The 72,089-nt window shown below is 37.7% G+C and overlaps 3 protein-coding genes across 4 annotated transcripts; 1 reads left to right on the forward strand and 2 right to left on the reverse strand.

Moving 5' to 3' along the window:
• The first annotated feature begins 1,120 nt into the window (after positions 1-1,120).
• On the forward strand, positions 1,121-9,862 carry LOC104245844 (uncharacterized). 2 transcript variants are annotated; one of them, XM_070153076.1, is made up of 5 exons: positions 1,121-1,582; positions 5,330-5,460; positions 6,660-6,782; positions 7,447-7,574; positions 9,347-9,862. In XM_070153076.1, exons 1-5 carry the CDS (start codon positions 1,369-1,371, stop codon positions 9,657-9,659), a joined length of 909 nt encoding a protein of 302 aa, XP_070009177.1. In that variant the 5' UTR covers positions 1,121-1,368; the 3' UTR covers positions 9,660-9,862. The 2 variants fall into 2 exon arrangements, with proteins under 2 accessions (XP_070009177.1, XP_070009178.1); XM_070153077.1 differs by lacking the exon at positions 9,347-9,862 and adding an exon at positions 8,406-8,558 and having other exon boundaries at positions 1,181-1,582.
• A 34,602-nt stretch (positions 9,863-44,464) lies between these two features.
• LOC138875512 (uncharacterized) lies at positions 44,465-47,732 on the reverse strand. Its single transcript, XM_070154348.1, has 7 exons — positions 47,684-47,732; positions 47,424-47,533; positions 46,678-46,812; positions 45,966-46,325; positions 45,517-45,631; positions 45,150-45,244; positions 44,465-44,905 (listed from the first exon to the last, which is right to left on the reverse strand). Exons 1-7 carry the CDS (start codon positions 47,730-47,732, stop codon positions 44,465-44,467), a joined length of 1,305 nt encoding a protein of 434 aa, XP_070010449.1.
• Positions 47,733-48,715: 983 nt separating this feature from the next.
• LOC104245842 (protein CYCLOPS-like) lies at positions 48,716-54,918 on the reverse strand. Its single transcript, XM_009801538.2, has 11 exons — positions 54,339-54,918; positions 53,902-53,957; positions 53,393-53,530; positions 53,056-53,104; positions 52,930-52,982; positions 51,873-52,555; positions 51,648-51,691; positions 51,505-51,559; positions 50,377-50,425; positions 49,856-49,984; positions 48,716-49,110 (listed from the first exon to the last, which is right to left on the reverse strand). Exons 1-11 carry the CDS (start codon positions 54,528-54,530, stop codon positions 48,987-48,989), a joined length of 1,572 nt encoding a protein of 523 aa, XP_009799840.1. The 5' UTR covers positions 54,531-54,918; the 3' UTR covers positions 48,716-48,986.
• Between the last annotated feature and the right edge of the window lie 17,171 nt (positions 54,919-72,089).

Genomic DNA, 72,089 nt, shown 5'->3' on the forward strand with positions numbered 1-72,089 from the left:
GGCAAGGGACGGGGGGTGCTTCTCCTGGTGCTCAGGAACCGAGGGAGTTCGCTCTGGAGACGGCGTCCTTAATAAGAGATGAACACCTGGAGATGGCGGGGAGATACTGCGGGTGGAGCGAGGGGATAACACTGCAGGTGCTTTCCCTAGATGAGGGCATTGCGAACTCCACCCTTTCGCATTTGGCCCCCCTGATAGGGTCGTTCTTGATTTTTGTTTGAAGTATCGGGTTACCCTGGCACAGATTCATCTGTCGTTTTGGCGAACGACGTTGATGATGGGGTTCTTCGCGGAGAAGGCCAGGCTTGAATTCACGCTTGATCACCTTGTCAGGCTATATCGACCCTTTCATCGTCGAGACCTGCTAACTTTGAGATGTCGCTCGTTCACGCCCTTTGTTATTGATGACGAGGAAAGCGGGGATCGAGAGTTGGCCAGTTGGTTTATCTGGGTCCGAACGACTGACATTATCCCTGTGGAGTTTTTGCCATTTCCCGAAGGGTGGAATTATGCACGTGAGTGAGGCGTTTGGCACTTTTTCAGATTTCGCCTATAGCGAAAATCAGCTGAGTAATAATGTTGTCTCCCTTATTGCAGCGACTTCGTGGACGCCGGGCGAAGTCCATGATCTGCCCGGCTGGGTCCGCAAGCTGGTGACCCATTCGTCCTGTGACTTTGTATGTAGTAAATCTTAGATCGTCTGTGACACCGTGACACCAGTTCTAGGTGGTCAATGCTTAAACAATTGTATTAGTTACATGTTCAAATATTTTATTGCTTTTCTTCTGCTTATTTTAAATTTCCGCTGTCTACACGTTATAACATAAAAAGGGTAAAAAGGTTAATTGGCTTGCCTAGCTCACATTAGTAAGCACCATCACGACTCCCGAGGGTGAGAAATCCGAATCGTGACACTTATTTAAGACCATAAATTTCAAAAAATTTCATTTTTTCTTAAACTCCGTGCCTAGTCAAACAACTTCATATAAATTGGAAAGGAGTGAGTAAGTTTTATATTTTGACTGAATTTGTATGTAATTTATAAAACAGCTCTAGCTACTTTTTGAAAACTCAAAAACCTAGCGAAGGTGGGTAAATATGTCTCGACAAGAAAAAATCCAAAAAGTGAATTTTAGAGCCTCGCGTTGAAAATGTCCATGAGAGTCCGACAGCGCTGACTACTGAACCTGAAATGGCAGAAGTCTTGAAAAATATCTTCTTCCCAACACCATTTTCAACCTAAACCCAACACCTATTTAATATTCCGATCACCGGATGACATCTCCGGCTGCCGGAACCCTACTCAATTTCCCAATCTTCACAAAGTAATTCCCAAAACTGCCCTTCTGCGCAACTTTTCATTTTCCCATGGATTTGGCAGATAATCAGGAGGAGGTTGAAGAGAAGAGAAAGGAGGAGATTCGTGAGCCCACACGGTTTCGCAGATTATTGTGGATTCTTTTCTTTTTCTTTGCCTTCTTTTCACTCTCATTTTCGCTGCTTTATTTAGCTGTTTTTCTAGGGAACCTATCCATTTCCAGTCCAATTTCTCTTCCTTCTCAATGCAAGATTGTCTCCAGCAGTAAGTTGAATTACCTTTATTGCTGAATTTTGTTGGTATGTTTTTATTTTAGAGTGTTAATTCCTTTTTTCTTGCTGAATTTTGTTTGTGGGTTTTGCTTCTGGAGGCTTGTTGGTTCTAAGAAATTGTGGTTATCTGAAAAGAAAGTTAAAAGTTTTTAGCATCATAGGGATAAAAATATCCCTTTTGAGCTTGATTGGAGGGGTTGGGTTTTTGAGTATGTGTGCTTACTTACAAACTGTGGATCCCTGAAAGACTTAACAAATATTGGAGCTCAAATGGTTGAGTAGTCCTTGTTGCTGTGTTAGCTTCCTGTGGCTTGGATTTCCCCCTTTTTTTCCTTCTTTCCTGTGTGTGTGTGTGTGTGTGTGTGTGTATGTTTTACTGTTTTTGGTTGCTAAGAAACTTTTGTTGAGAAGATTGATGGAAATTTATAGAGATAGGAGAAAAGGTTTCTACATAATATTCATTGATGTTGAGAAAGCTTATCATTGAGTGTCACTTAGTGGGTGCTAGAGAAGAAGAAACAAATTTGTATCAAATGTAAAAATGCCATAAAGGATATGTAAAGGAGTAGTCATAAGTATAAGACCAGTGGAGGGAAATATAGAAGAATTTTTCATAACTATGGTTTATACCTAAATTTTTCCTTAAGCCTGTACTTGTTTATCTTAGTTATGGATGAGCTAATCAATAATTTACAAGATGGGTTCCATGGTGCATGATGGTTCTTGCAGATGATTTCGTCTTAATTGATGAAATTGGAAACATAATCAACTACAGCAACAACAACAACACCAACCCAGTATAATCCCACAAGAAACATAATCAACTAGAATCTCGAATTATAAAGAAGCATTTTTGAGAGCAAGGGTTGTAAGATAAGTAGAAGTAGTCCCATAAAGAATGAAATTAAATTGAGATAGATAAGATTGAAGTGGTTATATGCAGGCAATTCAGATATCTTGGTTCAATCTTTTAGGAGATTGACATGATAGATGGAGATGCAACACATAAATTTAAGTTATGATGGTCGAAATGGAGGATGTCACAAGAGTTCAATGCAATAAAAAGATACCTACAAAGTGAAAGGCTCCCTATAGAATGTTTTTGAGACTGCAAAGTTATATGGAAATGAATTTCAGGCCTTTAAGACCCAAAATATCCACAAGACTAGCATTGTGAAAGTATGGATATTAAGATGGCTGAATACAAGAATAAACAAGGTTAGAAATGACCATAGCAGATGGTACAAGTTGCACATACAAAGTATAGAATGAGATAAGGTCCCTGGCATAGTTTTTTCATGTCCTATGTAAATTTACTAATGCTTGGGCATACGTGCAACGCTATGAAGATTGAATGTGTTAAAAAATGGATGAGGTACATTGATATCCGAATGAAGGAAAATTGTTTCAAAATAGATACAATTTTTTGAAATTTATGTGGATTTAGCAATTAGCAGAGCACAATGAAAAAGGATCCATATAAATGACACTGACCGATTCAAGATTACACTGGTAAGGTTTTGCTGTTGTTGGTAGACGTTCATTAGGTTGATGTTTGCTAGTGTTTGCCATTTTTTTGTGTGTGTTTGGTTAGAAATGTATATAAGTGTAGGATATGTGAGATTCAAGAATCCATAGTTTTAAAGAACCCCTAGTTAGTCAGTCTAAAAGACGAATTATTGAGTATTCGAATGAATGGTGTCCAAATAGAATGGAATGGATATAGAGGACTCGAATAGCTGACCTTAACCTCTAATTGCCGCATACTTGTGTTGTTGTTTGATTGCTAGGAAATTGTGGGTATCCAAAAAACTTTGTCGAAATATGGTTTAAATACTCTTAAAGACAACGACAACTTGGAGAGAAAAGGAACCGATGAGTTCTTGAAGGAAAAGCAAGCACTACACTTAAGATAAGATCTGACAGCATATTTTTTTTTTTGGGTGTAAACTAGAATTTGTAAATGAAGAGGAGTCCTTATATTCTTATTTTTTTTGGATAAGTGAAGAGGAGTCCCTATTACAGTTCATAGAATTACTAGATAGATAGTTGGGGTTTCTCTGTTTTCTTTTTGGTTTCTTTTTGGGAAGTAATCTGGATGCACAATCTTTGTATGACGCTACGCTTCTATAATACAATTACCATTACAAAAAAGACAACAACAACTTTGGTGTAACATTACTAATACTTTGATTAATGTTTTCTTCGGGTCAACCTTGCTGTGGTTAGCATCATATGGCTCAAAATCTTTCCTGGAACCAAACAAGTCAAATTATTAACTTGAGTTCGTTTGTTCTTGATTTTGAGTAAAATTAGTTATTGGGAAATGCTAAAGGAAAATTGGAAGTTATACTAGTACCATTTACTTGTGAAAAGGAAAGGTAGTAGTACCATTCCTTATGTATTTTCTGATTAATGTCTTTTAGGCCAATTTAAGAGTAGCATATTCTTTCAAAGTGATGTGGTTGAGACTTTAGAGCAAAGTTTGTAGGAAAATTTATCCGGAGTCTTCTCTATCTTCGGCTGCTATGACAAGTTTCTGTCTCACATTGCTAGTAAAGTACATTGCTTTTTTCTTTTTCTTTTTCTTATGGGTTCTGAATATGTACAAAGTTCGATTTCATGTTTGTGTATTAATCATGGGTTCAAGAGGGAAAAGCTTTTAGATACAAGTTACTTCGAGTATCTTAATAGTTCAACAATTGGCTGACACTTAATGGTTGCACCGGTGATTTCTAGCCTTCTAACTGGTGGAGGTTATGGAATGCGTATGATGTGGTGTCATGAGACTGTGAAGTGGCTACCATGGTTTCTGTTGCATATGGCATTCGGGCTGTTTCTTCTCAGGGAAAGAACACGCACCATTTATTAAAACTATAAGAAAGTATGATACATGTCTTTATTGGTCATTAGCTTCAACTTTAGTTATAATGGAGGAGTTTTAAGTTTTGTGCACTGACGGTGTAAAAATCATTTGCAATCTTACAAGGTAATTACGTAAATCTCTATAATAAGCATTAATTAGTAGCCTGATAAAAGATGGTTAAAAAAAAACTTTACACTGTTTGTGCATATAACTTAAATCCATAAAAGAATTAAATGAAACCTGCTTCAAATATGATCATCTCATTATACAAGTTCCTTATAGAGGCTAGCACTTCTTGTGACACCTCTCTCTCCATATAGAATTAACATACAGATAAATAGTCTATACGAGTCCCATGGATTGCTAGCAATCCCATCCATGATCACCTCTAAGTAGGGATTATATCCCTTCTTATTTTTGACCAACATACCAAATGACCCCTATTGCATGTTGCAGCCGCAGCCTGGAAGCTTTTGCATAGGGTTTTCATGCCTCCTACTCTAACAATTTACTTAGACAAAACTAAAGGATTAATTTTCTCCGTTGATGCCTAATTTGATTAAAGCATGTTTAGCAGTAAATACACTAATGCATTCCTTTCTTGATGAAATACACAAATGCATTAATTTTTATACTTCTTGCAACTATTTCTGTAAAATTGCTACAACTTTGCTACAAGGAAGAATGACAAAATGCCATATCCTTGTTGGCCAGAGGACAGAAAGGTTTAAATCTCAGTTCTTTGTCATCAATCAAAAAAATCTCAGTTCCTTATTGGGTACTGATTAAGTGTCTTTCACCAAATTTTGATGTGATTCAGTTAATTCTCAGTTTAAGTTTCAATCGAAAGCAATTATTTTTTGTTCTTTGCAGGTGTGGATCTTAGGTCATCTAAAGTCTGTGAACTGGGTTTATTGAATTATAAAGCAAAGCATGTTCTTTACCCTTCTGAAAGAAAGAAGTTTCGATGTCGTTATGATTACTATTGGGCTTCTGTATTTAAGGTAACTACCACTATTTGTTGTTCCTTGAGATATTATTTTCCAGTTATAGTTCTTTTGGTGTACATGTTGATAAGTTCTTAGTATCTGATTATCCATTAATGTGGTTAAATTTCTTGAAATGGAACATTGTATACTTGTTGTATGAGTTGCATCTCCAGGATAAATTAGTAATAAAATTCTGCTTTGACAAAAAAAGAGAAGCTTCTTGTACGATTAACCTGATGTTATATATCTATTTCGTTTGGAAGGCAAACAATAAGTGGCTCTGTAACTTTTAGTTTTTAATAGAATTGGATTGTGTTTTTGTGTTACATGTAAGATTCTAATTTCACCCAATGTACCCCAACTTTCACTTTCTTTATGTAAGTGGTGATGTTATTAGATTTCTTGACAATTATAATTTTTTTCCTTTTTTTTGAAAAGAATTTTTCTTCCTTTTTCTGGATAAGTATTTATCCATTTCTTCTCTTCTCTGTGCACATTTTCTCTCTTTCATTGGCATTCCATTAGTCAGCAGGACTTGATGCATTTGAAGCTCAAATTACCTGACAAAAAAGAGTTGGAAACTTTTCAGCTCGGAGTTATCCATGAATCACTTGGTTCTGACCTTTGTATGGTTCCTTGCCATGAGATGAAGGCATTTGTTACAAAGCATTTCTAATTCATTCTTACATGTTAATTTTGGAGAATGAACCAAATATGGATTACTTGTCGAAGTTGCTGCATCTTGTTATTTATTTATTTCACTTTTGTGGACCATTTTTGTTTGTTCTAATTTTGGTATTCTTCTTCTTTTCTTGGGTGGGGCGGGGGGTGGGGAGGTGGGGTGGGGGTGGCAAGGAGCGATATATACTTCCCTAGATATTGACTGTTCAGAATTGCTTGCTTATGCATTTCTGAAGAACAAAATACATTTTTACATGTTTATCCTGGAGAATGACTCATACAACAACAGTAACAACTATGCCTTAGTCGCAAACAAGTTGGGTCGGCTATATGAATCCTCTCATGTTAATTTCATGTCAATGGAGAATGACTTATAAAAAAAAAGGTTTATACTGAACCGAATATGGATTACTTTTGAAAGTTGCTGCATCTTGTCATTTTTATTCACTTTTCTTGACTATTTTGTTTGTTTTAGTTTTGGGTTTCTTTGGTGTGTTTGCTCAATTGCTTGCTTATGCATTTCTGAATAACAGGTTGAATACATGGATCATTCAGGTCAAGCACGACTTGCATTAGCAGAGGCACCTAATGAGGCCCTTCCATCTGATTGCAGACCAAACTTCTCTGCTGCATGGTTGACAAAGGATAAATTTAAGGTAGATACTGGGCATAGATGCTCCCTATTTGAGTAAGAGAAACAAACTTCTTAACATTAAATTTATCCCACTTAATCGTGATAACTCTTTTCTTATGCCTTCTATTTACTCTGGGAATGGTCCTTACTCCTAAAATTGATGCATGATTCCTTTCTCTATTAAATTTATATCTGGGGTATTCCCTTCTACAAGTGTAGTTAACTCTGGCCAAATGATAACCTTAACTTGTTACCTTTTAAATGAATTAAGTGTTACATCCATGCATGCCCCCTATTTTCAGTTCTGAAGATAGAGCTGTCAAACAACTGGTTATATAATATGTAAAGCAATGAATTCTAAAATTAATAGGAACTACGAATTTTGAGCAGGGGTATATCTGAAAAGGAAAGCCATTAGTCAGCATGAACAATGTTTGTCTTTGTTTCGATTTATATGTTTGTGCCAATTACTACATCGAAGAGTTTCTACTCAATGATCTTAGATTGTTAGGAGGTTAAGTGTTCAGTTTGTTTATATATGCTTTCTTCTCACTGGGTAGATATCTGATGCATTATGTGAAGCATACAGTCCCAATTAATGATCATCAGAAGAGGAATCACTTTCCTCCCGTTCGTTTTCTTTCAAAATTTAGTATCTTCATGCTGTCATGCACTTCTTTTTTCAGGTAAACAAGACTTATGAGTGTTGGTATACATTGGGAATATCTAAAGTGCACATATATGAAGATGGCTTTTTTGATTGCCAAGCAAAAGATCCATCAACTATTGAGATGTTTATTCGCTATTTAATCTTGTGAGTATTATTACTTGAGCAAAATGTTGTTCTTGTTTTTCTTCTTTATTGTGTTCATGACGCGATTAAAATATTCACCCAAATGCTAATATAATCAAGTAATAGTTCTCAAAAATTCTGGAGTTTTGTCTGTTGCCTCCTGGATCTTCTTTCTTGATGTGGAATCTTCTTATTGTTATAATATTACTTGACATCGTTTGCTAATCTGTTTTTATGTTGTTCGCACCACCCATACTGCTCCTTTTGAGGATCAAAGCCTAATAATATCAAGCAAATTGGCTGAGTCTCTGATTTGCCCATCTTTCTAATGTAAATTGTGAGGTTTCCCACTTGTCTACTAATAAGTGGTAAATATAATGCATTTCCTGCTTCCCAGATATGATGTTATCTTCATAGTTGCTTTCTGTTTTTACTTATGCCGCATCGTTAGGTATTGGATACTGCCTCCTATTGCGCTCTAGTCTCTCTGGTCAGTAAAAGAAGTTTGGAAAATGTCGGCATGTGCCATTTCCTGAATCTTAGTCATGCTTCCTAACATTGTATACCTTCGTGTTTATTATACACAGGTCTTTTGGTATATATGACTGGATATGATAGGATTTCCATTGTTAATGCCATTCAACCTGTTCAATGTTTGTGTGTAATGTCTTCAAGATTTTTTTATAGGGTCGACTTATTGAACTATTTTCAATGCAAAAATTTGGAAAAAATTAGTTTCAATCATTGAATTTATCAAAGCGAAGTTATACGAACATTCATCAAATTTGCCTAATTTGAAATTATACTGTGGTAACAAGATAAAGAAAGGAACTGGAATATGAACTTTAACAGGGAAAAAAAGGAAAGGAAATGAGCAGAGGGACATGGAGAGATCTGGATTGTAGATCAATGGAAAGGGAAATGGTCAATGAACCGATTGAAACCATAAGTAGGTGGTGATCACGTGGTTTTGCAGCTCAATTGGAGGTGGAGAAAGGGAAGAAGATGAAATTGTAGTGCAACAAGAATGAAAAGGGAACAGTGGGATCACAGTGAGAAGGGCATCGGGTTTGTCTTACAAGAATGGACTTTGATCCGTCTACCAAACAGCCCTTTACGGAATCTCATCCATCATCAAGCACCTTGCTACTTCAATTCTGTTGCCTTATTATTTTTTGCACTGCTCTTTTATTATCCGTTGTTTCAGCTTTGAAACTCGGGGATAATGGGCCTGTCCTAACTTCTCTACTTAAATACTGAACTTGCTGCAATAGCTCGGTGTCGAACTCTCTGCATTTCCTGGATTAAATGGTTTCCTTGAACTCCTTTTTGAGAAAACTTACTTTAGTTTGGGATTCAGGCACGGAAGTGGTTTAGAGTTAACATTTTCTACACTGGTAATTTGAACTGAACATGAATAAGCTCAAAGTATGGAGTTAGCTTAGAAACAGTAACTCTGCATCTGACTTTACCTGAAACTGGAATTTGATATATTAGCTTAGAAATTGGTCTCTGTTAGCTTGCTAAAGCTAACTATGCATCTGATATTACTTTAAATTTGTCAGGAATGAAATGTTAGCTCATATATTCTAGCAGCCTGCCAAGAATAAGTACGATTCTTTGAGTCCTAGTTGTCAGTTTGCTATGAGTTACCATTTCCATGTTTCTTGCTTCACCCTATTTGTCAAAAATTAAGATCAAACAGCATGAAGGTCACACTCACTAGCATTAATAGTTTTGATTTTCTATTGCTAGCCTTATTCATTTGTCTTAATTGGATATTATTGTGGCAGGTTCATGAGGATATTAAAGTCTTGGTATGTTAGCGGGACTTCAGCCTGGCACTGGAGATGGGAAGCTGTAGCTGGAGTTATTGCTGGTTTCTGTACTTCCATGATATCAATAGTTTTTTTTGCACTCTTACAAAGGTTGATCTCTCGCATCTATCAACTTTCTGTGACAAGAATGCTTACTCTGTCTCTCAATAAAGTCCGGTTAAAGAGAGTTTGTTTCCTGCTAGCTTACGTGTCATTTACTAGTTGGTTGGCCATTCAATATTTCAGAAGGATCGGCCTCCCTGAAATTGCAGTTCACTATAGCATGTAGCACTCATTTTTGTAGTAGTGCAGGAGCAGGTCGATCGGCAGTTCAATTGGAAATGTAATATCCTTGTACCAGTAGACACAGTGTTCACATGGTGTTTCTATCATATTGTTGTATTGTAATTTCTTGTGTACAGAACAAACTGCAGGAATAAATACTTGTAAAAAGTTATCCCCGAGCAATATATTGTACACGCTTGAATGAAATCAATACTGTAGTTCTCAGGTGATCCTATTCATCTTTGCCATAAGAGATTTTGCTCTTCAGAACCGATAATACCTGAATCTGGTTGGTTACAGTGGGATCAGGTTAACTAGGAAGCTTGTAGATTAGCTACCACCTTGATGCCTTTTACTAGGAAGTATCGGCATATTTTTTTTTTTAATGACCGAAAAATCCATGCGGACCAATGAATGGTTCAGAACTTGGTCAAACACTAAGTTTTTGTTTGTGGCAGGATGACATGCGCCTTAACTCACACATCACGTGTTGGGCTCTTGCTACTAAATCAAAGCCCTGGAGCAGAAGTATCAGCACATTGTCAGTTGTGATACTTGTTAAAGTAATAGTTATGGGTGTACTGAATCGTCTTTTCTATGTTAGAGCTTTGCACCTTTTGCTTCACCAAGTTTATTGTCCCTTGAATTCTACAGGCCCCTAGATTTTCTTTGGCTTTTTATTGAATTAAATGCTCAAACAAGATAGAGCAGTAACTTTAATTCTGTTATTTAACTGATTGCACTGGCCATATTCTTGTTGCTATTTGATTTGTTCTTTCACTGTTTCTTATTGAAATTTTCACATCCTGTAGCAAAGGTTGATACCTTATTTATTTTAAATAAAAACTTTTTTAAAAAATTATATTCCATAGCTGCCTTTTGATTTTTATAGCCAAATATCTATTTATGTCACCTCCTACCCTTAAGCCATAAATATGCTTTGTATTATTTTTCTCTCTCATTCTTTCAGATTTTTCTCTCACAAAATTACCGTATTTGATGTAAAACTTCTCTCTACACGTTTTCTCTCTCCAATTTCTCACTCACATCGCCAATCTCGAATACAATACCAGAACCCACGATTCTAAACTTCCAATTTTTCTCACTCTCATCCCCTTTCTCTTTCCCTTTCTCAGAAACCACAATTCTGAACTTCTTCATCTGCATCGTCTCTCTCAATTTTCTATATTTTTTGCTCCAAATTGTTGTGGTAAGTATTTAAGTTGTAAAATTTTCGCTTTTACTTGTGTTTATTCTCTTTATCTTTTCTATTTTTTTTTTTATAAATAATAACCATTGTTATGCTTCCAACAGAAAACTTTAAAGTTCCTCTCCAATGGCGGATTCAACATCCCAGAAGAAGGTTACCAGAGGTATACCCACCAAAGCACTCAATTTCGATGGGCCCCTTTTTTCTTTGCAAATCTCTCAAGCGGAATTGAAATTTGCAGGTTCAGCAGCAAATATAGTTGCAGAGAGGAGAACTAAAATACGTAATGACACATCGACAGAAGTCCAAGTTGAGAAATCTTCGAAAGAATTAACAATTCCCAATACAGTAAAGAGAAGAAAATCTATGGATAATGCTTCCGGTGTTAAGGGAAAGGAGGTCGATGCAGGAAATAGCTCGGATACACAGGACGAAAAGGTAATTGTTGATGTATCTATATATATTTGAGTCCTCATACATTGAGTATTACCTTCTCTAAAGGGTTTCTCTTATTGTATTTTATTGTATTTATATGTGTGCAATAGTGGATACATTGCTTTCTCTCCTTTTATGTTGATATGGTATACATGTATGTTGATGTATTCATACGTATTCAAAAGTGCATTCACTGAATTTTACCTTTTTCAATGACTTTTGTATATTGCATGTAGATGTATTTATATGTATTCAAAAATACCTTAACTGATTTGTAATTATCCCACTGTCTTTTACATATTGTATTTAGATGTATTGAAAAGTTCATTCACTGATTTGTACTTATTACAGTGCCTTTTACATATTGTATTTAGATGTATTTTAATGTATTCAGAAGTTCATTCAAAACATGAATGAGTTTTGTATTACAAGAGTTTTATAATTTTTTTTTTGTAATTTTTGTTGTATGCAGGAAATAAAACTATTTGTGAAATACCACCTATTTTATCACTGCATATCAGTTCCTACACTAACAGGGACATAGTATCCGACCTCAAAGAAAAACTTACTCCAGAACAGTACAAATTTTTTGGTACTACTTATTTTGGAAATTTTCTTGATATGAAGCATTGTGAGGTCCAACATCAATTGTTCAGGTGCTTCATGGTTCTACAGTTGGAAGGATCTGATGATGATTCATTTTCAATATACGTAAATGGTACAACATTATCCTTTTTAATCAGGGAGTTTGTGCTTGTTGCTGGTCTCAATTGTGTTGGTAATCCTGAAGATTTTCAGTGTAACACAAAGGTGCCTAATAGGATTGTTGATACATACTTTGGCGGTGCAAAGAATGTCAAGAAGAAAAATTTGTTGAAATGCTTTGATGACAAGAATTGGGGTCATGACAACGATGGGGATGCCGTCATAATAGCCGTGTTGTATTTCATATACAGTTTCATATTTTCCACCGAGAAAAACACTTTTACCATCCCAAGAAAACATTTTGACTTGGTCGAGAGTGAGAGATATTTTGATTATCCATGGGGTAAGGATGCATTCCAAAACCTTGTTAGATCTATTAGCAAAAAGATGAATTCTCAAAAGAAGTACTATAGGATAGCGGGAATGCCTCTCGCTATGCAAGTATAGTTTTACGAGTGTTGTTCAAATGTTGATCCCAAAATTGCACGGCAAGTTGATAACCGGATACCCAGAATACTCAATTGGAAATTCACTGTCAACCAGCCAACTTATTCTTATTTGATGAACGACATGTTCAATGACCAAGAAAATATGGTAATTTACTATTTGTTAAGTGGCTGAACTTTTTTAAGCATATATTTCTGTTAGTGAAATCATTGTTGAAATTTTTATTAAAATATAGTTCAATGCATCATATATCAATGTCCCTATTTTAAAATTATGGCACATACTGTATGCTACATAATACAGTGTGTGAATTCAATATTAAATATAGTTGCATACAACATACAACTTATTTCTCTGTTTTATAATTTAATAGGAATACATAAGAATGCAAAAAACAGTTTATAGATATATATGTAATTGAATGAGCATAATTTTGTGATCATTCAGCAAAGGTTGTTTATTTTGGGGGTATTTCTATTTTCAGATTGTTTACAGTGACATTCAACTAAGCGATATAGAGCTTGCTATTATTCAGATTCCTCCAGAAGGCGTTGATGTAGTGAACAATCCTACTCATTCAAACAACAATGAAGATGATTCAGATGACTTTAGTCATACACCGCTTCTTCAGCCTAAGAAGAAACATGATGCAAGTGTTGGTCCATCTTCATCACCGCCTCACAAAAAGCGCAAATATCAGCTTATAGATCCCTCAACTGTAGAGAGTTCAATTCCACATGTGTTGGCAATACCTCAATCCAAGACTCCTCCTGTTGGCATAACTGAATCAAAGAAACTGAAATGCATGTTAAGAAGCCAGCAGAAGAGAAATCAGATGATTTGTCTTTTTTGAGGAAGGATCTAAATTCATTCAAAGATTATGTGAGTATTGGTAAAATATTTTCTACTTTACCATTTATATATTAACTTTCATATAGCTTTCTAACACTTCTCTAATTTTTTTGTGTATTGATTAGGTGATGGGCGAGTTCACTTCTCTACGAACATTGATTGATGAAAATTTCAAAAGCTTTCCGACCAGCTTAAAGCCAATTAGAATCCAAAAAGGGTATACCAGAGAAAGAAATATATCGGGAGACATGATGATGGTATTCAAATGTCATTTGATACCAACTTGCCAGATAATCCAAGTGCCAAACACAGAGTGATAGAGCTGTTGAGGAGAATTCAGAGGTAAACAATTTTTAATCTCTTTAGTATATGTTTATATAACTATATTCAGAATATATACTGCAATTTAGTTTTTACTATTATTCAGTTTAATCATATATACAAGAATATACATATTACAGAATACAAGTCTATACATGTTAATTTAGTTATACATATGTATTCAGGATTATCTAAATATAAATTTTAAAAAATATTTTATTATCCTTCAGTTTACTCATGAATACTGTAGCATACATATTACAGAATACAATTATATACCTATGCATTCAGTTTTACATATGTTTTTAGGATTTTCTAAATACATTTTCTATCACATCCTTCACTATTCTTTAATTGAAACATGTATGCATAAACATACATGGTTCATAATACACACATACATATGCATACATTAACAAAATACACTCCTGAAATAATCTGCAATATTAATATATTCTATTGGTTATATTATTAGGTCATGCAAAGGAAGATGAACATCGACATTCATTCCAATCAATACCCACATGCTATTTCAACCGGAGACACGTTAAATGCATCTACAGAGGTTAATCTTGTTTGTGGTGAAGTAATAATGGAGGGGAATACTACATTTGAGGTGATGTGTATCATACCACATACTTCTGACGAGGGTATATCCAGTGAAGTACATGTATCACAGTTTGAGTTGGCGAATGAGTTTCTTCCAAGTCAAATTCCAGAAACTAGAATTATGATACATCATGCACCAAAAACTGTTGATTCAACTCCATTACCCTCTCATAGGAATTGGCATCCAAGTCGATGGACCTTACGAGACAAACTTCGACTCCGCCGGTTAGTAAATTATTATACACAAAAAATATGTATTATAAAGTTATGATCTATTTCCCCATCACATACATAATTAATTGTCTCTATTAATGATTTTAATTAACTATAGGCACCTCGGTAAAGTTGACTCCCATATTTAACAAAAAAATACCCCTTTGAAGATGATGTAATATCGGGGCCACATCCTACACTAGTCATTCAGGAATACGAGAAATGGGTTCGTGATGGTCTTCTTGCTAAACATGATCAAAAGTAAGTTTTTTTCCCGATATGTATAATATGGTTTTATTAATTAGAAATTGGATATAATATTTTTTCCAATTCCTTGTAGAAACGATATGGAAGACCATTACAAGAAAAATAAGTCAACACTGACGATACCATTAGATTTTGGAGTTGATCGAGTCACTTCAAAAAATTGGTTTTACCTTCTCTAATTTGACAGTAACCTATGGAATGACAATGATATAATCCTTCTAAATTTATTTTAATTCATATTTTCCTGTTTAGTTTGTCTAATTGTATATTTTACAATTTTGTTAGTGACATACAAATCATGAATTCATCATATTTATATTGTACAGTTAATATATGGAGAGATGTATTCTATGTTAACAGGAATACAGTTAAATACTATATTCATTGTTCTTGGGATATAAAGAGATGGTATCACATATTAACAGAAATACAGTTAAATATTGTATTCACTATTCTTGGGACAGTATTATCTGCTGCTATTGTTTTAGTTCAATGAGTTCTCTATATTCAATGTATCTAAATGTATTCGAATTTCTATTGGTTTCTCTGTTTTATCTAGCAATTTGTTAAAACATGTATGTATTCTTCTTTACCGAGGTGCCTATAGTATGTATTTAACTGTATACAGTAATAAATACTCAGATGTATTCAACAGTATGTATCTTACTGTATACATTATATTCAATTGCTTTCAAGCAATACTGCCTTCTATAATCATTTTCTTCAACATACAAAACCTGTATATATAAAGTTTCTTCAATGCAGTTTGTTTTCATTGATTTCATTTAACAAACTGACGCTATGTATTCAATTATATATAAAGCACATTGATGTCATATTTTACTACCTGAGAAAGAAAGGCAAGTACAACCAAACCACCACCTTCAAGTGTACAACTTTTGATTGTATATTCAAGACAAGAATTACTGAAATCTTCGACAGGTATACTGATACAGATAGTAATGCAAGTGTAACCAAAGAAGAGGATGTGGTATGTAATTATATTAGGGGCTACAGATTTCTTGCTAATGTACCATGGCATACTGTTGACAATGTCTTAATACCAGTCAACTTGAAGGACAAACTTCATTGGATATTGGCAGTTGTCTCATTCAAGGAGAGATGTATCAAAGTATATGACTCATAAAGATCAGCAAGTCATGAGGCCTATGTGGATTCTGAGATAGATAAGCTTGCTAAGCTTGTACCTTTGTATCGATCGATCAATGATTTTTACAGAGATAAGCAAGGGATAGATTGGCCTCGTGACCCAACATACAATGACAAGGCACAAACTGATCCCTTTGATGTTGTTTTCATTTCGAATCTGCCTCAACAAAATTCTGGGAGCATGTATGTAACCAATCCTTTTGCTTGTATCATTTATATAACTAATAATATGAATTGTTTTTAATTGTGTCAATCTACATTTTTAGGGATTGTGGGTTGCATGTCGCGGCATACATAGAGTACCTGAGTTGTAATAACCCGACCGGTCATTTTGAGCATTTGCATTTTGCTTGCCAGTTTTCGGGCATGACTAGCCTCGTATGATGTATTATGACTTATGTAAATCGTCGGTTTTGGTTTTCAGGTGGAACAGAACAGATATGGAAGAATGATTCTCAGCTTAAGGCTTAAAATTTGAGAGATTTGACCAAGTTTTTTATTTTTAGTACTCGATCTCGGATTTGAATTTTTATGATTGGATTAGCTCAGTTGGGTGATTTTGGACTTAGGAGTATATTCAGAATGTATTTTGGAGGTCCGTGATAAATTTAGGCTTGAAATGGCTAAAAACCGAAATTTAAGTTTGGAAGTTTGACCGAGGGGGTGACTTTTTGATATCGGGATCAAAATCTGATTACGGAAATTGGAATAGCTCCATTATGTCATTTATGATTTGTGTGCAAAATTTGGGATCAATCGGACTTGATTTGATAGATTTCGGCGTTGTTTGTGTAATTTGAAAGTTTCTAAGTCCTTAGGCTTGAACCCGAGGTGCATTTGGTGTTTTGGTATTAATTTGAGTAATTTTCAAAGACTCAACTAAATTTTAATTATGTTATGGGATGTGTTAGTACATTTTATTGAGGTCCCGGGGGTCTCGAGTGAGTTTCGGGGTGAGTTTTGAGCGAGTTCGAACATTTCGGCACTCGGAAGTTGTTCTGGATCGTGGGGGGCCGCGGACAGTGAAAAAATCATTGCCCCAAAAGCCAAAAGGACTGCTGTCAATGGTGATATTTCGCTGCAGCGGTGGAACTTCCGCTGCGGCGGAAAATGGTCCACGACCGCGGTCATGAAGAATTCGCATGGCCGCTGGTCCGACTTCGGAAGACTATATCTTTTGATCTACAAAATATATTGAGATGATTCAAAAGCAAAAATTTTAGCTCTTCGTGTCTAATTTTCAGAAAGGTAAAGAAATCATAATTTGGATATCTATAGAGAAATGTATGGCCAAAATACTAAGGCCTATCTGTGCAGCCACCTGAAGTGCGGTCAGAGGTGCTTTACCGTAGTCAGCGGTGATTTTCCGTGGTCAGCGGTGAGGGAATCCGGAAGGTGAATTATAAATATGAGATTTGGGGTTTTATTTCATATTTTGACCTAGAGAGCTCGGGCTTTGGCGATTTTTTGAGGTATTTTCAAGAAAACCATCGGGGTAAGTGATTCTAACTCAATTTTGGCTAAAATACATGATTATAACGTTGGATTCATCATTTGAGTAGAGATTTGGGATGACAATTTGGGGGGAAATTGTGGAACTTCATAAAATGAATATTTGGGATTTGAAAGCTGATTCGGAGTCGGAATTGTGTGAAACTAGTATGGATAATCTCGTAATTGAATGGGTTGTCAGATTTGAGACTTTGGTCGGATTCCGAGACGTGGGCCCAGGGGGCGGGTTTGAGCAACTTCGGAATTCTAGAGTTAATTTAATTATTTTCGCTTGGGCTTTGTTCCTTTAGCGTATATTAATAATAGTATACTGATTTTGGTTAGATTTGGAGCAATTGGAGGCCGATTCGGGAGGCAAAGGCATCACGGGCTAGAGTTTGGACCGATTTGAGATAAGTAATGATTGTAAATGTTGTCTTAAGGGTATAAAACCCCGGATTTTATATTGTTATGCTACTTTGAGGTGACGCACACGTTAGATGACAAGCGTGGGGTTGTGCACCATTGGGGATTGTGACTTAGTCCGTCCCGTACGACTATTAAGTCGCGTATTTGATTGAAAGCTGTTTGATATCATTGTGCTTTGGAAAGTATTACAATGTTTTGGGTTGAATACCATATTAGGGCCTAGTGCCAACAGTTTGGACCCTTAGGGGCTTTTTACTATGATTCCTCACTGTTTTAACTTAACATATGTACTCAGTCATGCTGTTTTTACTAATTTCATAACTCAGCCGTATTTGCTCCGTTTTGATACTTTAACTGATATTTTGGGTTGAGCACCCTATTTTTACTGTTAGCCCGAGTGGCTTGAGAGGTTTTCTGACTGAGTGAGGCTGAGGGCCTGCGTTGTGAGGATATTATGGGATCGGGCTGCATGCCGCAGCAGGTTGTTACTGATTCATGATATTGTGAGGCCGATGCTTGATTGATTTATTCCATGATGTGGCTTGTTGTTGTGACGACCCGGCCAGTCGTCTCATGAGTTAACGCTCCGTTTTCCCCATTTCTTCTTCTTATTGCTTTTTCTATCGGTTCTATATGTGATCGGGTTGGTTGCCTTGGGTTTGAAAAGGATTTTGTAAGGTTTGAGACACTTAGTCTCTTTTGAGGAAGCTTAAGTTGGAAAAGTCAACCAGATATTGACTTATATGTTAGAGGGCTCGGATGTGAGTTCTGATAGTTCGGATTCGGGAGGTGATTTTGGACTTAGGAGCGTGATCTTAATATGTTTTGGAGGTTCGAAGTAGATTTAGGCTTGAATTGGCAAAATTCGATTTTTGGCATTTTCCGGTTGATAGGTGAAATTTTGATATAGGGGTAGGAATGGAATTGAGAGAGTTGCAGTAGTTCCGTTGTGTCATTTGGGATGTGTGTGCAAAATTTCAGGTCATTCGGACATGGTTGGTTGGGTTTTTGATCAAAAGTGTAATTTAGAAGATTTTGCAATTCTTAGGCTTGAATCCGATGCAAATTTGGTGTTTTGATATTTTCTTGAGCGTTCCGAAGATTGGAACAAGTTTGAATGATGTTATGGGATATGTTAGCATGTTTGGTTGAGGTTCCGGGGGCCTCGAGTGAGTTTCGGGTGGTCAATAAGATCATTTCTAGATGTTAAGAGTTGCAGAAAATTGCTGTTCACTGTTGCAGAGAAATGGCCTTCGCGTTCGCGAAGGGTTAGTTGAGGAGGATGGGGATTTAGCCTTCGTATTCGTGAGGAAGACTCCGCGTTAGCGAAAGGCTGGAATGATATGCACCGCGTTTGCGAGGTGGATCCGCATTCGCATAGAGGGAGTTGAGCAGCTAGGTTTGAGGTTGATTTGTTCATCGCGTTCGCGAGAAGAGGAGTGTGTTCGCAAAGGTCAGGATGAGGAACCATTGCGTTCGCGAGGGACTGAACGCGTTCGCGTAAGAGGATTTTTGGTCAAAGTTAATTTGTGCTTCGCGAACGCGAGGCGTTAACCGCGTTCGCGAAGAAGGAATTGAGGCCTGGGCAGAATGTTTAAATAGTCATCTTGTTCAAGATTTTGGGATTAACTTCCACCATTTTTGAGCGATTTTGGAGCTTTTTGAAGAGGATTGAAGAGGGATTCAAGAGGAAACACTTGGAGATCTGGAGCATCCAGAGACCGATTCGAGGGGCAAAGGCATCGCGAGCTAGAGATTTGGACCGGGTAGAGGCGAGTAATGATTTTAAATGTTGCCCTGAGGGTATGAAACCCCGGATTTGCACATCGTGGTGCTATATTGAGGTGACCCACACGCTAGATGACGAGCGTGGGGTCGTGCACTGTTGGGGATTGTGACTTAGTCCATTCCGAATGACTATTGTACCGCGTATTTGACTGAAAACTATTTGCTATCATCATGTTTTGGACTGAATGCCATATTTGGGCCTCGTGCCAACTATTTGAACCCTTAGGGGATTTTTACTGATATTTCCTCACTGTTTTAACTTTACACTTGTACTCAATCATGCTATATTCTACCGTTTTCATAACTCAGCCATGTCTACTCTGCTTTAACACTTAAAATGATATTTTAAATGATATTTTGGGTTGAGCATCATGTTTTACTATTGCCCGAGTGGCTTGTGAGAATTTTGACTAAGTAAGGTCGAGGGCCTATGTTGTGAGGAAACACCTGATATTGGTTAGAAGGCCGAAGGCCTAGGATTTGTATGCCACGAGGTGGCTTGTTGATATGAGGCCGAGAGCTTAAGTGATTATGCCACGAGATGGCTTGATATTTCTCTTGGGCCGTAAGGGGACCCTCCAGGAGTCTGCACACCCCTAGTGAGCGCAAGTGCCCATTGTCATATGAGATAGAGCCCGAGGGGCTGGTATTGTTCCATATGTTGCCAGAGGGGCTAATGCTGTTGGTATTGGGCCCGAAGGGCGGTTCTTTATGTGTTTACCTTTTCTAGTTGCCTGTCTTTTACTTGCTTAACTGTTTAGAAAGGCATTTTAGGAAGCTTAAACTGAACTAAAGTGACTTTGCATATTTTCACTGTTTCATTACTTTTACTGCTTCCTTATATCCTGTAATGTGTTTTACGTGATTTCTTATTACTCAGTCTGCATTTACTATTATTACTCATTGAGTTGGAGTTCTCACTTTACTTCCTGCACCCCGTGTACAGATTCAGGCGCTTCAGGTCCCGTTAGCGAGTGTTGATCCTTCCAGCTCAAGCGGATTCGGAGATTCTCTAGGTAGCTGCCGGCGTTCGCAGCCCATAGCTTCTTCCCTTATCTTATTTTCTCTGTTTTAGTTCTATATTAGACTATGTAGACTCTTCAAACTTGTAGTATATTGATAGATGTTCATGACTGGTGACACCCCGGTGTCTGGCTGTGTTGGTTTTAATTCCGCAAATTGTACTATCGCTGCTTATTTTGGGATTTTATCATGTTTAAGACTTAATTGTATTATCTTAACTACTTAAAAGGGAATCGAGAATGTGTCGGATGGACTTGTCTTCATGAGAGGCACCATCACGACCGGGTTTGGGTTTAGGGTTGTGACAAGTTGGTATTAGAGCCTAGGTTACATAGGTCTCACGAGTCATGAGCAGGTTTAGTAGAGTCTCACGGATCGGTACAAAGACATCTGTATTTATCCTCGAGAGGCTGCAAAACCTTTAGGAAAACTTCATATTCTTGAAATTCTTGTCGTGCGAATCTGTTGATCCGAGTACTAAACTTCTATTATTCTATTCTCTCTCAGATGGTGAGGACACGCACTACCGATCAGGATGGACGACCACCAATACCACCAGCTGTGGCCACTAGAGGCTGAGGACGCGGTCGCGGTCATGGTAGGGGCAGGGATGTGGCACGCACAGCAGCTAGGGTAACACCTGCAGATCCATCAGCCACCCCAGCTCAGGATCAGGTCCTAGTTGTGGACGCTCCAGCAGCACCAGCTCAGGAACCAGCTGTGCCCATTGTGATTCCGGGTCTTCAGGAGGCCTTGGCTTAGATTCTATCAGTTTGCACTGGCCTAGCTCAGGCGGTCTCAGTTACTACAGCTGCAACTAATTCTCAGGCTGGGGGAGGCACTCAAACTCCCACCGCTCGCACACCTGAGCAGGTCGTGTAGGGACTTCAGACACCGGGGGTGCATCCAACCCAGCCAGTTGTAGCTGCTCAGGACTATGTAGTTCCTGCCATGCCAGAGGACGAGCAACGTAGGTTGGAGAGGTTTGGTAGACTTCAGCCTCCGACCTTCAGTGGTGCAGAGGGCGAGGATGCCCAGGGTTTCTTGGATAAGTGTTAGAGGATACTTCGTACAACGGGTATTCTGGAGACCAGTGGGGTCACTTTCACTACTTATCAGTTTTCTAGAGCTGCCTTCACTTGGTGGGAGGCTTTTGAGAGGCGTGGGACTGTTAGTGTAGCACCCCTTACCTGGTAGCAGTTCTCCGTTCTCTTTCTGGAGAAGTATATGTCGTAGTCTCGTATAGAGGAGCTGCGCAAGCAGTTCGAGTGGTTGCATCAGGGAGAGATGACTGTGACGCAGTATGAGATGAGGTTCTCTGAGTTAGCTCGTCATGCAATCTGGTTGGTTCCGACAAATAGAGAGAGGATTAGGAGGTTTGTTGATGGCCTCACTTATTAGCTTCGTATTCTCTTGACCAGGGAGAGGGTGACTGGTGCGACTTTTGAGGAGGTTGTAGACATTGCTCATGAGATTGAGTCAGTTCGTCGCCAGAAGCGAGAGGAGAGGGAGGCCAAGAGGCCTCGAGGATCTGGTAGTTATAGAGGAGCTCCTTCAAGAGGTCAGTTTTAGCACGACAAAGGCCGTCCATTTAGGCATGCTCAACCAGCTCGCCCAAGTTATTGTGGGGCGTCATCGGGTCATGGTTCTCACAGTTCTCATCAGGGCCAGTCATCACTTAGTGCCTTTCTAGCTCAGAGTTCGTCCCATGCTCCATCAGTTCAGGGCTCTTCTATGCTAGGTGCATCAGCTAGTTATTCTGGTGCTAGGGGTTCCCTTCAGTCCCCGTCTCCAGCACTCAGGAGTTGTTATGAGTGGGGAGAGATGGGTCATATTTGGAGGCAGTGTCCTCGTCGTCTTGCGGGTTCATCTCAACAAAGGAGTCGGCCATCAGCTTCAGCGCTAGTTACTTCATCACCACCCACACACCCAGCTAGGGGTGGAGGTCAGTCAGCTAGAGGCCGTTCCAAAGAGGGAGGTCGATCAGGTAGCAGTCAGACCCATTTCTATGCAATCCCAGCTAGACCCGATGTTATTGCTTACGATGCTGTTATTACAGGTATTGTTTCAGTCTGCCACAAAGATGCCTCTGTATTATTTGATCCCAGTTCCACCTTTTCTTATGTGTCATCATACTTTGCTTGTTATTTGGATGCACCCCGTGAGTCTCTTGTTTCACATATTCATGTATCTACCCTGGTGGGCAATACTGTTATTGTAGACCATGTGTACCAGTTATATGTAGTGACTATTGGGAGTCCGGAGACCCGAGTGGATCTTTTACTATTATGTATGGTGGATTTCGATGTTATTTTGGGCATGGATCGGCTATCTCCGTGCCGAGCTATTCTGGATTGTCATGCCAAGACAGTCACATTGGCCATACCGGGTGTGCCACGGATTGAGTGGCGAGGTTTGATTGATTATGTTCCTAGTAGAGTAATCTCATTCTTGAAGGCCTAGTGTATGGTTGGGAAGGGTTGCCTTTCGTATCTAGCCTTTATGAGGGATGTCAGTACAGAGACTCCCAGTATTGATTCTGTTCTAGTTGTGAGGGATTTTCCCGATGTGTTTCCTACAGACCTACCGGGCATGCCACCGAACAGGGATATTGATTTTGGTATTGATCTTGTGCCGAGCACTCAGCCCATTTATATTTTGCCATATCGTATTGCACTAGCGGAGCTGAAAGAGTTAAAGGAGCAGCTTCAGGAACTCCTTGATAAGGGGTTCATTCGGCCTAGTGTGTCACCTTATGGTGCGCCTGTTCTATTTGTGAAGAAGAAGGATGGCACTATGAGGATGTGCATTGATTATAGGCAATTGAACAAAGTAACAGTTAAGAACACGTATCCTTTGCCTCGCATTGATGATTTATTCGACCAACTTCAGGGAGAGAGAGTGTTCTCCAAGATTGATCTCCGTTCAGGTTATCACCAGTTGAAGATCAGGCACTCAGATATTCTTAAGACAGCTTTCAGGACCCGATATGGTCATTATGTATTCTTGGTGATGTCTTTTGGGCTGACCAATGCCCCAGCAGCGTTCATGCATTTGATGAACAGTGTGTTCCGGCCTTATCTCGACTCGTTTTTCATAGTCTTCATTAATAATATTCTGGTGTATTTGCGTAGTAAGGAGGAGCACGCACAACATGTGAGAGTTTTGTTGCATAGATTGAGGGAGGAGAGGCTTTATGCAAAATTTTCCAAGTGTGAGTTTTGGCTCAGTTCAGTGGCTTTGTTGGGGAACTTGGTGTCCAGCGAGGGTATTCAGGTTGATCCGAAGAAGATAGAGGCGGTTCAGAGTTGGCCCAAACCGTCCTCAGCCATAGAAATTCGCAGCTTTCTTGGTTTGGCAGGCTATTATTGCCAGTTTGTTTAGGGATTCTCATCTATCGCATCACCCTTGACCAAGTTGACTTAGAAGGGTGCTTCATTTATATGGTCGGATGAGTGCGAGGAGAGCTTTCAGAAGCTCAAGACAGCCTTGACCACAACTCTAGTGTTAGTTTTGCCATCAGCTTCAGGTTCATATACCGTGTATTGTGATGCTTCGAGAGTTGGTATTGGGTTTGTATTGATGCAAGAGAGTTATTGCTTATGCTTCTCGACAGTTGAAGCCCCATGAGAAGAACAACCCCGTTCATGATTTGGAGTTGGCTGTCATAGTTCACGCGTTGAAGATCTGGAGGCATTACTTGTATGGTGTGTCTTGTGAGGGGCTTACTGATCATCGTAGCCTCCAGCACTTGTTCAAATAGAAGGATCTCAATTTGAGGCAACAAATATGGTTAGAGTTGGTAAAGGATTATGATATTACTATATTGTACCATCCGGGGAAGGCCAATGTGGTGGCCATTGCTTTGAGCTGAAAGGCGGTGAGTATGAGGAGTTTGGCATATATTCCAGTTGGGGAGAGACCTCTTGCAGTTGATGTTTAGGCCTTGGCCAATCGGTTCATGAGATTAGATATTTCGGAGCCCAGTCGGGTATTGGCTTGTATGGTTTCTCGGTCTTCCTTATATGATCGCATCAGAGAGCGCCAGTATGATGATCCTCATTTGCTTGTCCTTAAGGATAGAGTTCAGCACGGTGATGCCAGTGATGTGACTATTGGTGATAATGGGGTGTTAAGGATGTAGGGCCGGATTTATATGCCTAATGTGGATGGGCTTCGGGAGTTAATTCTGGAGAAGGCCCATAGCTCGCGGTATTCCATTCATCTGGGTGCCGCGAAGATGTATTAGGATCTGAGATAGCATTATTGGTGGAGAAGAATGAAGAAGGATATTGTGGGATTTGTAGCTCGGTGTCTCAATTGTCAGCAGGTGAAATATGAGCATCAGAGACCTGGTGGCTTGCTTCAGCGAATGGATATTCTAGAGTAGAAGTGGGAGCAGATCACCATGAACTTTGTAATTGGGCTCCCATAGACTTTGAAGAAGTTCGATGCTATTTGGTTGATTGTGGATCGGCTGACCAAGTCCGTGTACTTCATTCATGTGTGTACTACCTATTCTTCAGAGCGGTTGGTAGAGATCTATATCCGGGAGATTGTTCATTTGCATGGTGTCCCAATTTCCATCATTTCAGATAGGGGAACTTAGTTTACTTTGCATTTTTGGAGGTTGGTGCAGCGAGAGTTGGGTACTCAGGTTGAGTTGAGCATGGATTTTCACCCTCAGACGGACGGGCAGTCCGAGCGCAATATTCAGATATTGGAGGACATGTTGCGTGCTTGTGGCATTGATTTCGGAGGGTCATGGGATCAGTTTCTACCGCTTGTAGAGTTATCTTATAACAACAGCTACCAATCGAGTATTCAGATGGCTCCATATGAGGCTTTGTATGGGAGGCGGTGTAGATCTCCGGTTGGTTGGTTTGAGCCGGATGAGGCTAGGCTATTGGGGACAGACTTGGTGTAGGATGCTTTAGAAAAGGTGAAGGTAATTCAGGAGAGGCTTCGTACTGCGCAGTCGAGACAAAAGAGTTATACTGACAGGAAGGTTCGGGATGTGTCCTACATGGTTAGTGAGAAGGTTCTGTTGAAGATTTTGCCCATGAAGGGTGTTATGAGATTTGGGAAGAAGGGTAAATTGAGTCCTCGGTTCATTGGGCCTTTTGAGATGCTTCGGAGGATTGGGGAGGTGGCTTTTGAGCTCGCTTTGCCACCCAGCTTGTCGAGTGTGCATCCGGTATTTCATGTTTCTATGCTCTGGAAGTATATTGGGGATCCGTCTCATATTCTGGATTTCAGCACGGTTCATTTGGATGGTGATTTGACTTATGATGTGGAGCCAACAACTATTTTGGAGCGTCAGGTTCGAAAGTTGAGATCAAAGGATATAGCTTCAGTGAAAGTGCAGTGAAGAGGTCGGCCCGTGGAGGAGGCTACTTGGGAGACCAAGTGGGAGATGCGGAGCAGATATGCTCACCTGTTTTAGGCTTCAGGTATGTTTCTTGACTCGTTCGAGGACGAACTCTTGTTTAAGAGGGGAGGATATGACGACCGACCAGTCGTCTCATGAGTTACTGCTCCATTTCCCTCATTTTTTCTTCTTATTGCTTTTTCTATCGGTTCTATATGTGATCGGGTTGGTTGGCTTGGGTTCGAAAAATTTGGTAAGGTTTGAGACACTTAGTCTCTTTTAAGGAAGCTTAAGTTGGAAAAGTCAACTGGATGTTGACTTATGTGTTAGATGGCTCAGATGTGAGTTCTGATGGTTCGGATAGCTTCGCGAGGTGATTTGGGACTTACGAGCGTGATCGGAATGTGTTTTGGAGGTCTAGAGTAGATTTAGGCTTGAATTGGCGAAATTGGATTTTTGGTGTTTTCCGGTTGATAGGTGTGATTTTGATATAGGGGTTGGAATGGAATTTCGAGAGTTGCAGTAGTTCCGTTGTGTCATTTGGGATGTGTGTGCAAAATTTCAGGTCATTCGGACATGGTTTGTTTGGGTTTTTGATCAAAAGCGTAATTTAGAAGATTTTGGAATTTTTAGGCTTGAATCCGATGCGAATTTGGTGTTTTGATGTTGTCTTGAGCATTCTGAAGATTGGAAAAAGTTTGAATGATGTTATGGGATATGTTGGCATGTTTGGTTGAGGTCCCAGAGGCCTCGGGTGAGTTTCGGGTGGTCAATCGGATCATTTTTAGATGTTGAGAGTTGCAGAAAATTGCTATTCAGTGTTGCAAAGAAATGACCTTCGCGTTCGCGAATAGGCCCTCACATTCGCGAAGGGTTAGTTGAGGAGGCTGAGGATTTAGACTTCGCGTTTGCGAGGAAGACTCTGCGTTCGCGAAGGGTCAGAATGATACCGCGTTCGCGAGGTGGAGCCGCGTTCGCATAGAGGGAGTTGAGCAACTGGGTTTGAGGTTGATTTGTTCATCGCATTCGCAAAAAGGGGAGCGTGTTCGAGAAGGTCAAGCTGAGGAACCATCACGTTCGCGAGGGACTAGACGCATTCGCGTAAGAGGATTTTTGGTCAAAGTTAATTTGTGCTTCGCGAACGCGAGGTGTTGACCGCGTTTGCGAAGAAGAAATTGAGGCCTGGGCAGAATGTTTAAATAGTCATCTTGTCCGCGATTTTGAGGTTAACTTCCACCATTTTTGAGCGATTTTGGATCTTTTTGAAGAGGATTGAAGAGGGATTCAAGGGGAAACACTTGGAGATTTGGAGTATCCGGAGGCCGATTCTAGGGGCAAAGGCATCGTAAGCTAGAGATTTGGACCGAGTAGAGGTGAGTAATGATTTTAAATGTTGTCCAGAATGTATGAAACCCTTGATTTGTACATCGTGGTGCTATATTGAGGTGACGTACACACTAGATGACGAGCGTAGGGTCGTGCACTGTTGGGGATTGTGACTTAGTCCGTCCCGAATGACTATTTTACTGTGTATTTGACTGAAAACTATTTGCTATCATCATGTTTTGGACTGAATGCCATATTTGGGCCTCGTGCCAACTATTTGAACCCTTAGGGGATTTTTACTGATATTTCCTCACTATTTTGACTTTATACTTGTACTCAGTCATGTTATATTCTACTGTTTTCATAACTCAGCCATGTCCACTCTGCTTTAACACTTAAAATGATATTTTGGGCTAGGCATCATGTTTTACTGTTGCCCGAGTGGCTTGTGAGAGTTTTGACTGAGTAAGGCCGAGGGCCTATGTTGTGAGGAAACACCTGATTATGGTTATGAGGCCAAGGGCTTGAGATTTGTATGTCACGAGGTGGCTTGTTGATATGAGGTCGAGAGCCTAGGTGATTATGCCACGAGATGGCTTTATATTGTGTTTGGGCCGTAAGGGGCTCCTCCAGGAGTCTGCACACCCCCAGTGAGCGTGGGTACCCATTGTGATATGAGATAGAGCCCGAGGGGCTGGTATTGTTCCATGTGTTGCCCGAGGGGCTGATTCTGTTGGTATTGTGCCCGAGGGGCGGTTCTTTAGGTGTTTACCTTTTCTAGTTGCTTGTCTTTTACTTGCTTAACTATTTAAAAAGGCATTTTAAGAAGCTTAAACTGAACTAAAGTGACTTTGCATATTTCACTGTTTCATTACTTTTGCTGGCTTTTACTGTTTCCTTATAGCCTGTAATGTGCTTTACGTGATTTCTTATTACTTAGTCTACATTTACTATTATTACTCACTGAGTTGGAGTACTCATTTTACTCCCTGCACCCCGTGTGCAGATTCAGGTGTTTCAGGTCCCGCTAGCGAGTGTTGATCCTTCCAGCTCAGGCGGATTCGGAGATTCTCTAGGTAGCTACCGACGTTCATAGCCCATAGCTTCTTCCCTTATCTTATTTTCTCTGTTTTAGTTCTGTATTAGACTTTGTAGACTCTTCAGACTTGTAGTATATTGATAGATGCTCATGACTGGTGACACCCCGGTGTCGGGCTGTGTTGGTTTTAATTCCGCAAATTGTACTGTCACTGCTTATTTTGGGATTTTGTCATGTTTAAGACTTAATTCTATTATTTTAACTGCTTAAAAAGGAATCAGGAATGTGTCGATTGGCCTTGTCTTCACGAGAGGCACCATCACGACCGAGTCCGAATTTAGGGTCGTGATAGTTGTTATGAGGCCGAGGGCCTGATTGATTTATGCCACGAGGTGGCTTGTTGTTATTAGGCCGAGGGCCTGATTGATTATGCCACAAGATGGCTTGTTATAGCACTTGGGTTGTAGGAGCTCCTCTGGAGTCTATATACCCCCAGTGAGCGCAGGTACCTAGTGTGATTGATGTGATGTAGCCTGAGGGGCTGTTGTTGATTCATATTGTTGCCCGAGGGGTTGTTCTTGATTCATGTTATGCTCGAGGGGCTTATTATGAGTGATTGTGAGGTAGCCCGAGGGGCTGGTTCTGTTGATATTATGCCCGAGGGGCAGTTTATGGTACATGATTTTGCCGGAGGGGCTGTTTACGTTTTTATCAATTTTTTACTCATTGTTTTATCACTCGTTTGAAACTATTGGAAGATGTTTTAAAAATGAAAGGTTTTTACTGAAACTGAGTTTGATTTACAAAATAAATGATTTCTGTACTGTTTTGGAAATGTACTGTATTTGTTGTAGTTTTATGACGTGGTTTACGTGTTTTCTTACTGCTCAACTTTCATTTAATTTTATTACTTATTGAGTTGGCGTACTCACATTACTCCCTACACCTTGTGTGCAGATTCAGGTATTACTCAGTGGTAGGTTCATCGGAGTTAGCGAGGTAGCTGCCTAGAGATCGCAACCCTGCTTTTCTCCCTCCTTATTCTTCCTTAGTGTATTTTGTGATTTTCCCGGCCATGTTGGCCTTGATGTCGTCAAAACAGTTGTAGTAGATGGTCATGACTTGTGACACCCCAATTTTGGGCTTGTATATTTATTCTGCACTGGTTATTTAGACTTATACTATGATATTTCTTGTTAATTAATGGCTTAAAAATGACTTTTATAGAATAATTGTTTGATTTGGGAATCATGTCGGCTGGCCTAGTTTCATGATAGGCGCCATCATGACCGAGTCAGGTTTAGGGTCGTGACATGAGCACTTTTGGTTTGGTTCCACAAACAACATTTGATGCCAATTTACTCCATCAAAGATATGGTGCCCTCCTTTGGGACTATACTATGCGAAAGATAGACGCTGATGCCATTAGCGAGAATGAAGCACCCTCAAAGATTGTTAGGCAATTCACGAATTCGGACACTTTTTTTAAGATAGTTTTAGAATAATTTTCGGTGAAGATAGTTTTAGAATTCGAAGATAGTATTGGAAGATAGTTTTATGTGAATATAGTTTGAATATTTTTTTGGTAAAGATGGTGTTCTATTAAGAAAAAACGCATGTGTTTCACTATATGCACTGTATCCACAGTTTTTATTCAGAAGTTTATAATTTCAAATATTCATATTGTTTCAATGTTTTGTGCATCAGTTACTATTCAACAGGTTGTAGTCATATGTACTCAGCAGATGTATATATACAACATGCATTTATCTATATTCTGAATACATTCCTTTAACAGATTGTATTCATATATATGTGTGTGTGTGTGTCTATATATATATATATATAGCAGGTTTTATATGCATCATGTATTGGTATTGTATGTGTACTGCATTTTATAAAAATGATCGGGTGAAAGAATACTTGGAGATTGCTCTGCATTGTGTATATTCAGGAGATTGATACATGTATTCAAATATATTCAGGAGATTAATACATTAAGTAGATTGCTCTGCATACTTTGTATACACATATAGTATTCAGATATATTTAGCAGATTGTATTCATATGTATATATGAATTCAGATTATTCAGCAGATTGTATATTGATCACGTTTTGATATAAATTCAAGAGATAATACTGTATGTGTACTGCATTTTATATTCACACGTTGTTCAAATATATAATGTACATTAATATATTCATGAGATTCAAACTGTATGCATAATGCATTTTGTATTCATAAGTATTCTAATATATTATGATTGTTTTGTATGTGTATTGCAATTTATATCCACATCTATTCAGCAGATTGTTCAACAGAACTTTTGTGTATACATATTTATTCAACATATAAATGCAGTATGTAACGACCCGGCTGGTCGTCTTAAGAATTAACGCCCCAATCCCCTATTAACTGCTTTTTCCGTGTTTGTTTCTGCTATTGTGAGTTGACGGGAGGATTTATTTGGAGTTTCAGAGAGTTTTGGGACACTTAATCCATAAATGAGAGTTTAAGTTTTAGAATTTGGACCGTAGTCGGAGCAGTGTGGAGACCTCCTCGGAATGGAATTCCATTGGTTCCGTTAGCTCCGTTGAGTGATTTCGGGCTTATGAGCGTGTTCGGATTGTGTTTTGGAGGTTCGTAGTTTATTTAGGCTTGAAATGCCGAAAGTTGAATTTTTGAAGTTTCCGGTTCGATAGTGAGATTTTGATATAAGGGTCGGAATGAGATCCCGGAAGTTGGAGTAGCTCCGTAGTGTAGAACGTGACGTGTGTGCAAAATTTCAAGTCATTCGGACGAGGTTTGATAGACTATTTGATCGAAAGCGTAAATTGAGAGTTTTTGGAGTTCTTAAGCTTGAACCCGTGGTTAATTCGATGATTCAATGTTGTTTTAGGTGTTTTGAGAATTGGTATAAATTTGGATAGTGGTATATGACTTTTTCGATCTTTTGGTTGAGGTCCCGGGGGCCTCGTGATGATTCCGAATGGTTGATGGGAAGTTGAGAGTTAGAGTGTGCAGCTGAAGCTGCTGGATTGCTGTCGTAACCGCACCTGCGGATTGGGGACCGCAGAAGCGTGTGTGCAGCCGCAGATGCGGCCAGATGAGGGAAATCCAGAAGTCGTAGGTGTGGAATGTTGCTCGCACCTGCGAGACCACAGATGTGGTATATTGGTCGCAGGAGCAAAAGTCAGGGTTTTAATGAGTTATCGCAGGTGCGGTTTGTTTTCCGCAGAAGCGTGACTGCAGGTGCGGTCTCATGGCCGTAGAAGCGGATTTGCTGGGCAAAAATAAGACATTTCGAGGGTTTGAAATCAAAAGTTAAAAAATCGATTCGGAGCTCGGGAGAGGGTGTTTTTTGGAGGATTTTGAAGAGGAAATTAGTGGGTAACGATTCCTAATCCCTTTCTAGTTGTATTACTATAATCTAATCTTCGTTTTGTCATTTAATTTCGGATTTGGGATGAAAATAGAGGAAAAATGGATAAAAATTCTTAGGCCTAATTTGGAGTTTTGATCTATATTTTGATGTCGGATTGGTATAATTTTGGTATAAATGAACTCGTGAGAGTATAAGGATTCTGAATTTTTAAATTTTATCCAATTTCGAGATGTGGGCCCGAGGGGCATTTTGGTCATTTTCCTAATTTCGCGTATTAGCTTAGAATTAATTAGTGGAATCAGTTACTTGAAGTTATATTTATATTATGCAATTGATTTGAATAGATTTGGGCTATTTGAAGTCGGATACTCGTGGCAAGAATGTGGTATTGAGTTGATTGAGCTGGTTCGAGGTAAGTGGCTTGCCTAACCTTGTGTGGGGGAAACTCTCCTTAGGATTTGGTATTATTGATACATGAAATGCCTTGTACGTGAGGTGACGAGTGCGTACTTGTGCTAATTGTTGAAAAATCCAGTTTTCATTAAGTAACTATAATCGTGTTTTAATTTCCTGTTTATACTACTTGTAATTTAAGTCTGTTATTAGCTTAGGGAAGCATGTCTAATTGAGTTACTTTCTTTACTTGCTCAAACTGGCTTATTTGGATTATGTGCAGCATGCTAGGCTAGAAATACGTGTTTTACCTTGGTATGGAATTTGAATTAGATTGTGTATTTTTCGTGTTGTTGTTGTGTGTTTACTTTAGCACTATGGGACAGTATCCCGGGAGATCCCCCTGCATGTATACTTTGGGATTACGGATCGGTATTCCAGGAGATCCCCCTGCATTTTTATATTGGAACTACGGGACTGCACCCGGTAGATTCCCCCAGTATTGAGTATTTATATTTGGGGCTACGGATCGGTATTCCGGGAGATCGCCGCGCACTATGAGTTGGACTACGGGACAACACCCGGGAGATCCACTAGATATTAATATTTGGGACTACAGGACGGTATCCTAGGAGATCCCCGGTTGTTATTTCTGTGTTGAAATGTATTCCTTCTGTGATTATTTGTCTCTGTGGTAGCTGTTGTTGTTCTGTCTTTTCCGTGTTACTTCTTACTATTGCCCTTAATTATGTTGTCTTATTCTATACTATTATACCTTATATTTTATTTAACCTCAGTAGGGCCCTGACTTTCCTCACCACTACCCGACCGAAGTTAGGCTTGGCACTTACTAAGTACCGCTGTAGTGTACTCATGCCATTTCTGCGCATGTTTTTCATGTGCAGATCCAGATACTTCAACTCAGCCTGAGGCGAGTTTTCAGAGACTTCGAGGTATATCTGCCACGTCCGTAGACCAGGAGTCCCTTTCTATTATCTCTTACAGTATTAGCCCTTCTGTACTTACTTTTGTTTAGACTTTCTGGAGTTAGATACGTAAACATTCCAAAGTTTGTGATTTCATGAGATTCCGGGTTTTGGGAAATGTTGTTTCAGTTCGAGGGTTTGTATTGTATATGCTGAGAGGCATCTCAAATGCTTCATTATGTTATTTCTGTAGTTATAGCTAGTTTTATTCTGTTATTTTTTTTTCGCAATTTGTTAGGCTTACCTAGTCGTAGAGACTAGGTGTCGTCACGATAGTTCACGGAGGGCGACCTAGGGCTGTGACAAGTTTGTATTAGAGCTCTAGGTTCATAAGAGTCATGAATCACAAGCCGATTTATTAGAGTCTCGTGGATCGGTATAGAGACGTCTGTACTTATCTACGAGAGGCTATGTAACTGTTAGAAAAATTCCACGTAATTTGATTTCCTTGTCGTGCGAGATTTTTGATATCACAATTCTAAACTTCTGTCTTCTATTCTCTCACAGATGGTGAGAACACGTGTTACTAGAGATGATCAGGCACCCACGCCCCCTACTGGAGCTGTCAGAGGTTGGGGTCGGGGTAGAGGCCGAGGACGCGCCCGTGGTGCAGCTAGATCACCCACGCGAGCTACCGCCGAAGAGCCACCAGTTGTTCTCGCAGGAGCCTAGGCACCTGATATGACTACTGCTACTACACCCCCGAAGAGCCACCAGTTGTTCCTGCAGGAGCCTAGACACCTGATACGCCTACTGCTACTACTACTCCAGCACTTTAGGAGACTCTTGCACAGTTCATGAGCATGTACACTACTCTGGCTCAGGTATGGTTGCTTCCCCTTGCTGCAGCCACATCTCAGGCCAGGAGAGGAGCACAGACTCCCACCACCCGCACTCCTAAGCAGCGAGTGCATGTTGATCAAGTCCCATAGATTATTCCTATACCGCCTGCAGTCCCAGATCAGCCCGAGGATAGGGCAGCGGCTTTAGAGGATGAGCAGCGGAGGCTTGAGAGGTTTAAGAAGTATAAGCCTCATGTATTCAGTGATTTAGCATTAGATGATGCCTTCGGATTTCTGGAGGAGTGTCACCGTATCCTCCGCACTATGGGTATATCAAGATCGAGTGGGGTTTCTTTCACTGCCTTCCACCTTCGAGAAGCCGCCTACCAATGTTGGCGTACTTATGAGTTAGACAGTCTGGATGAGGCAACTTCACTGACTTGGACTCAGTTTTCAGATATGTTCCTGAGAGAGTTTGTTCCTCAGAGCCTCAGGGACGCATGACGTGCAGAGTTTAAGCATTTGCGCCAGGGCACTATGACTGTTTCAGAGTATACTGTCCATTTCACTGACTTGGCTAGGCATGCACCAGCCTTGGTTTCTACTGTTTGCGAGAGGGTTCGCCCGTTTATTGAGGGGCTTATTCCCAACATTAGTTCTAGCATGGCTCATGAGTTGGAGATGGATATTTCTTATCAGCTGGTGGTGAGCATTGCTAGAAGAGTGGAGGGTATGCATGCTAGGGATAGAAAGAAGAGGGAGGCCAAAAGGTCTCGAGTGTTGGGCCATTATTATGGTGCCCGTGCTCCAACTGCAGTTCGTCATGGTAGGGGTTATATGTGTTGCCCCGTTCATTCAGCTCTTCAGCAGCCAGTGGTATTCCAGCTCCTCCTAGGCCTCAGGAGCCTTATTATGCACCTCCAGTATCTAGTGCCCCTCCTACGCGGGGTGCTTTCAGTGGTCAGTCCAGCAGACCTGGCCTGGACCAGTCATAGCCACCACATCCTTCCAAAGCTTGTTTTGATTGTGGTGACACACTCCATATGGTGAGGGATTGCCCTAGACTTAGGAGGGGTGCACCTCCGCAGACTTCTCAACCACAGCGTGCCCCGTAGAATTCTCAGGCTATGGTTATAGCTCCAGTTTCTACCCCACCTGCTCACCCAGGTAGAGGTGGAGGTCGGGGAGGTAGAGATTGCCTTAGATAGGGAGGCCATGCCAGATATTATGCCTTTCCTGCCCGTACCGAGGTTGTCGCCTCCAATTCAATTATCACAGGTATTGTCTTAGTTTGTCATAGAGATGTATCGGTTTTATTCGATCTAGGCTCTACCTATTCTTATGTATCTTCTTATTTTGCCCCGTATTTGGGTGTATCTCGGGATTCTTTGAGTTCCCCTGTTTATGTTTCTACTCATGTGGGAGATTCTCTTGTTGTAGAACGCGTTTATCGGTCGTGTGTGGTTTCTCTTAGTGGATTTGAGACCAGAGCTGATTTATTATTGCTCAGCATGGTAGATTTTGATGTTATCTTGGGCATGGACTGGTTGTCGCCTCATTATGCTATTCTTGATTGTCATGCCAAAATCATGACACTGGCTATGCCAAGTATTTCGCGAGTTGAGTGGAGAGGTACTTTAGATCACACTCCTAGTAGAGTTATTTCTTTCCTTAAAGCTCAGTGAATGGTTGAGAAGGGGGGGTGATGCGTATCTGGCCTATGTGAGAGATGTTAGTGTTGATACCCCTACAGTTGATTCAGTCCTAGTAGTACGGGACTTCCCTGATGTGTTTCCAGGTGATCTTCCGGGTATACCACCCGACAGAGATATTGATTTTGGCATTGATCTGTTGTCGGACACTCAACGCATCTCTATTCCTCCATATCGTATGGATCCTCTTGAGTTGAAGGAGTTGAAGGAGCTGTTACAGGAATTGCTTGATAAGAGTTTTATTCGGCCCAATGTATCACCTTGGGGTGCTCCTGTCTTGTTTGTGAAGAAAAAGGATGGTTCTATGCATATGTGCATCGATTATCGCCAGTTGAACAAAGTTACAGTGAAGAACCGGTATCCTTTGCCTCGTATTGATGATTTGTTTGACCAACTTCAGGGTGCACGAGTGTTTTCTAAGATTGACTTGCGTTCAGGTTACCATCAGTTGAAGATTTGGGAGCCAGATATCCCGAAGACTGCTTTCATGTCACGACCCAGATTTCCCACCCTCGGAACTCGTGATGGCGCATACTAGTGAAAGCTAGGCAAGCCGACTATTTGAATTGTGTACCTTTTTCCCATTTTAATCCTTTAACAATTAATAACCAACAATAGATAAACAACGAAATTTAATAAGCGGAAGACTAAAATGTAATATTTTAATAAAGATGCCAATACCAATACATAAATAAACTACCCAAAACTGGTGTCACAACTTCACAGACTATCTAGGAATACTACAAATAAATGTCCAAAAGAGTTATTACAACACTATCTCTGAAATACATAAAAGAAATATAATAAAAGGATAGAAGGAGACGCCTGCAGGACTACCTCGGATCTCCGAATGGACTGAAGGCAGCAACCCCAAAGCTAAGGTCCAAAAGCTGTTGCACCGGGATCTGCACACAGTGTAGAGTGTAGTATCAGCACAACCGACCCCATGTGCTGGTAAGTGCCTAGCCTGACCTCGGCGAAGTAGTGACGAGGCTAGGACCAGACTACCAAATAAACCTGTGTAGTTAAATCATATACCACGGAAAATAAAAGCAGGAATGTACAGTTAAGGATGGGAGGGGGAAACATGCTGCGGGGAAGCATCAAATAATAATAGAAGAATAATAGGTAAATATAAGGAACACCATAACTCAATTATCAACAAGAATCAGAAATCAAACAAGTGCACGACATCACCCTTCGTGCTTTTACCCTCATCCTCACCATAAGAATCAATATAATCTTCACGACATCACCCTTCATTCTTTTACTCTCGTCCTCACCATAAAAATCAATATAATCGGCATGAAATTGTACATCATGCAGCACGACATCACCCTTCGTGCTTTTACACTTTTCCTCACAAAATCATACACGACATCACCCTTCATGCTTTAACACTCTCTCACCAAAATAATGCACGGCATCACCCTTTGTGCTTTAACACTCTTCCTCACCCAAACAACAATCACAAATCAATAAGGTCTAGGGGATAAACAAATTTACAATTAAATCCCGACAAGGGAACAATAGCACCACAGTCATATCCTGACAAGGGAAACAATATCAACAATAGCATCCCGGCAAGGGAGACAACATTAAACAACAACATCCCGACAAGGGAGACAATTTCATAATCCTCTTTTCTTTTTCACATTTACTTCACAACTCAATTCACAATTTGAGCCAATGCTCTATCAGGTTCAATTTTCAGTTATACTTCCACAATTTATTTTACAATTTGAGCCAACGCTCTTTAATATTCGAATACCAATATTACTTCCACAAGCTTTCCTCAACAATAGAAATCATCACACAAGGCATGAACAATACAAACGGAGTCACATTAATCATAGTATAAGACTCACGGGCATGCTTGACACCAACGTATAGATACTCGTCACCATGCCTATATCGTACTCAACAAATAACACATAGCAAATAGGACACAACTCCTAATCCCTCAAGCTAAGGTTAGATCAAACACTTACCTCGATGTCACGAACACAATTCAAGCCTCAACTATCGCTTTACCTCTTGATTCCACCACCAATTTGCTTGTATCTAGCCACAAGTTGCTTAACTATATCAATAAATGCTAAATGAATCAATTCTAATGCATGAAAATAGGTTTTCTAAAGTTTTCCCCAAAAAGTCAAAAATCGACCCCGGGCCCACACGGTCAAAACTCGAGGTTCGAACCAAAACCTGATTACCCATTCACCCACGAACTCAAATATATAATTTGTTTTAAAATCGGACCTCAAATTGAGGTCCAAATCCCCAAAATTCGGAAAACCCTAAGTTCTACCCAAAACACCCAATTTCCCCCCATGAAAATCCTTGATTTTGAGTTGAAATCATGTGAAATAATGTTAAAGATTGAAGAAAACGAGTTAGAAATGACTTACAATCGATTTGGAGAAGAACTTTGCTTTGAAAAATCCCCCAAGAGGGTTTATGATTTGAAAGAGTTTGAAAATGGAAAGTTTTCGGCTAATCTAGGATTTAGCAGGTCGTAGATGTAACAATTGCGACCAGGGTTCGCAATTGTGAACCCCTTCAGGACCTGCTATCCTCGCATTTGCGATCGATGTTCGCAATTGCGAACTTGCATTTGCGAAGGGACTGTCGCATTTGCGACGACTGGGGATTTCTGGGGTTTTTCGCATTTGCGAAGGGATGCTCGCAATTGCGAGCAAGGCTGGCCAGGGCTTACTTCTCATTTGCGAAGAGCCCCTCGCAATTACCAAGTTCACAGACCTCACAATTCCGACACCTGACCTCGCAATTGCGAGATCAGGGCCTGCAACACATACCAGCTGAAAACCTGTAATTTCTAAGTCCAATTTCACTCCGTGGCCTATCCAAAACTCACCCGAGCCCTCGGAGCTCCAAACCAAACATGCACATTAACCTAAAAGCATCATACGGACTTGTTCGTGCAATCAAATCATCAAAATAATATCAACAACTATGAATTTAGCAACAAAATCAAAGAAAATCTCAAGAACTTTGAAAGATTCAAATTTTACAACTAAGGTTCCAAATCACGTCATATGACCTCCGTTTTTACCAAATTTTGCAGGCTCAACTTAAATCATATATAAGACCTATACTGGGCTCCGAAACCAAAATACGGGCCCGATTCCATCAAATTCCAAACATATTTCATTTCCAAAAACTCATATATATTCCAGAAAATTATTTTCTTTAAAAATTTATTTCTCGGGCTTGGGACCTCGGAATTCGATTCCGGGCATATACCCAAGTCCCATATTTTCCTACGGACCCTCTGGGACTGTCAAATCATGGGTCCGGGTCCATTTATCGAAAATGTAGACCGAAGTCAACTTAAATTTATTTTAAAGGCAAAATTTATCATTTTTTTTACAGATTTTCACATAATAGCTTTCCAGATGCGCGCTCGGGCTGTGCACGCAAATCGAGGTGAGACAAAAGGAGGTTTTAAGGACTCAAAACACGGAATTCATTTCTAAAACAAGTGATGACATCATCACATTTCAAGACTCAGTATGGTCATTACGAGTCCCTTGTTATGTCATTTGGGTTGATCAATGCCCCAACAGCCTTTATGCATTTGATGTACAGTGTGTTCCGGCCATATCTTGACTCGTTCGTCATTGTCTTTATTGATGATATTCTAGCGTATTCCCAGAGTCGGGAAGATCATGAGCAGCACCTGAGGATAATGCTTCAGACTTTGAAAGAAAATATATTATATGCAAAGTTCTCGAAATGTGAGTTTTGGTTGGATTCCGTAGCTTTCTTGGGTCACGTGGTATCGAGTGAGGGTATACGGGTGGATCTAAAGAAAGTGGAAGCAGTGCACAGTTGGCCCAGACCATCCTCAGCTACAGAGATCCGCAATTTTCTTGGCTTGGCGGGTTATTACCAATGATTTGTTGAGGGGTTTTCATCTATTTCAGCACCTATGACCAGGCTGACCCAGAAGGGTGCTCCATTCCAGTGGACGGAAGAGTGTGAGGCGAGCTTCCAGAAGCTCAAGACAGCTTTGACTACAACCCCAGTTTTGATATTACCTACAGGTCTTATACTGTCTATTGTGATGCCTCGAGGATTGTCCTTGGAGCGGTATTGATGCAGGACGGTAGGGTGATTGACTACGTGTCCAGACAGTTGAAGGTACATGAGAAGAACTATCATGTTCATGATCTCGAGTTAGCTGCTATTGTTCACGCCTTGAAGATTTGGCGTCATTATTTGTACGGTGTTCTTTGTGAGATTTATACTACGCCAGAGGAGGTGGTTAGAGTTGCTGAAGGACTATGATATCACTATCTTGTATCACCTGGGCAAGGCCAATGTGGTGGCCGATGCTTTGGGTTGTCGGGCAGAGAGTTTGGGGAGTTTGGCTTATTTACCAGCTGTGGAGAGGCCCATAGCGATGGATGTTCAGTCCTTAGCCAGCCAGTTTGTGAGATTGGACCTTTCGGAGCCCAGTCGGGTTCTAGCCTGCGTGATTTCTCGGTCTTCCTTATTTGATCGTATCAGGGAGCGTCAGTATGATGACCCTTATTTACTTGTCTTCAAGGACAAGGTTCTGCACGGCGATGCTAGAGATGTGACTATTGGTGATGACGGGATATTGAGGATGCAGGGTTGGGTCTGTGTACTCAATGTTGATGGGCTTCGGGAGTTGATTCTAGAGGAGGCCCATAGTTCGCGGTATTCCATTCATCCAGGTGCCGCGAAGATGTAACAGGATTTGAGACAACACTATTGGTGGAGGCGGATGAAGAAAGATATAGTTGGGTTTGTAGATCGATGGCTCAATTGTCAGTAGGTAAAGTATGAGCACCAGAGACCCGGTGGGTTGCTTCAGCAGATAGAGATTCCGGAGTGGAAGTGGGAGAGGATCACCATGGACTTCGTAGTTGGACTCCCATGAACTTTGAAGAAGTTTGATGCCATTTGGGTGATTGTGGATCGGCTGACCAAGTCCGCACACTTCATTCCTTTGTGTACTACTTATTCTTCGGAGCGGTTGGCAAAGATTTATATCTAGGAGATTGTTCGCCTGCATGGTATTCCAGTTTTCATCATTTTAGACAGAGGTACTCAGTTCACATCATAGTTCTAGAGGGCCGTACAGCATGAGTTGGGTACTCGGGTGGAGTTGAGTACATCATTTCACCCTCAGACGGATGGACAGTCCAAGCGCACTATTTAGATTCTTGATTATATGCTCTGTATGTGTGTGATTGAGTTTGGAGGGTCTTGGGATCAGTTCTTGCCATTGACGGAGTTTGCTTACAACAACAGCTATCAGTCCAACATTCAGATGGAACCGTATGATGCTTTGTATGGTAGGCGGTGTAGATCCCCGATGGGTTGGTTTGAGCCAGGTGAGGCTAGATTATTGGGCACAGACTTGGTTCAGGATGCTTTGGAGAAGGTTAAGGTGATTCAGTGCAGACTCCGTACAGCCCAGTCCAGACAGAAGAGTTACGCGGACCAGAAGGTTCGTGATGTTTCCTATATAGTTGGAGAGCGGGTTCTGCTTTGGGTTTCGCCTATGAAAGGCGTTATGAGGTTTGGGAAGAAAGGGAAGTTGAGTCTGAGGTTTATTGGTCCTTTTGAGATATTGAGACGTGTTGGGGAGGTTGCTTATGAGTTTGCCTTACCTCCCGGCTTGGAAGGAGTTCATCCGGTATTTCATGTTTCGATGCTCCGGAGGTATCACGGCGATCCGTCACACTTGTTGGATTTCAGTTCAGTCCAGTTGGACAAGGATCTATCCTACGTTGTAGAGCCAGTGGCAATATTGGACAGGCAGGTCCGAAAGCTGAAGTCAAAGAACATTGCATCAGTAAAGGTTCAGTGGCGGGGTCAGCCGGTCGAGAAGCCAACTTGGGAGACCGAGCAGGATATGTGCAGCCGTTACCCTCATCTTTTCACTACTTCAGGTATGTCTCTATGCTCATTTAAGGTCGAACGAATGTTTAAGTGTAGGAGGATGTAATGACCTGGACGGTCGTCTTAAGAATTAACGCCCTGATCCCCTATTAACTCTTTTCCCCGTATTTGTTTCTGCTATTGTGAGTTAACGGGAGGATTTATTTGGAGTTTCGGAGAGTTTTGGGACACTTAGTCCCTAAATGAGAGTTTAAGTTTTAGAATTTGGACTGTAGTCAGAGCAGTATGGAGACGACCTCAGAATGGAATTCCGTTGGTTCCGTTAGCTCCGTTGAGTGATTTCGGGCTTAGGGGCATGTTCGGATTGTGTTTTGGAGGTTCGTAGCTTATTTAGGCATGAAATGCCGAAAGTTGAATTTTTGAAGTTTCCGGTTCGATAGTGAGATTTTGATCTAAGGGTCGGAATGGGGTTCCGAAAGTTGGAGTAGCTTTGTAGTGTTGAACGTGATGTGTGTGCAAAATTTCTGGTCATTTGGACGAGGTTTGATAGACTTTTTGATCAAAAGCGTAAATTGAGAGTTTTTGGAGTTCTTAAGCTTGAACCCATGGTTAATTTGATGATTCGTTGTTGTTTTAGGTGTTTTGAGGATTGGTATAAGTTTGGATAGTGGTATATGACTTGTTCATGCTTTTGGTTGAGGTCCCGGGGGCCTCGGGATGATTACGGATGGTTGACGGGAAGTTGAGAGTTAGAGTGTGCAGCTGAAGCTGCTGGATTGCTGTTATAACCGCACCTGCGGATTAGGGACCCCAGAAGCGTGTGTGTAGCTGCAGATGCGGCCAGATGGGGGAAAGCCAGAAGTCGTAGGTGCGGAATGTTGCTCGCACCTACGAGACCGCAGATGCGGTATGTTGATCGTAGGAGGAAGTTCGGGTTTTAATGAGTTATCGTAGGTGCGGTTTATTTTCCGCAGAAGCGTGACCGCAGGTGCGTTCCCATGGCCGCAGAAGCGGATTTACTAAGCAGAAATAAGACATTTCGAGGGTTTGAAATCAAAAGTTAGAAAATCGATTTGGAGCTCGGGAGAGGGCTATTTTGGGAGGATTTTGAAGAGGAAATCAGTGGGTAACGATTCATAATCCCTTTTTAGTTGTATTCGTATAATCTAATCTTAGTTTTGTCATTTAATTTTGGATTTGGGATGAAAATTGAGGGAAAATGGAGAAAACTTCTTAGGCCTAATTTTGGGGTTTTGATCTAGATTTTGATGTCAGATTGGTATAATTTTGGTATAAATGAACTCGTGAGAGTATGAGGATTCTGAATTTGTAAATTTTACATGATTCAGAGACGTGGGCCCGAGGGGCATTTTGGTCATTTTTCCTAATTTCGCGTATTAGCTTAGAATTAATTAGTGGAATCAATTACTTGAAGTTATATTTACATTATGCAATTTATTTGAATAGATTTGGGCCATTTGGAGTCGGATACTCGTGGCAAGAACGTGGTATTAAGTTGATTGAGCGAGTTCAAGGTAAGTGGCTTGCCTAACCTTGTGCGAGGGAAACTCCCCTTAGGATTTGGTATTATTAATACTTGAAATGCCTTGTACGTGAGATGACGAGTGCATACTTATGCTAATTGTTAAAAAAATCCAGTTTTTATGAAGTAACTATAATCGTGTTTTCCTTTCCTATTTATACTACTTGTAATTTAAGCTTGTTGTTAGCTTAGGGAAGCATGCCTAATTGACTTAATTGTTTTACTTACTCAAACTGCCTTATTTGGATTATGTGCAGCATGCTAGGTTAGAAATACCTGTTTTACCTTGGTATGGAATTTGAATTGAATTGTGTATTCTTCGTGTTGTTGTTGTGTGTTTACTTTGGGACAACGGGACGGTATTCCGGGAGACCTCCCTGCATGTTTTCTTTGAGACTACGGATCGGTATTCTGGGAGATCCCCCTACATTTTTATATTGGAACTACGGGACTGCACCCGGTAGATTCCCCCAGTACTGAGTATTTACATTTGGGGCTACGGATCGGTATTCCGGGAGATCCCCGCGCACTATGAGTTGGACTACAGGACGGCACCCGGGAGATCCACTAGATATTTATATTTGGGACTACATGACGGTTTCCTGGGAGATCCCCGGTTGTTATATCTGTGTTGAGCTGTATTCCTTCTATGATTATTTGTCTCTGTGGTAGCTATTGTTGTTCTGTCTCTTCCGTGTTACTTCTTACGACTGCCCTTAATTATGATGTCTTATTCTATACTGTTATACCTTGTATTTCATTTAACCTCAATTGGGCCCTGACTTTCCTCATCACTACCCGACCAAAGTTAGGCTTGGTACTTACTGAGTACCGCTGTGGTGTACTCATGCTCTTTCTGCGCATGTTTTTCATGTGCAGATCTAGGTACTTCGACTCAGCCCTACTACCCTTGAGGCGAGGCGATTTTCCAAAGACTTCGAGGTATATCTGTCGCGTCCGCAGACCGAGGAGTCCCTTTCTATTCTCTCTTACAGTATTAGCCCTTATGCACTTACTTTAGTTTAGACATTCTGGAGTTAGATACTTGTAGACATTCCAAAGCTTGTGATTTCATGAGATTTCGGATTTTAGGAAATGTTGTTTCAGTTCGAGAGTTTGTATTGTATATGCCGAGCGGCATCTCAAATGCTTCATTATGTTATTTTTGTAGTTATGGCTAGTTTTATTCTGTTATTTTCTGTTTTTCACAATTTGTTAGGCTTACCTAGTCGTAGAGACTAGGTGCCGTCACGATAGTTAACGGAGGGTGAACTGGGGTCGTGACAACTAAATTATATTTCTAAAAAAGAAATCATCACGCAAAAATCCAATAAACCAACAATTCAATATGTATTATTCCCAAATGTCGTCGGTTATTATGTCACCAGTAATACAAGTCAGAACATGAACTAAGTCCTACGTGGAGCATTTCTACAAGTACGCTTATTATGTCCTCCATGCCCACATATGCTATACGAATGTTGATTTTTCTTCTGCAATAATTCACTTAACGGCTTATCGCGCTTCTTCTTTGGCCTTCCAGGAGGTCTTTTCCATTTAGGTGGTAAGACAGCTTCCTCTGATATATGTGCTGGTACCTTCCATTCATTTCGGTATGGCATCGGATACACGGGCACCTCGTATGTCATTAGCACAGACTTTTGTTTGTAATAGTCCGAGCAATAATCTTCTGGCATTACAAACTTGCTCTTCAAGATAGCCCAATCGTGTAGGCATGGTAATTCGTCAACTTGGAACCGCCCACAACTGCACTTTCTCTCTAAGAGGCACAAGGGGTAATGCCTTCCTTCATCGTTCACCGTATGCAAGTATTCAGTCGATGGTACCACCTACATTTAAACATAGACCTATAAGTTTTGGACATTTAAAAAAAACTATTTATATAGCAAAGAATAAACGTATTAATTACAATATAGATATATACAACTATAATATAATTTGAATATACAACAGTATACTTTTATTTATCTTTCATAATCATCATATATATTGAAATCAAACAAATATGCATTGAATACAAACATATATGTATATATAAAATACAAAGACAAACAGCTGTATATAATGAAATACATTGAATACAATGGAATACATTTTATATGTAGTCTGGCAAAATATTAAAGATGATGACATCTTAATTGATGAATGCAATGATATACAGTAACTATCTGCTTATGAAATGCATATAGTTAGAAACAAAACCATTAAATTCAACTAACAATACAATGAGCATATGGACTGAATTTCGAATAGTAAAAATTGTATCAGAAATAAATACACCTTGTACTAGGGCTAAAAATATACCTTTTGTGTCATACTATATGACATTAGGGTGCTACTCAGTGGTATTAGCATGTTATCATGCTCAACCTGGGGACATTCTAGTGTTATATGGGCTTATAAACACAAGGCAGTTGGAATCCTCAAGTTTGCCTTTTGCCTTGCAAAGCTTGTTTAAAGCCAGCCCCAGCCTGGCTTTTGCCTTGTAAATCTTGCTTAAAGCCAGCCTCAGCCTGGCTTTTTCCTTGCAAAGCCTTCTTAAAGTCAGCTCCAGCCTTGCAAATATATGATACAATGACTTATAAAAAAAACTTACAGTCATGCATGTAGACATTGCCTCATTCAAAGTAAGCATCTCCTGATATTTCTTTCTAAGCGTTGTGTATGTCTATGAAGCTTCTTTCTGGTTGCTGCAATTCCAATGTCCAAATATCTTCCTAACTTTTTCGAGAAAGTCGTATATTGGCAATTCCCTTGCTGATACAAGTGCGGCATTGATTGACTCAGTAATATTTGACGTCATGGTTCATCCCCTGTTAACAGGTGCATACAACCTAGCCCACTTTTCGTATCCAGCTAACTCCAAGTATCTTTCACCCTAATATATACCTTCTCCACCATCTCCATTAGACTGTCAAATTCAGTCTGTGTGTATGCTTTTACCATCGAGAAGTATATCTCCCTCAACTTTGAATGACTCTTTTTGAATTTCTTATATACGTTGTTCCATAGATGCCATATACAAGCAAAATGTGGTACCACTGGATACACTCTCGATATAGATTTGATGATACTCTCATTCCTATCTGAAACGATGCACATATTTTCCCTCTCACCATATGCTTCCTTGAATTTCTCAAAGAACCACGACCAACTAGCATCGTTCTCTGAATCAATAACACCATATGCTAGTGACAGCATATGACCTACAAAGACAATTGCATACATATTATAAATATGTATTTCAATCTTTAATATGCAGCAATATTAACAAATTTTATTATAATCCACATGCTCTCCTGCACCATCCAACGTGCTGGCCGAGACGAGTGTTCCGATATAATACGATTTTAGGTGGCTTCCATCCACAACCACAATGGGTCTACAATGATCATACCCCTTTATAAAGGCATACAAAGATATATATATACACATAAATGAACTCATTTTTTGGCGATTTTACCATTCTAATGTGCGAACCAAGATATGTCATATCCATTGTATATAAGTATCTATGTAATTTATTGTATGAATCAGCCGGTTCACCTCTCAAAAAATTCATTGCCTTTTCTTTAGCCTGTCATGCCAACATGTAACTAACATCTACACTAAAATCTGATTTCATATCATCAATTATATCCTTTGGGGTGTATTTCCTCTTATGATTAGTAAGCTTGGACCTAATCATATCACCAATAAGACTGCTGCCTGCTTGACGTTGCTCATACACCTTATCCTTCAACGGACATGTATGCTTATCATTGAACTCTCTTACTTTGAACGTTTGTGATTTGTTAATGCTAGAAGCCTTAAACTTATATATATATATATATATATATATATATATATATATATATATATATATATATATATATATATATATATATATATATATATATATATATATATATATATATATATATATATATATATATATATATATATATATATATATATATATATATATATATATATATATATATATATATATATATATATATATATATATATATATATATATATATATATATATATATATATATATATATATATATATATATATATATATATATAAAAACAAATAGTGAGAGTCACTGTAATAAATATTTATCAGTAAAATACAAATGAATACATGAATTTGAAATACATAAAAAAATCATAAGTACAACAGTGAAAGTCATGTAAAAATATCCAAATACATCTAAATACATCTTAATACAATTTACAAATTCTACCATGAATACAATATACAAAAATTCTAAATAATTAAGAATACTCAAACCTGATAGCATTAGACCTGTCAACCCGGAACCGAATCCTTTCAGATATAGCATAATGCCTCATCACCTCTTTCAATGTAGCATTATCCGTATATACTTGTCCAGACATAACCTCCCTTTGATTAGTTTTTAAAATTATCAAATCTGTGTCCAGTTCGAACACCCCAATTGGTTGGCCTGAATTGACAACATTAAGAGCAAGTGTATCATCAGTATCAAAATTACACCTTTGATTTGCTTTGTCAAGTTGCACAAGGTCGCCTTGAATTAAACTACTTCCAGCTACAACTTATTTGTCAATTGTTGTTACGCACAAAGTATGCATACCGAATTCTCTGTTCTCTTTTTTCATCTCTACATACACCCTGTAACCCATATCATTGTGTTTCCATTGGCGTACAATTTCCTTCTACTTTGTATTCAATTTTAATGGACTTTGAGCTCAAATCTATGTCGAGTTGATTCGAAATTGAAGCAACCAAATCATTGTAAGATGCATACTCCTTTATCAGTATCTCCTCAATTGAATAATCGACATAGTTACTCTCACTGTTCTACTTGCCAGAATGACGCAATAGCACGGTTAAACTTGCCATATGTAAAATCGAATTGTATCGTATTTATGTATACAATTGTATAAATCTCGATTTTTATTGGTTGAAAACAGAACTTCCACGAACGTCAACAACAGGAAAAACAAAGGACTGAAAATCTAGAGATTGCTCTGTTTTTGCTATTTTTTTCGGATGGGAAATCTTTCCTACAACGTGAAATACAGATTGTGCGTGATATAATTGTGTTAGTTGAGTTATATTAGGAGACTATTTGGTTAATTGATTCCCTTTCCGTTTTAAAACAGCTGAAAGGTCCATTTTTTACGCAACTTACGTTACTGTATTCACGAATACAGTCGAATACAACAATTGATTAGCTGGACTTCCCCTGATTCACGCCGAGTTTTGCTACTGTATTCATGAATACAGTAGCTTAAATACATCGAATACACCTTATAACAACTAAAAACGTAGCTATAAGAAGTAATATAGTACTGGTAGCTATAGATAGCTAATAACCTCTAAACAATAGTGCTTTGTGAAAATTTCTCTTTCTTATTCTACCACTGCGTTGCCGCACTTCCTGAAGAACATTCCCTTATTTCAAGTACTAAAGCAGAAACGGTAATGTATTTATCTAATTTACTAATATTATAGAGTTCAACAACAACATCAATTAGGAGGAAAGAAGGATAATTAGTCAGGTAAGGGATTTTATTGTTAAAAGGAAAGAAAAAACATGAAATACTGATAGAGAATTCATTTTTCAAAAGATATTAGCAGAAAATAAGTTGAAGAAAAGAAGGAAATAAAGAAAATATTTTAAAGATCCACAATACATACATAGGCATCTACAATGTACTCACAAAATGTTCGAGTGCATCGCAAAATCTAGATTTCTGTCACTTTAAATGTTCTTATCACTTGATATTTGGTATAAACTGAAAACATGAAATATTCAGTTGAATTGAGCCAAACGGTCTCCAGCAACGTGATAGAATTACTTCCTTAGATAGCACATTTGGATTGGAGCTGTTAAAAAACAACAGTAACCTTGGCAGTAGAGGTGGAGGCATCTAAAACTGTCCAGATTCTGAAATGATCCTCTCAATTTCTCCAAGAAGGCACTCTTTTTCTTTGACCAAGTCCTCGTTCTGCTTCTGCAGCTCTTCAATTTGCGTAGTTTGTTCAGAATCCTTTCTGTGATTAGAAAACTCTGCTTATCAAAGATTGCTTTACCTTTTCATTGTCATTGCATATATAGTACTAATAATGCTAAGATGAGGTAAAAATCCAAGAAAAAATGCATTCAAGCAGGATCTCATTGTCCTTGATTTCTAGGTACACTATGAGCTCATTTCCTGTTTTCTTCTTCTTTTTTTGCCACATACTTATGGAGTCGGGGATTTTATTTTGCCACACTACTGAGAAGGTTATAATGGAACATGTTTTGAGAAACTTCTGCATATTTACAGAAGAAAATTGTTTCCAATTGGTAAAACCAGTGGAGTGCTTATACCAGTCAACCTTGAAATCTGATGCATGATAAACCTCATGACATGCTCAACTGTTACCACAACAAATGGAAAGCATGCAAAAAGTTAATATTAAAACTAGGATGATCCCTTTTCCCTCCTTTCCAACTTTAAAAACTTGGTTTTGATATCATACACTACATGTAACTGACTTATCAATGGAGAAAGCATTAGTTTCCTATCCCAGATCTATAGTATCTAGTGATCCTTGCATGTTTGTTTGCAAAATCACAGCAATCTCAAAATTGTTTCACATAATTCATAGCTCATATTAAACATGCTTGGAAACATGGATAGATATTATCAGTAAAAGAAATTTGTTTCTTCCACGAAACTGAAGTTTGTAAGTATGATAAATTTGTTGCGTGTTTTTGGCCCTTTAATGCATCAGCTTTTGTGTTTGAGTGTACCTATTCATAAACGCCAAATTAAGTTTAAGTGAACGGACTTCCTTCTCCAGATTCTCACAACGCTTCAAAAGGGATTGCATATCTGAAGGAATTGCTGGTGTTAAATTTCTCTCTTTGGCTTCTGCCATTCTGCAATATCAAGACCAATATGAACTTCAAGCAGTCTAAAAATATGAATAGACCATCAAGTTTTAGCATCAGAATAATGTGCATAATCTTTGCAACGAAAAGCATGCATGCATGTGTTGTTTTCCATTTAGAGAAGCAATAATATCACCTAGTCGAGGCCTTACAGAACATCAATGAACTCCTATACTTTTCAAAAACTTATTCTGATTTCCGCTATCAAATCATTACAGGAAAATAAAAGGTGGAAGTCACATGCGTAGGCAGAACACATGCTATCTACAATTAATTTCTACATAGTTTTACCAACCAATAGAAAAAACTAATGATCACTAAAAAGAATGTAGTAAAAAAAGAATAAGATTCACACAAGTTCTGAGAATAGTTCTACATACTTCCGAGACCGCTCCACCCTTCGCTTCTTTGTAGGATCTCCATTTTCCGCTGCATTGGTTTATGCTGGTTAGAAGTGAACGGCATGAAAAGCAATTAAGTAACAGCATGCATTTCATGTAATATAGCATCTGCGTACGATTAAGCCATAAATTTTCTTTATCTAATAGAATTACAGAGATAAAACTTTGGAGCACAAACCTCAACATAAAAAGGGCAGTGCGGTGCACAAGGCATTCGGCTTTCACGCAGGGTAGGGTCCGGGGGAAGGCTGCACCCCCAAGGGGTGTGATGTAGAGAGTCTACCCTAATGTAGTGAAAATAGATTACTAGCACTGTTGGGCTACTCAAGATATTAACAAGAGTCCGAGTTGACACTGCACCTCAATATTTCCATTAAATAAGACAGTTTCTGTCTCGTGGTAAGCATGGACCTTTCATATTTACTTTGTTGTCTCTTTTTAAAACTCTTCGATCTTTAAAAATGTTAGAAAAGCTATAACAAACATCTTATTCCTAATATTCCCAGAGCAAGAAAGAACCCTAAGACCATTAGAGGAAAACCTTCTGAAGATGAACAGATCTCTCATGAGAAAGTGCCTTTAACTCTTTATCATATGCCCATAAGTGGGCCAACCATTACAACTGCTGCAAATCACATTACAAGAGTGTTGCAAATCACATTACAAGTGTTGCAACCATTACAAGTGTTGCCTTTGATTCTTACTGTATTTTTCCAGTTTCACTCCTTGATTGCGTGATTCCTTTAATAACTTTTCTAAAAATATGCAATTAATAGGAGCCAATTTTGGCAGTATTTCAGTGCCGACCTGTTAAATATATTCGGTAAGTTCTTCTCATATGCTCCTTGCTTTGTTGCTTTTCACCTAACAAGTGATCTAACCTAAACTACTTTGTAATTTCAGGATAGGAATACATAATACGAACCTAACAGGTGGGATAGGGAGAGGGAGAGAGAGTCAGCAAGAATGCAAAATGAAGCAATCGGCATGCCACCGTGTTGTTTGAAACAACACGATCAACATTATTACATTTATAATCTAAACAGATATGAAAGTGAAAATGCAAAGATGTGATATTTATCCGCTGTAGCTAAATGCCTCAGTTACCTGACTGAACTGATGTCAAAGATCCATTTCGAACTAAACCTTCTTTCTGCGGTGTCTGAACAAATTGGAGAAATTATCATCAGCTAACCATCTAACTATTCTAAGTTGAATATTGGGTAATATACATAGGAGGTAGAGAATACCTTCTGGTTGTCCTTCACGTTATCATATATTCGTTCTCTAAGATCTGCACTTCAACAGTAAATGAATATATTAACAAACCTATGCTCAAAAAGTTTGGAGAAATAACAATCTAAATAAGTATCATCTATCAGTTTGAAAACATCCTTCCTTGCACGACGCGCACCATACAAATAGACAAGAGCACAGATAATTCAATACAGACAGCTAATGTACGTCATATTCACCTCTGGCAGTTGAACCATTGTCTGAGCTCCTTGCATATCCAACTTGATTTCTAGAGCCCTCGTACACATTTAAAGCTTGACTTGCATTGCTTAGACCATCACATGCATCAAAACTGGTTGAAATTATTGGCGCAGCAACAGAGGATTCACTTTGGGAAGGTTCCTGAGACACCACACACATCTGTATCGGGTTTGAGGGAGCCATAATACCTTCTAAGACGACATCTAATGACCCCTGAACCGTTTGTAGAATCCCTGTATCTCTGACTTGAACAATGGATGCATCCTGATACGTCCCTTGATTTTCAGAAATATGATTCCCTGGATGTTGATTCATGCCAAAGTTGTCTTGATTACCATAACACCCTAGCATATTCTCCTCAATGGCTTCCCTAGCAGTGTGATAGTTCGTTAATTTCTTCCTCTCTAAAGTACCCTTTAGCATGCTTACGACAGATGAAATATTATCTGCACCATCCACTTGCTGAGTTTCAAAAGTAGATGAGGATGAATTTGACGGAGATATAAAAGTATTGGATTGATTGGTAAGTTCACACATTGACATGTCGGTGAACACAGTGGTATCAGAAACTTCTTTAAAGTTAACAGCATTTCCAGGTACATTATGCAGGGATTCACGAGCTATAGAAGACTGCGAGTTTTGCATGGCTGCATACCTCCTCCTACAGATATTTTGATGCAACAACCAAATAGATCAGCATCCAGCAATACCAATATGGAATACATTGATGGGGAAAAAGATTCTTCAATAGTTTTTTAGTGATTTCTTGTTTGCTTGGAAGTCTTCATTTCAAATTAGATATACTTTTATTACGCCAACCTCCAAAATAATAGCCGGCAAATGTATATGGTTTGTATATATTGGCTAGCACCTGTAATTAATTTCCCAAAAATCAAGAAAGCCCTAAACTCAATCTACATAGGAAAATATAAGATTCTTGAGGGCCTAATTCCAAGGATATATAGTTCTCCTTAGAGAAGAGCAAGCAAGGACATTATCCTTCAACCGCCATAAAGGATGCAATATGAAGGATACCTTAACTCAGAGGAGCGACTTCTCGTCATGGGCTGAGAACTATGAAACCAAGTCTGCAAGAAAGCAGTCTGTATGAGGATCATAAGAGAAATTCTGCAAATTGATATCTGCAATTATTGAACAAACCTTGGCTAAAAAGAGATTACTAGCTTGCATTTCCATATCTGTGATATTCCTGATGACAAAGCCAAAACTGGTTATTACCCCAAAAAAATTCAGAATCACTAATAACATGAGAAAATCGCATGAAATATCTAGATTGGTTGAGAAATAGCCTCAAGCCGGATAACCCACAAATAATGGAAAGTTGAAAACCAAATGAGTAAGCCTAAGGCAGCAATAAAACATATTGCAATAGCCCCAGAAAATGGACTTGTTTTTCTATTTTGGATTTTAGTTTGGCATTTACTAACACAGATCGTAATTCAATCATGCAGCCCTATAGGAGGAAAAGGTAGATCACCTGCTTGAATGTTGGTTAAGGCTGCTAGATGATTCATTGGCAGTAGACGCATTTTGTGGCTGCAGAGAGTCAGCCACTTTTCTTTTCTGAACTCCCCCATACTGCTGATTTGATAGACCAGCGAGTTCACTGGAGATCCTGCATTTTAAAACTAAAGAATGTAACCACTTCTGAAATCATCAAAATTTGCTCAAGCTATAGACATTTAGAATAGCCATAAAAGCTGAAAAAATAATGTAACTTTCAATGGCATAGGTTATCATATCCACTTCCACGTCGAATTGGAATTGCAAGTTAGAGTGAGAAGTTTAAGTGAAAAATAAATCATAGCTATAGTGAGAATTCAACTTCCTCCGCATAACAGGAGGAGATGAGCTGAACCTACTAATAATACATAACTATATTACACTCAAAAAGAGGAAGAGAGAGAAAAATACATATTTGGCACCCTCCCTGTACATTGCATTACAAGGTTATGCTACTTAATGGATCATTCCAAACACACTAACCTCCGTGATCCTTGTCGAGCTCGGTGAGCCATCGTTGTAGAATCACTGCCATTATTCTGAGAAGCAAACGGTAGTGAATCAGCCAATTTACAAAAAAAACAAGCAGGCAAATGTAAAAGCAATATACATGTCTTTTTGACCTCTAAATCAGGACATCTAATCCTTAACTCTTTTAACTATATATAGTGTTTAACCAACAATAGTAGAGCAAGAAAATTAGAGATACAATGACAGTTATGCATCGCCTACTGGTTGTCTCTTCTACTTTGGTTGTGAGTCCGTATGAAGAAATAAGGATACACAGAGTTCAAGAGATGATTGATAGCATGATGCAAGCAGTTAATAGGCATGAAGAAGAATGGAATTCATTTATATATATATGCAAATTAATAGGTATTCTTAAATGTAAGATGCAACGTCTTAACATAATTGCTTGCCTCTGCAGTGGTGAGCCAGGTTTTGAAGAGTTCCTCACTATCAGTTCGAAGGGAATGAGAGATGTTTCTAAAACCCAACATCTCCATTGTAGGCGCAGCCACTCCTACTGAGTTCTCCATCATACTTCTTATCAACAATTCTTCGCTTGTATTTCTACTGAAATCTGAATATCCTCTTCCCTCCATTTCCATTAATTCCTATCCTTTCTCTTCTCTCAATTTCTTTCTTGATACACAAGAGACAAACTCAGGTCCGCCGGAACGAAGATATAGCCTAAGTGACTGTCTGAACCAGCTACTCTTTTGATGTGCAAATTCACTCAGAGAAGCTCAAAATTTTAAATTCAAATCATGAAAATTCTTACCTATTTAACTCAACTGACATATCAGATTCATCACAAGGACAATATTGTTTTCTCAAGTAATAGATATTGCTGCAGAATGATCAAATTCTTTTAGCAGTGGAAGGATGTTAGGACTAACTTTAATTTGCAGCTAAAAAAGAAAGGAATTTGGTGTATAATAGAAGCATCAAACGTCACATTCAAGCTCATCAGTAAAATTGACAAACGTATAGTGGGCTTAATTATAAAATTAGATTTGATGGAATTAACAAAAATCCAATTTGATTAGATTCCAGTCACCTTATACTTGTCTTCTTTCCCGTGTGAAAACAACAACTTTTTCCTACGCTAATTTAATTAGTGAAACTAAAGTAAAAAGTGAACAGAAAAGGAAGTATCTCAAGTAACCTTCATTCCTTCTTTTTTTTTTCTAGCTAGATAATCAGATGTCTTAAGGACAAAATTGCCAGTTTTCAATAAAAATTTGTAAATGATAACCAAAAAAAAAAAAGGTGAAGTTTATTCGCACATTATTGGAATACTAATTTAAAGTTGTAGTATGAAACCTTAATTATTTAGGATTTGATTTATTTAATTCATGTCTAGATAGGATTTGCGGTTAGAATAAATATAGGAATAGGCTTTCCTATTTCTAGTTGAATTAGATTTCATATTATTATAAATAGGGGTATTGATAACTTATTTTATGTGTGGAGAAGTGTGGAGTAAATAAAGAATTGTAGAGATCATTCAGAGATTTATAATAAAATATTTTTCTTCATATTGGTATCAGAGCTTTTATGATCTTAGGAGAAAATCAAGTAACGCCTGCTGCCGGCAGGTGGCGCTAGTCAATGTATGTTGCCCGTCTGGCCAAAAAATATGTTGGCAAGATCATAGATAGTTGTCAATAGAATTAGAGTATTCGATGAAAAGTTTCAAGACAGATTCAAGAAAAAAAACAACTTTAAAGAAGTGCAAACAAATATGACACAAGATAAAGACACTCTTCTCTAAAAGTTGGAAAGAGGTTTTAAAAAAAAATCAAAGTTGATTACGTGTTTCAACAAAATTGGGTGTTGGTGATGTAACACTCCTCAAATTATAAAAGTTTCGAGACACGCTAACTATAGAACTAAATTATTACTATTTTTAGTATTTTTATCTTGCCTGTAGTGAAATATATATATATATATATATATATATAAAATTGGATATAAAATTTGGAAAATATTAATAGTTTTAATATTATTAATTATTAAAAATTGGTACCATTAAATACTTGTTTAGTCAAAAAAAAAAAGTGATGTAAGAATTGAGCTTAAAGCCCGTTGAGTGGTCTGCCTATTGTAGAAAAAAGAAGAAGGCTTAAAGCCTTAAACCTTAAGCCTTGGGAAAGAGGGGTTACGGGAAACTAGAGAAAAGGACTTCTGTGCACAAAACAAAAGCAGAACACGTCCTAGCAGGTACTCACGCGGGCAAATAAAATTCTAGGGTTCTTACCAATCACTAATTCTTGAACTAAGGTACATAGAATTTTCTATTCTCAATTATCTTAAAGTAGTAGCAGGTAAGAATAGAATAGTTAATTTCCTACTTCTTCTATATCAACAACAAATTTCATGTTTAGGTATGAAACTTTAAAATTGATTAAAATGCATTGGTTGTTGTAGAATCGATTGTTTGACTGGTGTCAATTGGACTGGGGTCTACGTATTGGCTCGAGAAGTTTTGAGGTGAGTTGATATAACCTCTTTACTAAAGTGGTTTAACTCACAAAAGCGCGCATACAAGGTGTTTGATGAATTTCTTAAAAGAGTTATATTTACTTAATTGGAGTGATTGAGTACCTATTAACTTAGAATTGTTCTAGCAAAAGTTTAGATGATTTATTATGATATATGTGCATAAATTTTCAGATCTTTGTGTGATTCTTATATGCTATTTTCATGTTGAAAATTTATGAAGAAGCAAGAATCTTAGAAATACTTTTATATGTTTATTTCATTCTTATGTCATGCTTTAAATTTAAGGATACCAGCATGAGCATGTACATGAGGTTCTATAAAGAAAAGATTTAGACTTGAAAAGTCACAAGAAGAAGTTGTTGAAAGAAAAGATTTTTGGGAGTATCTTTTATTCTGAGAAGGAGTTATCGTCTCCTCACCAACGCGTTGATTTTCTGAAACTACTTGTGCCAAAGTAGGGAGCACACAAGCCGAGGGTCTCGTTGCTGAGTATTTACTTAGTCATGCTAAGGTATGATACATGAGCGTTGAGAACCATGAAGCGAGTGGCACCTCGTGGATTGGGCCTAGTCGATCAGGTTGGGATCGAACCTGTGCCGATCACACGATGACTGAGACAGAATTAAGTCAGGATAGTTGGAACTCCCAAAGTATAAAGTGAAGTATTTTTTTATAAGAAAGAAAAAGAAAAGAATTTCTTTTAGAATATTCATAAATTGCGATTATGAAATTATTTTAGAATTATTGTTATAAGCTTTATGTTTTACATGCATTTAGAACCTTTGCCTGTAATGTATATGTTATTAAATTTTCGCCCCCTGTTGTTGAGACTCATTGAGTACAATGGATGGTACTGACGTTCTCTTTTGGGAACCTACGTTGGTCTGCGGTACAACATAGGAACCGATTTTGCAGGCGAGCAGGCTACAGGTTAGGACTTCCTTCTCTTCCAGTGCTATTGGTGAGCTCCGCTTTTGTTCGTGGAGTATTACTTAGAGTCATCTTTATTTAGTTATTTCTTTGTTTACTTAGAGAACTAGCCAGGAAATCTCATGTCCTGAGCAGTGCGTCAGTTTATTAGTAGAGGCTTCATAGACATAGTCATTGGGTTAAGATTCAGATGTTTTTTATAATAACTTAGCAGTAATTTAGTAGTTACTATGAATAAAGTTTTGGAGTTGATATATTTAAATATTTAAATTAACCAAAAGTATTTGGTTAGAGTATTGTCTTGTTGCATATAAAGTTTGGAGTTATAATAGATTTGATAAGCAGAGATGGTTCGTTCGGTCATGTTTAGTGATCGAGTGCTGGTCCCGGCTTGTTCAGAAAATGGGTCGTCACAGATGACAAAGTACATCAATTGTTTGTGACAAAGTGCATCAACGGGTATTGGAGACAAGTGCTTCAATAAAATTGAGTTTTGGTGACAAAGTGCATCAACGGATGTTGGAGATAGGTGGTTCAACAAGTGTTGGTGACAAAGTGCATCAACGTGAGTTGGAGATAGGTTCTTCAACAAAATTGGGTGTTGGTGATAAAGCGCATCAACGGTTGGTGACAAAGTGCATCAACGTGAGTTGGAGACAGCTGCTTCAACAAAATTGAGGGATGGAGACATGTGCTTCATCAAAAGTGAAAGTTGGAGAGAAGTGCTCCAACATAACTACATAACGAACAAGTCAGATGTATACAACTTTGAATTACGGGAGAATGTTAAAAATTAATTCAAAGTTGTAGTAGAAAACCTTAATTATTTAGGATTTGATTTATTTAATTCATGTCTAAATAGAATTTGCAGTTAGAATAAATATAGGAACAGGTTTTCCTATTTCTAGTTGAAATAGGTTTCATACTATTATAAATATGGGTATTGATAGCTTATTTTATGTGTGGAGAAGTGTGGAGGAAATAAAGAATTATAGAGATCATTCAGAAACTTATAATAAAATATTTTTCTTCATATTGGTATCAGAGCTTCTACGATCTTGGGAGAAAATCAAAGAGCGTCTGCTGCCGGCGGGTGGCGCTAGTCAATGTATGCCGCTCGTCTGGCCAAAAAATATGTTGGCAAGATCATAGATAGTTGTCAATAGAATTAGACTATTCGATGAAAAGTTTCAAGATAGATTCAAGAAAAAAAGTAACTTTAAAGAAGTGCAAACAAATATGGCACAAGATAAAGACACTCTTCTCTAAAAGTTGGAAAGAGGTTTTAAAAAAAATTGAAAGTTGATTACATGTTTCAACAAAATTGGGTGTTGATGACAAAGTGCATCAACGATTGGTGACAAAATGCATCAACGGGTGTTGGAGACAAGTGTTTCAACAAAATTAAGTGTTGGCGACAAAGTGCATCAACGAGTGTTGAAGACAGGTGCTTCAACAAAATTGGGTGTTGGTGACAAAGTGCACCAGCGTAAGTTGGAGACAAGTGCTTCAATAAAATTAGGTTGGTGACAAAGTGCATCAACGTGAGTTGGAGACAGGTGTTTCAACAAAATTGGGTGTTGGTGACAAAGTGCATCAACGTGAGTTGGAGATAGGTTCTTCAACAAAATTGGGTGTTGGTGATAAAGTGCATCAACGGTTGGTGAAAAAGTGCATCAACGTGAGTTGGAGACAGGTGCTTCAACAAAATTGAGGGATGGAGACATGTGCTTCATCAAAAGTGAAAGTTGGAGAGAAGTGCTCCAACATAACTGCATAACGAACAAGTCAGACGTATACAACTTTGAATTACGGGAGAATGTTTGAAAACTAATTCAAAGTTGTAGTAGGAAACTTTAATTATTTAGGATTTGATTTATTTAATTCATGTCTAAATAAGATTTGCAGTTAGAATAAATATAGGAATAAACTTTCTTGTTTCTAGTTGAAATAGGTTTCATACTATTATAAATAGGGGTATTGATAGCTTATTTTATGTGTGGAGAAGTGTGGAGGAAATAAAGAATTGTAGAGATCGTTCAGAAACTTATAATAAAATATTTTCCTTCCGACATTAATGTCTCAACAACACAATACAATATAGTGTAAAACATTACATTATTAAACGATGAAAAAACAACGATCAAAACATACGTACTGCTAATTGTGTGTAATAATTATGATGAAACTATATATATATATATATATATATATATATATATATATATATATATATATATATATGTGTGTGTGTGTGTGTGTGTGTGTGGTGACAATTAATGAGCCCTTGTTATGGACAAAGAATGATGCATAAAACATGTAGCACATTTTATAAACGACTAGTAGTAGAATTTAATCTTTTGATGATCAAGAATTCAATCATATGACAAGAACTAAATACTATATATAACTGTTCTGATATCAAATTCCTCTTCGTTTGCCCATTTTCAAGAAAAGGGTTTAAGAAGTTTGCTAAAGGATTTTACAATGGTTTTATCTAATTAACAATGACGGCCATGGTCAAAGAGTCAGCGAAGACTGAAGTGGAGGAGTTGCCAAAGATCGAGGCCTACGTCTTTGACAGAGTTATAACGGCTAGTTTCAAGATAAGATATTAAAGAGAATATTATAGTGGATTTTCTCTGCATTTGTATTATTAGGGTTTCTTGGAACATGTTTCCTATAAATAGAAAGAGACACAATGATTGGAGACATGTGATATTGATTTGTAAAATATATTTTGACTTTAAAGAGAGAATCCGGTCGTATTATAAGCCTACAAAAACGAAGATTCTTGTCCACATTTTTCTACCAGATCCGAGGATAACTCGGATATTCAAAGGTTTGTCCATCATTCATTACTAGTATTAGTACCCGCGCGGATGCGCGGACATTAATCATGCCAAATATTTAAGTTATTTGGATTGTATTTTAGTAATCTTAAAATTTACACTTTCTCAGTAAATATAGATAATCATTGGATATTAACTACATAAAAAAAATTAACCATTTCTTATATTTGTTTTTATACCATTCTTGCCGGTGTCATTGGAACCTAAAAATAGTCAGGAAACAAAATAATAACTCATATTTATGGCAAAACAATCAAATGTTGAGACAATGAATGACTCTTTGGATAAGACTTAACTCTTTTACTGCTACTTGAACTCTTATTTGGTGTGTTGATATCTCTTAAAAAATATTTCTTTCTTAAAATTTCAGTTACTAAAACATATTTTTCAATAATAATTATTTTTATAATAATGTAATTGAAAATACTATTCTTAATTCAAAACTCATTTTAGTTGGTTATCTAAAAATATAAAAAATTCTTTAGCTAGTGAATTTGTTTTACTCCATTTTGATAGCTGACATTAACCATGTTAAATATCTGAGTTGTTTGAATTATATGTAAATAACCTTAATATTTAAACCTTCTAAATAATTATCGATAATCGTTAGATATTAATTAAGAAACACTACGTGAAAAAAGACTAACATTTTCTCAATTCTCGAAGTGATAATTTTATTTTTGCACTATTCTCATAGGTGTCATTGGAACATAAAAATAACCACAAAGTGAAATAATAACTCATATTTATGGCAAAGCACAAAGGTTGACACGATATAAACGATTCTTTGATTACGACGTGACTCTTATACTACGATTTGAACTCTTATTTGGTATGATTTTATCTTTCAAAAAATATTTCTATTTTTAATTTTTAATTTCTAAAACTTCATATATATTATAATAATGATTATCTTTATAATGATGCAAGTGAAGATATTATCATTAGTTTAAAATTTACTTTAATTCACCATCTAAAATTTAAATGATTCTTTGGCCGGATTTATTTCAGTATGACTCCACTTTAAGTTTATCGATATCTCTAGCCCCAGAATTTGAATTTTTAATACCCTATATATACAAAAAAATTTGTTCTTTGAATCACTAAATGTTAAATTAGTTGAATATTATTATAAAATATTACATATATTGTCTTAAAATTGTCAAGTAGTTTATTTTTTGATACCATACTTGGCTTAACCTCAATGCAAACCACTCAAATTGCATTCTCAAATTCGAATATCATATTGGTTTGTTAGTAATAGTGATTTTTAAAAACGATATATAATGTAAATTAAAAAAATATTCTAAGATATCTTTATCTTATAATTTATGTATTTGAGTTGGAAAAAAAAATATTTGAAAACGATGAGATTAACTTTCAAATTTTTTATATTCAACAAAGATGAAACATAAGAAGAAATTTGTTGTCATCTTTTATTTCTCGTTTTTAGATCTTTCTAACATTTTTTTTCAATATTTATTTTTTTATCTTATTTTTTTATGTCATTATATTTTTTGTTACAAAAAATTAATTTATTTCACTATAAAAGGATGAGTTTTAATAAAATATTATCTACATATGAACTTTAATTATATTTTTGCTCTTTGGTTGAAATTGTTTCATATTTTTCTTTTGGTTTTATCTAATCAGCCTAAATAGGTGCTCACCCCGACCACTTAAATTAAAAAATTGAATAATGTGTAATTTATATATAATCCATATATAATATGTGTATAATCATGTGTTATCGGTATATATCTATTTATATTAGCTATAAAACGTAAACAATAAATATGGCAGGATATTATGTAAATATTCCATAAGATTTCGATTTTTTTAGTTTATCCATGATATAACTTCTATTATAAATAATTATAAAACTCTCTACTAATGTTCAAAAATATCTTATCTTTTTATTATCTTTGAATTAAAAAAATTAAAGAGTTTTTTCGAAATAATTTGTTTATATTTTAAAAAAAATCACGTCATACCAATTTTTTCTTTATATATACTCTTTGTTACACTTAAAAGTCGTTATACAAACTATCAATTAGAAACCAATTTCTCTCTTGTTGAGTTTGAAAAAAAAAACCTTTCACATAATCTAATGATTCAAAACTAATATTCTTCAACGAAAAAAATATTATATCCTTGCAATATTGACCTTACTACAGCTAAATGAAGGGGTTTCAGCTTCTACCCTTCAATTCCTTGAATGTGCTAAATTGAAATTAACGATAGTCATTGTATAGCCAAAGTTTTGTTATTTGTTTGATGTCCATTTATGCAAATTGACTCTTCAAACAAATATTCTTCAAGAAGAAAAAAGAAATAACTTTTTTTTTAATGTTGACTGATTTTGTGATGTTTCTTTCTCCAGAATGTATGTTTACTTTATTATATATGTAAGTAAACTTTTATTTGGTTTTGTAAACTTTTTTTTGTTATTTAGATAAACATAGACGTGTATCCTATATATTAAATTTATTTTAAAAGAATTTCGTTTTATTCAAATCTAACTACAGTGTTTCAAAGAACTATACTTATAGAATTTTAAATGTGAAAGAGTTTTATAGTTATATGAAGTAGTTTTTTTTTTCTTTCTAGAGGTGAAGCAGTATTTAAATAATTAGAAAAAATAACAAAAGTTCCTAACATGATTGCATATGATAACATGATAAAAAAAGATAAATTTTATTTTTAATTTAAATTCGAATTTTAGAACTTTATATATATATATTCAAAATTACCTTTTAATTCAAATATATATATATATATATATATATATATATATATATATATATATATATATTATATTTGTATTTAATTAAAATAGTCAAATATAGAATAAAATCACCATATACTATTGATATTTATTAGCTTGTCACTTGGCTTAACCATAATGTCAATTATATATGATAACTTTCTTACTTTAATATATATATATAGATTCAAAGAACATCCGTTGGTTTCATCCTTTTTCGGGTGACTCATTCGTTCAATTTACATAAATATCATTTATTACTATTCCTCACTATTTAATGTTACTTTGTTTCTGTTTGGGTTCTTAAATATTGTCCACCGTATACCTTCATTGCTTTTGGAAGAGATCTATGTATTATTTATCACACTATCGGGAATTTCGTCTTTGGGATATTATTATTAACTAAGATTAACCCTCATTTGTATAAATTTAATTAGTTGAACCAAGATCTATATTTTTTGGTCAAACAAGTACAAGTGAGGTACTTTCCCATAATTGTTTCTATAATAAATATGAATATTTATTTCATCAACATAAATAATATCCAAACCAAGAAAAAATAAAGTTTATATATTCTTACTTTGTAACAGTCGTTTATCCAAAATTTACTTTTTAATTTTCTGAGTCACCTTGTTGAAGAAGCCGTTATATACTTGTATCATGTCGCTGCTCAATAGAAAAATAATTCACCTAATCCACTTCTTTTCTAGTGATTATAATGGAAAAACTTGAATTATTACTTTTGTGACCTCATGAATAAGGCATAAGAATATTTTCAACATTTATATTTTTAACGGTCCAGAACAGAAATTTAATACCCATGACTAGCAATTTGTCCTTTAAGAAAGAAGAAATACATAAAAGAAGTTCGACTGGACGTCAGATATATGACTTTTGGAGGAATAATTGTAAAAATTATTCTTATTAATGCTGGAGGAAACGTCCAAGAGTGCACTTTTGCAATGTTGTTAAAATAGTAAGTAGTTGGACGTCCGAATCATTATGTAATACTCTAATTTTATACAACAACAAAATCCAGTACAATCCCATAAATAGGGTTTGAGAAGGGTAGTGTATACGTAAACTTTACCCCTATCTTATAGAGATATAGATGTTATTTTCGATAGACTTTCGGTTCAAGAAACAGTGGAGATAAAGCAACCAAGTAACAAACAATAGTAACAACAATGTAATATAATATGGTAACAGACGCGAATGACACAACATGTAATAATAAAGAACCATGAATTAGAAAATACAAAAATAGTCGTAGTACTACGGGTAAGCCTAGGAGGAACACACTACTATCCGTCAACTACCCTAATTCTCCACCTCCACACCTTCCTATCGTGGTTCATATCCTCGGTAAGCTGAAGCAATGACATGTCCTGCCTAATCACCTCTTCACAATACTTCTTTGGCCTACCCTTCCACTTCCTCAAACCCGTCCATGGACAACCTCTCGCACCTCCTGACCGGAGTATCTATGTCTCTCCTCTTCACATGCCCGAACATCTCAGCCTCGATTCCCGCAACTTGTCCTTCATAGATATATGCCACTCCTACCTTGTCCCAATAACTTCATTCATAATCTTGTCTTTTCTGGTACACCCACACATCCATCTCAACATCCTCATTTCAGCTACTTCATCTTTTGGACATAAGGACTTCTTGACGAGCCTGCACTCAACCCCATACAACATAGTCGATCTAACAAGCATTCTTATATTCTAATTTATATAAGAATACAGTAATATTTGGTGCTGGAAATGAATATTTATAAGTTAGGGGAGACTAGTGTGTCCCCACAATAAAATAGGACCAGAGTAAAGTAGACATCCATTCACAGTGAAGAGTTAATTCATTTTTTCGCTTAATTAGAGTTCAAAGAACTTTAATAAGATTGAAATAACCAACAAGTTTAATAGTTAGAAATAATTAGAAAATATTTGGAAATAGAATATATCAAAGAAAAAGGATATTTATGTTAGGATATACTATAAACCATGCGTATTGTTATAGTATTCTTTATGGAACAATTATTTATTTATTTATTCAATTCAATAAAGTTTTATTTCAAATAGATCATGTATTTGTTTGTGTGTCTGTTGCTTATATAGTAGATGATTTAGTGTATAGAGTTTAGCTTATACACGGAAGATTAAATCGTCGGTTCTTATAAGTCATAAAATTTATGTTCACAACCTAATGATAGAATTGGACAAGCCATCGGAATGGTTGTAGCACAAGATTAAATATAATTTATCTTCATTATGAGAATGGTCTAATTCCAACTTCTTGTGCTAGTACATTTTGTATGTATTGAACGGATCAAGTAGAAATAGGTATTTTATATTGACTTAATAAAATAATTTCTCTAGTCCATTCAATGTACTTATACTCTTAATCTTGATATAATTATTATTAATTGTGTATATGATTTATTGTTTTGATTTATTAAAAGGCGAGTTTCTTTCGTGGGTCAATAAGCCTGGTAAGTTGGACAATAATGATATACATTGGCGAAGTAATAATTACTTGATAGAATCCATGTCTCGGTTTTTTGTGATTGATGATACTCCTTTATGAAAGCTTATAAGTTTTCATGTGTAAACCCGACCGGTGAATTTTGTATCTGACACATGAAATAAGTTAATTGAAAGTCTAAAGGAAGTAATCAATAAATTAAATTGTCAGTAATTTAATTTGATTTGTTAGTATCTGAATCTTAACATGGGGAGTTAAATAAGGTTTTATGGAAGAATTTCGAAATTGAACTAAGGAGTGCAATTACGAATTTTTAGTGGAATAATTCGTAATTTATTATGGTAGAAATTAATTTCAAAATTTTGAAATTAATTCCATAATAGGAAGCCTTTTTAATTAAATTATGTGGTCCCTACTGTGCCTGAAAAATAGGAAATAAAGGAAACCTTTCCTTAGTGGAAGAAGAAAACCTAGCAGGTTTTGGAAAAAGGGTTTTGACCTAAAACACGTAGGTATATATACATGGTATATAGCTAGCCATTTTTTTGCACTGAAAAACAACACGTTTTTCTTCCTTGAATTTCGCGCACTCGAAGTTCTCTGTTTCCGATTTTTATTTGGGTAACACAGTAGAAGACTGTGGAAGGTTGCTGAGGTCTTGCAATTCTGGAACTGGAGGAGGATATCGATTTGCTTTGTTCACGCTTCAAGAGGTAACTCGTATAATCTCCGTATGTGCTAATTGTTTAATTTACACGTGAATAAGATACTGTGATTGCTTCCGCTGCGATATATAATCCAACAATTGGTATCAAAGCCTACTCACGTCTAATTAAATTATTAGGATGAACAATAAAATTAGTATCATATTAATATGCAAGTTCCGAATTACTTGCAAAGATTGGTTTTGAATTCTGTAAAACTGCATTGTTCTTAACATGAATATTTGTTCTGAGTATTATGATTATTCTGAAAATCATTTAATATCTACTTATAGTTTATGATATTTGATTAGAATAATCTGAAAATTACATTGTTCCATGAAAAATGCAAAAGTCACTATTTGGCCGAATTAGTCTAGAAAATCGGAGGTCAACATATTGACGGACTCCGATTGACCTGAAACTTGGCAGGTCCATGTGAAACGGCCCAGTGAGAACGTCGTTTTTTGGGCATTCGGGGTCGTTTAGTTGGGTTTTGGACGTTTTATTGATTTTTTGAAAATTTTTCAAAACTTTTTGAGTTGTTTTTAATCCAGTGGTGGTAGGGATCGTTTCCTATGGACTACAGGGTTAAAATACTAGCGATATAATATTTTTACATATTGTCGTAGGTCTTCTTCCTTATCGGATAAACTCATTATGGATAATCACTAGGTTATACTAGTTGTTGATTACTTGTATTCACTCTCCATCTGAGTATGCATGTTGGTTCAATGGAGCTAGTATATATATTGAATGTTAATATTCACTTGACTTAAATTAACAATTTACTCTCCATCTGAGTATGGCCTGTCTAAATTCATGGAGTGAATAATCTGTCATTATATATGTATATTGCAAGAATAGTCTTTTTCCCATCGAAATTTGTTGTTCAAGGTGCATAGATTATATATATGTGGTGTGTTTTGAGTTTTAATATTCAAATAAACATGATTGATTTTGATCTATTTAATGAAATTGTCTCCCAGATTAACAATGGCTACTTTCAATCCCCTTACTGCTATTCTTACTCAAAACAAACTTGAGGGTCTGAATTATGTTGAATGGAAACGAAACTTGGACATTGTCCTAGTTGCTGAAGAGTACAAATTTGTGCTCGATGAGGTGAGTCCAGAAAAACCTGGAGATGATGAACAAAAGGCTTACCAGAAATGGGTCAAGGCTGATGAGATGGCGCGGTGTTACATTCTGGCATCTATGTCAAATGTTCTGCAACATCAGCATCAGTCAATGGAGTCTGCTTATGACATTCTAAAGAATCTCAAAGAAATGTTTGGAGATCAGAATCGTGCGGCTAAGCAGACTGCCATGAAAGCTCTTCTGAATACCAAAATGGTTGAAGGTTCATCGGTTAGGGACCATGTTCTGAAGATGATGAGTCTTCTAAATGAACTGGAGGTCCTTGGAGTTAACATTGATAAGGATACGCAGGTTGAAATGATCCTGCAGACTCTGCCTGACAGGTTTTAGCAGTTTCGCCTAAATTATAACATGAACAAAATGGATTTGTCACTTGCGAAATTGCTGAATGAGTTGCAGTTGGCAGAGACTATTATCAAGCAACAAGCTCCTCCTGTGGCATTAAATTTTGAGGCAGGTTCTACTTCTAAGTAGAGAGGCGGTCAGAAGAAGAAAAAGACTCAAAAACCCTCTGTTGGTGGCGCAACTGCTGGTGTGAAAAAGGCTAAGGGCAAGTGCTATCACTGCAAGCAGCCTGTGCATCATAAGAAGTAATGTCCGACTTATCTGGCCAAGCTGAAAAATAAACCAAGTGATTTACATCTACTTTTTGTTGAAACTCTTTTAGCAGCTATTTCTACCATATCATGGTGTGTAGATTCGGGAGCCACTAATCATGTCTGCACTTATTTACATGGGTTTCAGGTAACGCGGCAGTTAAGTAGAGGATAAATCAATGTTTATCAAGCAGATGGTTAGTCAGCCCCAGCTTTAGCAATAGGAAACATTAGTATTTTGTTTGGTAAGTGGTAGAGTTTTAGCTTTAAAAGACACATTATATGTACCTTCCATTATAAGGAATTTAATTTCGGTTTCTAACGCTATGAGAGATGGTTATGGCATTAATTATCATGATATTGATAAATGTTTTATTACTCATAATAAACATTATCTCTCTTCGGCTACATTGATTAATGGTCTTTTTGTTGTTGACTCTATTCCTAAACCGTTACAACCTAAAGAACTGAATTATGTTGATTTACCAAGTAAGAGAAAATGTTCTTCTGAATTGAGTTAAACATATTTATGGCCTTGCGTTTGGGTCATATAAATCTAAACAGAATTTCAAGGTTGGTCAATGATGAACCTTTAAGTTCATTGAAAGTGGAGGCACTACCAACTTGTGAATCTTGTTTAGAAGGAAAAATGACAAAACGAAATCTCCCCTCAAAAGGAAATCGAGCAAGCGATAAATTAGAGTTAATTCATTCTGATTTGTATGGTCTAATGAATGTCCAAGCAAGAGGTGGTTTTGAGTATTTTGTGACTTTAACAAATGATTACTCAAAATATGGATATATTTATTTGTTGCGTCGAAAGTCTGAATGTTTTGAAAAGTTCAAAGAATTCAAGACTGAGACTGAAAAGCGACATAATAAATATATCAAGACACTACGATCTGATCATGGTGGGGAGTACCTCTCTGCGGATTTAATTGGTTATTTATCAGAATGTGGAATTACATCTCAATTATCTGCACCTGGAACTCCACAACAAAATGGTGTAGCTGAAAAAAGAAATAGGACTCTTATGGAAATGGTTAGATCAATGATATGTTATTCCGATTTGCCTTCGTCCTTTTGGGGACATGCCTTAGAAACGGCAAATTACGTTCTGAACTTAGTTCCTTCAAAGTCAGTACCTTTGACCCCTACAGAATTGTGGACTGGGCGCAAGCCTAGTCTGTGGCATATTCGAGTTTGGGGTTGTCCGACACATGTGCTGAAAGGCAAAACAGATAAATTGGAGGCAAGAACATATGTATGCGTGTTTGTAGGTTATCCAAAAGGGACGAAACGTGGTTTATTATACTTGTCACACCTCCTTTTTCCGCGCCCGCGGGGCGCAGGGGGAGTTTTTTCCAATTAAAGGACAATCGAAACGGGATTGGTTTAATTATTTCAGAGTCGCCACTTGGGAGATTTAGGGTGTCCCAAGTCACCAATTTTAATCCCGAATCGAGGAAAAGAATGACTCTATATTATGGTCTGCGTACCAGAAATCCGGATAAGGAATTCTGTTAACCCGGGAGAAGGTGTTAGGCATTCCCGAGTTCCGTGGTTCTAGCACGGTCGCTCAATTGTTATATTCGGCTTGATTATCTGATTTTATACAAGTATGAACTTATGTGCAAATTTTGACTTTTAACCGCTTTATTATTATTGTTTTTACAAGAATGTGAACATCGCTTAAAACACGTCTTTGGACTGCGTCACATGAAATGCACCCACAATCCAGAACGCATTTTATTTGATGTTTTGAGATTCGGATTTGGGTCGCATAAAATGCACACCCGAGCTTAAGAAAGTAAATTATTAAACACGCGCCTAAAGAGACTATCACGTTAATATTTTGGGAAGGCCACGAAATTCACTAAGCGGCCCTCCTGAATTCTAAGTAATTTAAAACAAGTATTTACTGAGGGCCCCGCAATTTGTATTTTTATTCGGCGAGGCTCATCTCGTTCTTATTTTTTTTAAAGGAATTTGCAACGTCATGGAAATGCATCTCGGGCCACGCCACAATCAATGCGCCCGTGACTAGAGACATATTTCGACTCCGTTGAGATTTGGATTTGGGTCACATAAATGTGCACCCGAGTTTAGGGAGATAACATTATTAAATGCGCGCCTAAAGCAACTAGCGCATTATTATTTTAGGTGGGACCGTGAAATTTTCCAAACGGCCCGTCCCGGTATCTAAGTGTTTAATACATACATTTAGAGGGCCCCGCGGCTTGTGCATTTTTTCTTTTCTTCTTTTTTTTTTTTTTTTTTTTTTTTTTTTTTTTTTTTTTGCGAGGCTCGTCTCATTTTTACTATTTAAGGGCAAACTTAAAACAACTACGATTTCCTACTAGTGAAGCCATCCGAGATTAAACAAAAAAAAATGATTCTAACAGGTAATAATATCCATGGTAAAAATGAAAAATAGAATAACCTTGTTCATATGCTCATATTTACTTTAAGCATGCAGTAACCAAACATAAAATACCATTTTTAACACAACAACAAAAATTGCATCGTTGACATTCATAAATATAGAATATTTTCATTTATTGCCTTGAATCATAACATGCGAAACGAACAAAATGAAACAAGGGACGAAGAACACCAACCTTCGAACCTCGACAATCCTAGAACGACAAACAGTGCTTCCCACGGAACTCGAACCGGACTTCACTGAACAAGGAACAATGATGAAACCTCGGACAAAACACCTCGACGAGCAATAGCAAACTCACCGGAAAAACAGAAAGCTCGGACCAAAGTCGAATCGAGGCAACCAACAGCTGCTCGACAATGCCGACAGTAGTAAGGTCGACGCCAGGGGGGCTGCTGACGGGCTTAGGGCAGTGACGTTTGGTGGTGGTGTTGAGCTGGTTTTTGGACGTGAGGGGAGTGTCACGACTGGAGGGTCAGTTACGAGAGGGTTCGACGGGTCTGGTTTTTCCGGTGGGAAGCTTAGGAGGAGGAGGGGTCGTGGTCGTTGATGGTGGTTATGGCGTCGGGGCAGGTGGTCGACGAGACTGGTCAGGAAGGTGACACAACAGTGGTGGTGGTGTTCGGACAGTAGTCGATGGCCGGGGTTGGATGGGTCGTTTGGTGAGTTGAAGAAGAAGACGATGGTGTCTTCCTCTTCAGGTGGTTTGGCTTTTTGGCGACGGGGACGCGACGGGCCTGTTTGGTCACGACAAGGGGTCGACGGAGGGAAGGGATCGTTTGTGGTGGTGTTGAGGAGCTGGGGGGTTCAGACTGTGGAAGGGCTGGAATGGAGGGTTTTTGCGTGGTTTTACAGTAGGGTTTCTTGGTTTTTCGAAGGAGGAAGACGATGGTGGTTTTGGGTAGGGTTAACGATGGTTTAGGGTGGTGTTTGGTGGTGACGGGGAGCTAAACGGAGGTCTGTTTGGTTGTTGACGGAGGGGGTTAGCTATGGCTTCTTCTTCTTCTTCTTGAGGAAGAAGAAACGTGAACAGTACATGTTTTCAAAAAATTCCCAAGTCCTCCCTTTTCCAGTCCAAGTCTCGTGCATTTGTATGGGTTTGCCCCAAAAAATGAGCCCCACGCGTGGTGGGGTTCGAGACTTATGTCCCCCACGCGTGGTGGGGTTCCCCATGTGTCCTGGACACGATTTATTATGGGCTAGGTCCGAAAATTAGGCCTAAAACCGGGTAGTTTAAACCCGAATATTATTCTTTTGCCCGGACCCGAGAAATAGGAACACGTTGCTTAACTAGTCCTATGTAAGCAAAATAACTACCAAAAATAAGACTAGTATTTAAACAAAACTATATCTTTTTAAATATTTTTCAAGGTTTAAAATAGCTACAAAATATTAATAAAACTATTTTTTTGTAATTTTCGTTTTTAAATATTAAGATAAAATATGAGGTAATATTTTTGTATTTTTCAAAGTTAAAAATGACTATAAAACCTTAATAGAACTATATTTTATTTATTTTTCTGTAATTTTCGAAATAATATAAAGTACAAAAATAAAGTGCAATTTTTGTATTTTTTCAAACTTGTGAGAGATACATAAACTAAAATTTATATATATATTTTTTGTGATTTTTCTTTTTGCAACGAAATAAAGTAAAATAGTTAAAATGACTATATTGGACCCAATTTCACATATTCACGCTAAAAATGTGAAAATTCT

Source organism: Nicotiana sylvestris, chromosome 8 (genome assembly GCF_000393655.2).
Source record: "Nicotiana sylvestris chromosome 8, ASM39365v2, whole genome shotgun sequence".
In the NCBI taxonomy this organism is placed as follows: Eukaryota; Viridiplantae; Streptophyta; class Magnoliopsida; order Solanales; family Solanaceae; genus Nicotiana; species Nicotiana sylvestris.

Bases quoted from the DNA above. Each gene is read 5' to 3' on its own strand.
- LOC104245842 (XM_009801538.2), bottom strand. From the start codon at position 54,530: ATGGAAATGGAGGGAAGAGGATATTCAGATTTCAGTAGAAATACAAGC. The intron at 50,426-51,504 runs GTAACTGAGGCA...AAACCAATGCAG, and splicing joins TTTGACATCAGTTCAGTCAG to CGGAAAATGGAGATCCTACA. The intron at 49,111-49,855 runs GTACACTCAAAC...TTCTAATCACAG, and splicing joins AATTTGGCGTTTATGAATAG to AAAGGATTCTGAACAAACTA.
- LOC138875512 (XM_070154348.1), bottom strand. From the start codon at position 47,732: ATGGGTTACAGGGTGTATGTAGAGATGAAAAAAGAGAACAGAGAATTC. The intron at 45,245-45,516 runs GCAAAAGGCAAA...TTTCATAAGCAG, and splicing joins CTTTAAACAAGCTTTGCAAG to ATAGTTACTGTATATCATTG. The intron at 44,906-45,149 runs GTATTTCATTAT...GTTTAAATGTAG, and splicing joins TGTATTCCATTGTATTCAAT to GTGGTACCATCGACTGAATA.
- LOC104245844 (XM_070153076.1), top strand. From the start codon at position 1,369: ATGGATTTGGCAGATAATCAGGAGGAGGTTGAAGAGAAGAGAAAGGAG. The intron at 5,461-6,659 runs GTAACTACCACT...TCTGAATAACAG, and splicing joins ATTGGGCTTCTGTATTTAAG to GTTGAATACATGGATCATTC. The intron at 7,575-9,346 runs GTGAGTATTATT...TTATTGTGGCAG, and splicing joins TTTATTCGCTATTTAATCTT to GTTCATGAGGATATTAAAGT.